General features: G+C 43.0%; 2 protein-coding genes and 1 long non-coding RNA gene across 3 annotated transcripts; 1 reads left to right on the top strand and 2 right to left on the bottom strand.

The window, feature by feature from the left end:
• Positions 1 to 5,543: 5,543 nt before the first annotated feature.
• Positions 5,544 to 41,691, bottom strand: LOC146971672 (uncharacterized). The gene is made up of 3 exons (XR_015037931.1): positions 40,795 to 41,691; positions 39,999 to 40,373; positions 5,544 to 5,670 (listed from the first exon to the last, which is right to left on the bottom strand). It is a non-coding gene; the product is annotated as an uncharacterized LOC146971672 (long non-coding RNA).
• On the top strand, positions 9,608 to 14,416 carry LOC146971673 (uncharacterized). Its single transcript, XM_085801952.1, has 8 exons — positions 9,608 to 9,634; positions 10,989 to 11,662; positions 11,815 to 11,860; positions 12,324 to 12,415; positions 12,597 to 12,707; positions 12,858 to 12,961; positions 13,252 to 13,424; positions 14,198 to 14,416. The coding sequence occupies exons 1-8, from the start codon at positions 9,608 to 9,610 to the stop codon at positions 14,414 to 14,416; spliced, it is 1,446 nt and encodes a 481-aa protein (XP_085658078.1).
• LOC146971674 (G2/M phase-specific E3 ubiquitin-protein ligase-like) lies at positions 14,925 to 18,551 on the bottom strand. Its single transcript, XM_085801956.1, has 11 exons — positions 18,517 to 18,551; positions 17,857 to 17,930; positions 17,266 to 17,322; positions 16,959 to 17,164; positions 16,756 to 16,849; positions 16,470 to 16,629; positions 16,260 to 16,363; positions 16,017 to 16,161; positions 15,631 to 15,757; positions 15,114 to 15,414; positions 14,925 to 14,973 (listed from the first exon to the last, which is right to left on the bottom strand). The coding sequence occupies exons 4-11, from the start codon at positions 17,146 to 17,148 to the stop codon at positions 14,925 to 14,927; spliced, it is 1,170 nt and encodes a 389-aa protein (XP_085658082.1). The 5' UTR covers positions 17,149 to 17,164; positions 17,266 to 17,322; positions 17,857 to 17,930; positions 18,517 to 18,551.
• Positions 41,692 to 72,089: the final 30,398 nt, after the last annotated feature.

Genomic DNA, 72,089 nt, shown 5'->3' on the forward strand with positions numbered 1-72,089 from the left:
GATGGAGGGGAGCAGAATTCAACATAACATAACAAGAGTGCTCAACCTGGATTTGAACCAGTGACCTTGGAGTTGGCAAGCAGCCATCCTAACCACTACACTAGAGTAGAGTTATGGAGAAGTGAGGTTGAGACTTTGATGAATGTGAGATTTTTCAATGATGCTTAAAATAAAAAGAAATGAGTATAAATTAGCCACACCAAGTAAGAAGAGGACCAGAATTTTAGCCAGAAGACAAGTGTGGCTACAAAACTGGAGAAAATAATTTGTCTAGAGTTTAATTTGTGGCCGTGCTGACAGTTTAGCCAGAAAAACTCTAGAATGTTTTTTTGCCTCTCTCCACTCTGGCACCACTCTAGCTCTGCTCGTTAGATGCAACACACACACATTATAAAGCTGAAAAAAATCTGAAAAAGTTAAATATTTGAAAAAGTATAAAAAGTATGAAAAATTTGAATACATCCGATAAAGTCCAGAAAAAGCTGCACGTTTTGATATATGAATTGTTGAAATAGCACAAAGTATGAAGGACTAGAAGAAGACTGTAAAAAGGCGGAAGAAAATGGCCGAACAGAAGAACAATAGTGTGAATGCTGTAAGAAAAAAAAGTATGAAGAAAACAGAATAACAATAGTGTGAATGCTGGAAAAGCATTCACACTAATAATATTATGGAAGAAAAAATCCACACAATAACAGTAGTGCCCTACTGTTATTGTGTGGATTTTTTTTATTATTTCATTATTATTTCATAGCTGTAGGGGTCAGTGCCCGGTGCGATGGCCAGTGGCCCTAATTATATATCAAAACGTGCGTCCTGATCGGGATCGGTGTGCTATTACTTTTCTCAACAGTGTACGTATTTGACACTGTTCACATACGTCGCGAAAAACTGCGCAAAATTTTGCATTGAAATCAATAGGACGGGCGGGAAAAAAAGAGCGAAAAAGACCAATCATTGGAGTTTAACAAACGTCTACTGCTCAGGCATACTTTCACCTAGAGACTCCATTTAAACTTTAAACAGTAGACACAAGTCTTGTGTATTTGGCGGCACGGTGGCACAGTGGTTAGCACTGTTGCCTCACAGCAAGAAGGTCCTGGGTTCAATCCTCCAGTCAGTGCCCCTGACCAAAGGCACTGGCTCATAATCTGGAGCTGGTCCCCGGGCGCTGCACCGCCGCTGCCCACTGATCCTCAGGGATGGGTTAAATGCAGAGAAAGAATTTCACTGTACTAGCTGTATATGTGACTAATAAAGTACCTTTACCTTACCTTACCTTCTACTGCAATTAAAGTACTTAGGGGCTATTTGTAGATCATACAACCCCACTTTAAAAAAAATGCTACTATCCCTTTAAGGGGCCAGTTTTAGGGCTGTATCGCCCTCAATATTGAGATTTTCCAACACCACCCTTGGGAGCAAGGGCTACCCAGAATGCATTGCATATTTTCACCAAACCAAAAGCTGCAAAGAAAGCGAGCTACAAATTTAAGTATTTTCTTTGTTAATAGAGATATATTAGAATATTAGAAAACCATTGTATTATCTTAGTTTAGGCCCATTTTATGGATTATTTACGTCATTGTTGCATAACTTTTTTTTTTTTACACGGGTAACAGTGCAAATATAAAAATAAAAAAATGTTTCATTTCAGGGACTACAGAGACAACGTGGGCCCTGATTCAGATGTATCTGCATTTAAGGGGTGTCCCTTTCTAAGTCACAAAATAGCCTTAACCTTAACACCTGGTTTTGAGGGCTACTAAAAGTGAGGGTTGATCTTGAGGGTTAAGATTTAGGGTTAAAATAGGAATTGACCCTATAGCTCAGATTACGTAATCAACTCCATCATAGAACTAACTGTCTACATCATAGTGAGCTGTGGGATCCTTTTTCTTATCAATATTCAGTCCAAGTGCCAAGTAGATATGTGTATGTAGAGTTCTGTAAAAGCGTATTGCAAGTACAGAGAAAAACCACAAACATCACCTGAAGAGCTGGATTAGACCAGTTCACACTATTCATTATCATTTGAAAAACAGCAATCAAATGTATTACTGTAACTTCATTAAAAAAAAAAAGTGTGATCCCCACTCCCACCACTAGAAGGCCCTAAAGGGCCAAGAGCCAAGATTCTCCTCACAGTTGCTCCTGAAGCTTAGATCACAGACCCAGTTCTGCCTCAGGACCAGTCGAACTAGAGAATGCATTTCCTGAAGGAAATACGTGTGAATGCTGAAAGCTGGAAACTGAATGAGCTGCATAAATTGTTAAAACAATGCTGAATTCAGTGAAGAAACTGCTGAAGCAATCTTGAAGAGATGAAACAATATATGATCATCTATCAAATATATTTACAACTGACAGCTTGAAAACATTTTTGAACCATTACTAATATAGATTAAGCAATATCTGAAGAGTACAAGTAGAATAATATAGAAGTAGTTACAAAGGGAAGAATGGGTTAGAATGTAACAGTAAAAGGGTTGAAATCTGAAAGAAAAGATTAAAAAGTAGAACTTATAAGAAATTGATTGGAATACACTGCAAATGTGTGGCCCAAAGAGACAGTCCACCATGGACACTGTGGCAGATATTGAACACAGAACAGTGAGCACGGCCTGATCATCATGACAGACTGTTACAAAAATCATTTTAATGTAGGCCTAATGCATAAAACTTCTGCTGACCCAATCAGCCATATTTTGCCTAATGCGATCACATGACGAGGATGAACGGCAGCAGCGTGTCTTTTACCTGCTCTGATCGGACAGTGAGTCCCATTTGGCAATACAGCCTCTTAAAATCTCAATATAGACAACATGACACACACACAAAACACAGGCATTCACACACCTGAGCTTAGACACGTGGTCTTTCTGTCGCAACAGAAAGATCCACTGCTAATGTTTTTTCTAATAAGCGTTGGACTGTACTACAGGTGAATGGGGTAAAAAATTTCAACTAACAGATATCACCATGAAACTTCACAAGTTTATCACTCACATTAAGACAAATATTTCTTGTATTACAAGTTTTGTAAAATGTTATGTTTAAATATGTAAATGAGGCAATATCTAATGAAATATGTGCTCTTTTGCATACATTTCCAGAACCGAAATCTGAACAATGGATAAAGCTACTTTCTAAATTCTTGTTTTATTTTGTTGACATATTAGAGTCAGAAGTTTTTACAGAGGGGATTTTGGATATCTCTTTTTATCTCTCTGTAAATGAGAAAATACTGTCACAAGCCCTAAAAAAAACTAATTTTGCCCTGTTTTTACGAACAAAACGTTGTATAAATCAGGCTGTGAATGATGTATCAACAATCCCCTCTGTAAAAACCTTCAGAATATAGACAGGAATAAAACTGGAAGGTTTGGTGTCTGCAAGTGCTGCTGAAGTGGAGATTTCGGGCCCAGAGTCTGAGTCTGAAAAACTCATTTTGAGAAAACGGCCTTTAAAGACTTGGACTGTAAAATTCCATAGATTGTTAATGTAAATCATACAGAGGAAATGACAATTTTTGGAGCCTATGTATCACCCTGTTAGATTGTAGCCAGTAGGGGGCAGTATGAGTGTGTCAATAGCAGAATACTGCCAGGTTAGGGCAAAGAGGAAGTGTGTTTGGTGTGCGGCATTCTGGGAAAGAGAAAGAGAAAAAAACAGAGCGCGCACGGTGACTTCCCGACATGTTGATATGTGTTTTTGCCAGCTCCGCTGTGAAAATAAAAGTAACGTTTTCCACACCATGTCGTTGTGTTGTAGCGGTGTAACAATTTGGAGGTCCCACCGAGATTTTTGAAAGAATATTGTTTTGCGGCGGACGACTTTTTCAACTTCGGAAAAAAACTGAAAACGTCGGACATGTGTGAGAGCAGCAAGTCAACTGAGGAAGCGGTAGCAGTAACAGTTGAAGTCTAGCTAGGTTGACACGTCCCATTTTGTTGTTTTTCCATTGTGTTGACAGTAAATAAAACGCTACGCAATATGTCGGAATGCAGAGAAGAGCTCCTGTTGGAGATAGAAGCTAAGCTGCTCGGACTGACTGTGAAAGAACTGCACCGAGTCTGTGAACTCTGTAAAATAGCGGAAGACATTAAAAAATAAGACTCGTCGTGCTTTGGTTAAGCACATCACAAAGTTTTGTGAACGTGAGGACTTTCTGGAGAGGGAGGACAAAGGCATGTCGGTGCTTTTGGAGCTGAACGACGCACTTGACGCTCTGCGAGAGGGCCCGGTGGAGACCGACAACGGGGGAGCACCGCCATTCGTCCTGGCACCTGCGGCTGCGGAGGAGAGAGAGGTCGAGGCGGCTCGGTCAGCTCAGCCCACGTCGGAAGGACCGCGGGGAGACTGCACACTGCCCGTGCCGACGCTGGAGACCCACATCGCTCCGCAGACAGCGCGGAAGGAGGTGACTCCAGGCAGAGGTAGAAACTCCATCAGTAAAACAGCTGCTGTGCTTCCAGCGGCTTCAGAAAGGACTTCCGGATAAATGGACATGTTGGTGAGTCCACATCAAGGGACACCTTAAGCTTTAGCAGTCTTGAACAGCAGATTGAAGGGGGTTTAAGGAAGGGCTACACGGAAATGGAGATAATGGAGGCTGTGATTCGTGCTGTAAATCCTGGCTTGAAATTGAGAAGTTACCTGGAAGGAAAAAGAGATCTCACGTTAGCCACACTCAGACAAATCTTAAGAACACATTATGCTGAAAAGGATGCAACTGTACTGTACCAACAACTGACAAAAGCTATACAGGGCCCTGGCGAAACTGCACTTGACTTTCTGGTCAGAGTACTTGATCTGCGGCAAAAAGTTCTATTTGCATCTGAGCGAGCCCAGTCTGGCCTGAAGTATAACAGAGAACTTGTACAAAACCAGTGTTTTCAGTCCATCATGACAGGCTTATCAAACGACAACATAAGAGCAGAAATGAGGATGTATCTGCAGGATGAGCTCAGTAGTGATGAGTTGCTTCTACAGAAAATGCAGATTGCCCAGCATAATGAAAGTGAGAGGGTCCAAAAGATTAAAATCACAAATAAAGCCACTCATAGAGCAAGTCTGAGTACAGTAGAGCAAAGTGGTGATGACAATGACTCTTTCACAACAACAGCAACAGCTAAACCAAACAAACCAATTCGAGAAAATCCTTTATTTGCAAAAATAGAAGAGAGCAACACAGCAATAAGAGAACTCACGGGCCAAGTAGCGTCCCTTGTGCAAACTGTCCAATGTGGGAGCTGGGAGGCAAAACAGCGATGTCAGTCAGACCAAAGCTCCAGCCAACGCTTTTAAGAGACCTAAGAGACAATGTGTAGCATGTCAGCAGGACAAAAAGGACTGCAACCATTGTTTTAGGTGTGGTAGTGACACACATTGGGCTAAAGGGTGCAGAGTCGGGGGCAGACAGAAGCCGTCGCAAAACTCGCAGAGGTTGTGGCAGCGGGACATGGCATGACCTCAGAGTTAAAGTCCCAACATGACCCAAAACTGAACCCTCAAGCAGAACCTGTGAATTTGGGCACCATGAAAGGGTTAAGAAAGACATTGCCCACTCACCACCCCACAGCACCTTCAAAGTCACATGTGGAGCTTAAAGGAGAGAAACCCTCCAGCCCATACAATCTCATTACAAAACGCAAATGAGTTGCACAGCTTATTAGTAGGAGCCCCAGGAGGGGTCCACGTGCACCCCCCTTATTTTTTTTTCTAGTCTGGATTTTTTGCATCCTTGGAACCTCTAAAATAGAGATTTGGGTGATCCCCGGAACAAAACCTGTCCAAAATGTGTTTTTTGCAATGTTTTAGTACCCCTATGATACCTGTGGAATTGTTGCCAGGAATGCCAGTCAGACTGGCCCTCATTTATCAAACTTGCGCAGGATCGGGTGTAGATTCTGGTGTAAATATCAGTGTACGCCAAGTGTCACGTGTGATTTACTAAAAGTGTGTACGCTGCTGATTTCGGCGTAGAACCGGCGTGGTGGTGATAAATCCGGCGGCTGAAAACGAGCGTAATTTAAATGTCACGCCCCGATATATTCCTGCTTTAGAGGCGTCGCCCTGCCCCTTTTACGACAGGAAGACACGGAAGACGGCCAAGAAGAGGGATTTTACCGACATTACCGCGTTGAACAGGGAGATGGCGGCAACATTAAATATCTGGACATTGATAGACTGACAGTTTTTGTGATTGATAAGCGTCATCCCGGTGGATGGAGGCTGCAGACGCACGTGTCACCGACCACGTCAGGAAAACCAGCGACCTCATGAAATGCTGCTGCAGTTTACTAAACACAAGTGATTGAGGAGAAATCAATTGGCATATTACTGCTGCAAACGCTACTTTATGACCATCAGCACCGCTGGCATGGTTCGGCTGATGGAGGCATGTGAAACACCGGCCCAATCTCCCGCTGACAGGTCCCGGTGACGGGGAAAAAAAGAAACACTCCGCCGCGGAGATCAGCTGCACCTGGACGGTAGCGGAGCCCCCCCCCCCCACCGGGGCTCCGGTGTCCGGCAGAGAGAGAGACTGAGGAGCCGTCCGGTCATGCTCTGGTGCTGCAGATGTTTGTGTGTGTGATCTACAGTAACAGGTCTGTCTGTCATTGACTGTTTCTGTTTACACAGCTGATTAACGAGCATCTGTCACGTCGTGGTTTTTAATTCATCTCAGTTGCTCAAAATAAAAGTCGAGTTAAATTTTCAACACGGACTTGGTGGTATTGTTTCTCTTTTTTTTGGCTACTTTTTATCTTTTTATCAATATAAACAACAACAACATGTGGTCCACATCGCTGCGTTATTAGACTATGGTTTAATAATCATTCTGACACAGCAGCACTCGTTCCTGCATGTTCTACGCTGGTTCCAAATGTGCGTACACCTGGTCAGAGCTGGCGTGAGATTTGTGCGTACCGTACGCTCACGCTCAGATTGATAAATGCCGATCCTTGCGGTGAATTTGGTGTACACCCATTTTTTTGGTGTACGCAAGTTTCATAAATGAGGGCCTCTGTCTTTCAAAGACTGTAGCACGCTCAAATTTCGAGCGAGCCCAAAGATAGAGATATCAATGTATTCGGGACAACCTCAGGTTTCCAGTGTGACCAAGTTTGTTAAGTTACCTTGTCAGAAAGGGAGCTAAAAACCTAATGATTTAAAGTCAGATGAAAATTTTGTGAGGGAAAAACAGCCATCTACATGTTTTCAAATGGTCCCTTGACCTGTCACCTAGATGTATGTGAATGGAAATGGGTTATATGGGTACCCACAGGCCTCCCCTATCCAGACATACCTAATTTGTGTGAATCTAATGCAGTTTTGGGGGAGAACCATGCAGTAATTTGCATGCAGTAGCCTACAAATATGTCATTTTTGCCTATATACAAAATGGTGTATTTGACTATTTCTGCACACTGGGGGTTCATAAACAGTCACAGAATTGCATGAATTGGGTATGACTGGATAGCTGAGATGCTTGTGCATCCAATCAGCCTATTCAATTGTGATTTTAGTCCATTAAGTAGTGTATTGGCACAAATGGTGCTTATTGCTTGTCTTGAGCAATAAAGCCGATAAGAACAAGTTGGGATTACATGTTAAACAACAACCCCAGGCAAGTGTGGGAAGGCCTAAAACACATATTATCAGGGCAACATGGCTGGGTCTGTAAGGTCATTTTAACAGAGGAGCTAAACCACTTCTTTACCCGCTTTGAGAAACCCAAAGCATTCCAGCCTCCCACACACCGCTGCCCATAGTTTCCTCTGAGCATATCCACGGACACACTCTCCCTCAAAGAACATCAGGTTCACAAGTGTGTTTAAGTCAGTGAATCAGAAGAAATCTGCTGATCCTGACGGAGTTCCTGGCAAAGTATTTTAAGTGTGTGCTGATCAGCTGTCTACTGTATTTACAAAAATATTCAACCTCTCACTGACATAAGCCACTGTCCCTCACTGCCTGAAATCAGCCACCATAATCCCTGTTCCCAAATCCACCACCATCAGCGGCCTCATTGACTTCAGACCCATCACCCTAACACCCGTGGTCACTAAGTGCTTTGAGAGGCTGGTCCTAAGGCACATCAAGGACCGCTTCCCATCAGTTTGCCGACAAGACAAGCAGGTCCACCGAGGACGCTACCTGGAACATCCTTGGACTTCTGTTACAAATACGAATACAAATTACTTTACAAATTAATTTGTCTGTGATCGACCATTCGCAGAAGAGTCTTCTGACAATTTGCAGAAGAGAAGACTCTTTGTAGCTACCTTCAGCCTGATGGCTTTCTTTGTCCTGCAGTGAAGACAGAGGAGCCGTCCACCACCACTGCTTTCCTGGTCCATCAAGGTGTCATGAAGAGGATGATCCAAGTTATTCAGAATGGCCTCCTCCATCTTCAGTGTGCATCTCTCCACCACATCCCCCAGTGAGTCCATCAGGGAAACGTCATTGAGGTCAGTGCCTCAGGATGTTTGGCCTGTATCCTAGCAACGACTGCATGGAAAACTTTGCATTGAACTTGAGCAGCAGCCGTTGGTGGGATGTACACAATTGTTATGATTTTGAAACAATCTACTTTCTGAGTCCAATATCTCTGGCTCATCACTCTTGATGGGCAGGGAGTTGACATTTCCCTTGATAATTGACGGCAGAAAGGACCCAGTTCATCTCCACTTCCAGGCCTTTAACCTTTACTCCACTAGCATGGCAACCACGAAAGCACATCTTCATCTCAGCTGGAATAGGGTGGCATCCTCCACACTTACTCAATTTTCAGGGAAAGTTAGGATGCTTTTCGACTACAGCTCGGCATTCAATACCATCATACCAGACAAGCTGGTCACACTAAACCTCCCTCCTACCACCTGTGCTTGGATTAAGAATTTTCTTTCTAACCATCCACAGTCTGTTAAAGTTGGTGACAAGAGCTCTTCCATCCTGACTTTTGGAGGCACAAGACTGACCCCCCCCCCCCCCCCTCCTGACCTTGCGGAAAGGGTTTCTATGGCGTCATATTTTAGTCATATGTTCAGCGAGCGATAAAACACACACACGAGCAAATTATCTTATATCACACGCGCAGAGTTAACTGCCGCGCGCACCTTTTTAGTCCTCGCCCGCACAAATTCAACAACCGAGAGCGTACAGGGAGATGCGAGCGAGTAAAAATACACAGCAAGAGCTTAAAAATGCATCGTGATGTGTATATTAAACTCTACAGCACGCGCACAAGGAGTTGCTTTGCGCGCGCTGGGTTGTTGCAGCTCTCTCCCTCTCTCCCTCTGTGCGCTCTGCTCGCTCGAGTCACAGACTTTTGACAATTTGGGGGCGGGACCAAGGGGCCAGCCTGGCCCTCTTATGATTGGTCACAACGGCAAACAGAAACACACCCCCACGTGGGTGCCTTTTCTGTTTTTTGCTGATGACAGCTTCCCACAGACAGGAAGTTGTGTGTCAGCGGCAAGTTGGAAGCCTGGTTGGAAGCAGAAGAATCAAAACAACGATAAATTAAAATTAAAACAATTAAAAAAGAAGAAGAAGAAGAAGAGGAAGAGGAGGAAGACACAAGACGGTAGCTACAATGGCGGTGACTCCTGAAGATTTGCATGTAAGTAGCCTAATAACGTTATTAATGGCATTGTTTAAAAACCGAGCAATTTACTTAACATTGATCTCCGATAACATAACAACAGCAAGGGATTAAGGGATGCTGTAATATCTGTAAAATAGACTGTTGCTATGAATAACAGACCTTTTTTTTTTAATTGTCACCTATTTAAAACGCCAGCATATTTATGTATAAACCATTTTATAAGTAGGCCTAATCATAAAAAGAGTTATCGTAGTTCAGATGATTTTTTTTTTTTAATCCAATGTTAGCGGGCTATGTTTTATATAGTATAAATACTGCATGAATGGTGTCAGTGATGATGGTCTAGTGGTTAAGCATCCTGTCACTCGTTCAGTTTTACATCATTGGACGCCGGTTCGTATCCCGGCCCAGACACCTTTGCTGCTCAAAGTCCTTAAGTAAGTTTATTGTTTAATGTTGCTACAATATAGTATGGTAATGATATAAGAGATGTGTTTTGAGTTGTAGCAACATTAAACAATAAACTTACTTGAGGACTTTGACCATTCATGGTGGCTGATCGTCTGTCTCCCGTTCAGTATCCTTGGGAAAGCGCCCCCTGGCTTTGACCCCCGGGTGTCATGCACCAATGTTATCATTATCATCATGGCGTATTTTTCATTATACCATTTTAATCACGTATGTTTACCCATCATCTCTTGTTAAACGTTTCAATAAGAGAATCCGCTGGGTACATAGATTAAAACATGTTTTTTAAAAAGTGTTGTTTTTTAAAGCTCTGAAGCTGTATTTAGGAATATGTTTTTCATGCAGGAACAAATACCCTCTAGATTTGATAGACAAACACTGTAGTCAAAATTTGTTTCTTAGAAATTTAAAACTAGTGGACATATGAATTTTAGATAATGACAGATTGTTTGAGTAAAAAAATACACTTTTATTGATTTGATTACTGATTACTAAACATTTAGCAACAAATATTTAAATGAATACATGTAACCAAGTTTCCTCTGGGTCTCCTGCATGTTCAGGGCACATTTCAGCCCAATCAAGTGAAAAATAAATTATTTGTGGAGTGGTCAGTATACATATACAGAATCCCTAATTCATTTTTCGAGAAAATCCCTGTTGTGAATTTTGTTTGTGTTTACATGGAATGGCCCTATAGGCAATGATTTCCTAACTTTTTCATGGCAAAGTCCCTTCTTTTTTTGTGATCATAAATATGTCTTATATTAATAGCATTTACTTGTTTTTTATATGATTTTTTTCTTTTCATCTGTCTTTGTCGTGTATGAAACGTTTTATGCAAACAAAGGTTCTAATTTTTCAATACAATCTTAATAAGTCCTGTTTTCCATGTCAACAGGGCACTCTCAGACGGGAGATGATCTCCAGGCTCATCACCAAATTGGAGTCAGCTCTTTCAAGAGCACCTCTGGACCTCGATTTCCTTCAATTCACATGTCGGCAAGAGCTGTATCTCTGGGAAGCACTGTCAAGACATGTAAATGTCCCCCCAGAAATTTCACAGGCCTTACAGGAAATCCTGAGGCTAGTAATGGACAGCATTGAAAATGCTGATCTTACCCGCAACACTGTTCAGACTGTAGCTGGGGAGATGGGTCGGCCCAGGTACATCATAGAAGAAGACAAACTGATGGAGCTGTTGGAGATAAATCTCTCTGTGAAGTGCATTGCTCAGTTACTTGGTGTTTCAGCCAGCACAGTCAATCGGCGGATGAGGGAATCTGGCCTCTCCGCTAGACAGAATTACAGCAACGTAACTGACGAGGAGCTAGATGATGCAGTCCAACAAATAAAAACCGAAATGCCAACAGCAGGGTATCGTATGGTTAAAGGGAGGCTGAAGTCAGTTGGAATGCATGTGCAGTGGAGGAGAGTGACTGCATCAATGCACCGAGTCGACTCACTTGGAATTCTTTCCAGACTGACGAGACTCGGCTGCATTGTGCGCAGAACCTACTCTGTGAGGGGGCCCCTTTCACTGTGGCATGTGGACACCAACCACAAACTGATCAGGTCAGTACTGTTGAAAATATTGTTTCAGAAAATGTTTAATATAATTATGCAGACACTGATAGCAGTCAAAGCACCAGTACATTGCCATAACATTTCCACAATAAAAATCCAGGTTAAAAGTAGTAATGTAGTGCTTTATTATGTTCCAACAGATACAACATTGTACTTTTTGGTGCAGTGGATGGCTACTCCAGAAAGGTAACATTTTATTTTTCATTTGACTGGGTCTTTTCATGAGTTGGCATTCACTGTGTAAGCAAAGTTGCCATAGGGTGTAAATCTAATAATTCCATATTGTATACAGATGGTTAACAAATGAAACAAAACACTGGAATTCTTAAGGAGGTTTAACAGCCAGGTTTTGTTGTAAAATGCATACTGTTTCCATCTGTTGACAAGGGAGAAAAATCTATTGCACAAGGGTATTATCTCAGTCCAAAGCTGTGTTCATCTTGTTTGATGATTAGGATAAACAAATGTATGATGCATTATTTGGTTTTTCTGTTTTTGATTTAACAATAAAAGTGAAAAACCAGTTGTTCTCTGGTTTTGGTTTACCTTATATTTCAACTACTGCTCACTACTACTCAACTATTTTATGTGTAAAATACATAAAAATATTATATATACATGTATGAAAACTGTTTTTATCATAACACAGGTGATGTGCTTGAATGCTGCAACAAATAACCGGGCATCCACAGCATTTTCTGCTTTCAAAGCAGCCTGTGACATGCATGGCATACCCTCAAGGTAAGTGTTTTTGTTTTAAGCTGCAATGTACAGACACATTTGTAGTATTGTCAGAAAGAACTTCAGCATAGACTCTGGGATTTTAATGTTAAAGGTTTAATAACGTACTTTCTTATACTCTGCCACTCCTTGTGTTATCAGATTGTAACAGTCTTTGGTCATCTGTGTGTGTGCACTACAGGGTAAGAGGTGATCAGGGAGTGGAGAATGTGGAAATTGCCAGGTACATGTTTACCGTTCGTGGTACGGATCGTGGGAGCTTCATGTCTGGAAAAAGCGTCCACAATCAAAGGTCTTTTTAAATTTTGCACGCCAATACAAAAGCTAATAAATAATCTATAGTCTAGTCTATTGTGTGTAAATTTACAACATTTTGACATGTTATCAAATCCTTGAATTTTCTATTATGAGGTTGAAAGAATATTAATTTCCATATCCGTAGGATTGAGCGCTTGTGGCGTGATGTCAGGACGTGTGTGACTTCAAACTATTACCAGCAACTCCACGGCCTAGAGACTGATCATCTTCTTGATGTGTCCTCCAGAGGTACCGGTCATATAACTTCGGGCGAAAACAAAGATGGCACTAGTCGTTTTAGGAGTGGTCAATTTCAACAGGATTAGATTGGTTAACAAATGTCAGGGCTACTGTAATGGAATAATGGCTCATCGCAGATAATTTCTCATTTGAATTTACAAAATGGTTTAAAATTTCAGGAAAAGACATCATGGATGTATTTACAAAAGGCAACTTTATATGTAATGTAATACTTGTATGGTGTGTTTATGGTGTGCACTTGTAAACATAGTGACTTACTACTACCCTGTCCTCTACAGAAGATCTTTTTGCAGTCCACATGACCTTCCTTCCGAAACTGAGGGCAGACCTGGAGGCTTTTGTGGAAGCCTGGAACAACCACCCACTCAGAAGCGAAGGGAATAAAACTCCTGAACAGATTTGGCACGCAGGAATGATGCTTCGACCAGTTGACCAGCCGGAGAATCTTGAGGTTATTTTTTCCTTTTCAAATGACCTATTGCAACAAATGGAATACAGTTAGGTTTGTCGCTGAAGGCTCCACTCCGGAACCTCCCTGGATTGACAAGCGCATGCTATGTCACTCCAGAGAGTGCAATAACCCCCGGAGTGGAATGAAAGCACTGAGAAGATAATGGAGCCATTGAAGACTCTGAGACACTGAGAGGGTGGAAGCTGGGGTGGAGGAGGCAGGCTTTGACAGTGGCAGCTGTGTGCAGCGGTGTAGAAGGGGAGATCAGTGTGACAGCCTAGATTTAAATAGGCCGCCTATGGCTGGAGAATGAATGTGATTGGATAAAGACTAATGGGCTGGCTGTCAGCTGAGTACAGCTGGGGCTTGAGACTTCCGTGTCCTGCATGAATTTGCGCAAAGATTAATTTAATGTAGCATTGAAATGCTCCACTAGACAGTGATGTAATGTAATGAAGTACAATTACTTAAGCACTGCACTATTTCTTGTGCTTTTAATACTTAATACATTTATTACCAGAAAATTACTTTTGAGAGTTAGGTACATTTAATATCAGATAATTTAAGACTTTTACTCAAGTACTATTTATTTACTATAGTACTATTCAAATCTGAACATCTGATCATATCAGTTCATTGCATAGTTTTAAAAACCCCATTAATTATCTTCAGATAATATTCAAAGCCATAACTTTTGGGAAAACTGATTACATGAGATCCTGTAAATATGGAATGATGAAGTGGTGTGTTACTCTGTCTTGTTCAACTTTCAGGACATTCAAGAGCCGGACATCGACTGGGATGTAGCGGCTGATTACGGAGAAGATGTGGATGGTGTGCTCGTGGTCCCTGAATTTGATTGTCTATTGAACGAGCATCAGCTAGCAGAGGTTCAGATGCTGATTGATGAAAATGAAGGCCACACTGACAGGAGAAATCTTTACCTCCTATGTCGGGAGTATGTATTTACTGCTTTGTCAAACACAGACTGAAATGGGACTGCTAGTATGCCAAGAAAAGCAGCTCAACTATACACAGATTTGATAGAAAACACTGGATTTTTATTTATTGTTTGGAACTGTTTAACATCAAAAGCCCCTTTAGAAATCTGAGTGTATTGGGGATATATAGTAATGGGCAAACTGTTTGAGGTTGTTACTGTTACATGTTAGTTAGTCCTGCTTTCTGACTTCATCATGGTTGTAGGCGCACAAGCAACTTTGCAGCCAGCAAACCAAATATTGGCAAAACAAAAAAATCAACAACAATTACCCCAACAAGTGTTCAGAATGTTGATAAGCTGCTACTGTACATAGTTTATAGTTAACAAATGACAACTCAATTTTCACAAGTCAACCATCAGAGAACATTTCTATTGTAATCTATTCTAAAACTACTGGTGCAAGTAGAAACAACTTCAGGCAGATAGGGGGCCTTGGAATGCTAGCTTAGTGCCTGCTGAACCCAAAACCAAAATGGATTGCCGTAGTTAAGTTTTTTTCAAAATCGTGGTAGGTTCCTAAGTGTCGTGTAGGGAATGTAAGGCCAGCTGCACACGCATTAACAATGGGGTAACAAAGGCTATGTTCCCCATAGTGGGAGTTGCAGTCATGGTCAAAGTTAACCACTATCTTGAATGCCTCCCTTTCGGATTCAATCAGTGGAATGTGTGCATGACCCGTGACCCACTGGAAGAAGCTCCGGACTGATAGATGCTTCTCCCTGCCAGTTGTTCCGGGCACATCTGGCAGGTGATTTCTTTGACCTGAAGGGCTTCCCTCTTCTTGGTTGTCTGCTTTGCTCTCCTTTTCTTGGCCGTCTGCTTTGCTCTCCTTTTCTTGGCCGTCTGCTTTGCTCTCCTTTTCTTGGCCGTCTGCTTTGCTCTCCTTTTCTTGGCCGTCTGCTTTGCTCTCCTTCTCTTGGTTGTTTGCTTTGCTCTCCTTTTCTTTGTTGTCTGGTTTGCTCTCCTCTTCTTGGTTGTCTGCTTCTTCTTATAGAGACAAATACAAATAAGTCATTTCCAACATTTCAGTTGGCACAATGCCTTTAATCATAAAAACGGCAGGGTTACCAAGCTATGAGATAGTCTTAAGTGTGCACATTGCGTATAGAGTTTGACAGAATACACTTGTATAAACCTAAAACCTTGCACCATTGAAATTTGTGTGCTAAATAAATAAACTCTAAACTCCATGCAGTTTATTACCTCTGTCCTCCAGCTTTTGCAGGAAATCCTGCAGGAAGTTGATAACTTTCACCTCCCGCTGCCTTCTCACAGACCCTTCCTCACTGAAATCAGGAGATAGAGCACGCACAAGGAAGCCTGAATCCACCTAAATTAATGAGACAAATTAAAAAGAGAAACAACATGGTAAATCCTTAGAGGGAAGAATTACACATGTTCGGGTCACAGGTGCAGTGAGGTTTGCACATTGCAGATTTACATGTATACTTGATTGTATGTTGCTGCCTGTGGTGTTCTTTTAACACCAATACCAGAAGGTGGCTGTAAGTAAAATGTGGAATAAGCAATAAGAGAAAATCAATGTGCTGACTATTTTAATTAAAGAAATATTCATTCATATTACTGACTTCCTGTATAAGGCCGGGAACAAAGAGCTGCTGGCACATCTGGTGGTGGTGTGCCAAAACCTCATCTAATCCATAGAGCCTTAACCCCTCACGTAGCTGGTTCAGTATCGGGATCAGCCTCACCAGTCCATGCAAAGCGATGGCACTAATAAATATTAAGAAAAAATGACTGTATTTACTCAGAGTAAAAATGTTAACACTGAAGCATTTTGTGACAAATATTTGAATATTGTGTTAACATACTGTATGATGGCCTTTTTGCGGTCAACCTTTATTGGCCCTGTGTAGCCACATGCCACAATTGCATCTGATAGTTCCATCAGTGCTTCGATCTCTGCATTTTCAACCTGGAAGTACAAACTCAACCATGTTACTGACAAAGTAGAAAAACATTTTCTGATAAATTTAACATGACATGGAAAAGTTATGCATCTATAAAACTGTTTCAAATACCTCTTTCTTCAGGTTTTTAATGTCCGGAGCAGTTACTTCATCAGGCACACCATTGTTGTCCATCTCCCCATGACACAAGAAATGATAGGACCATCTTGTGAGAAAGTTTGGTGCAGGACCTCCCTGCACCAAACTAGTAGCCAGAATCTCCCCACATGTCCTTATTGACAATGACACAAACAATTTAGATCAACATGACATTACTGTAATCTTGTGTATTATTTCTACTCGATTTCATAATAAAACTGTATTTTTGACACACACATACTATAGCACATACTTGAACTTGTTGTCCTGGAAGTCTAATATACTGTATTTAGGGTTTTTACCCATTTCACCATTTCCTTCAAAGAAATGTGTCTCGATTCCACGCACCATTTCTGTAAGGACAAATAAATCTGATTCTGTCAAATGCAAGATATTCTTCACATTGGTCATTTATTAAATTTGCATTGCATTACTTCTTTTAGCCTTGATGGGAAGACATACCAGTAAGAAACTCTTTACGAAGAGCGCCTTGGTCAATTCCATATTCTCCAATGAAAGAAACCACAAGCCGATTCTTTGGGGAGGCTTGTTTTTGCCTGGACCACTGTTTCATCCCCCTTTGATACAGGTCCTCCCTTGTAACATTGATGTTGAATGTCTTGGACTGGTCAACTTTCTTTTCAAGTGACATCAGGATGACTGATACACTACACAACCATATCAAGACAATATTATTGACAATTCAGGTCCACAAGCACAAGCCAAGACAAGCATCAGGTCACATAACAAACTCAATACTACTGCATACCTGTTGTAGTGGTCATGGGTGTCCTCACAGATATTTGCATACCTTTCATTTGTGTCCCTGTAAATATATAATAGCATTTTCAATTTCTTTAAAAGCATAACCTGAATCTATCAGTTGTCAAAATTTAAAACAGTCTTAGGTAAATTTAAGTAGTTTAAAATAGATAGGCCTATATGGTGATTATGGAGTGCAATAATGAGGCTCTTATTGGAGAAGTAGGAGGAGATGAGATTAGGAGGAGGAGTGAAAGTAATGAGGAGAGGGGGAAAGAAATGAGTAGAAGAAGATTGAGGAGAAAAGTGAAATGAAGAGAAAGAGGAGAGTATGAGAAGAGAACTGAGAAGAGGTGAGGAGATGAAGAGAAGAGGGGAAGAGAGAGAGAGGGAGAGAAAAGAATTGAGAAGAGGTAAGGAGAGAGGAAGAGAAGAGATACAATAGCCAAAAACATTTATATATTAAAAACATTTGCCAAGAACATTCTGTTAATACCAAGCCTGGAAACAAGTCATCTAATTGCACACTTTTATATGAATTTTATAACCATTGGAACCCTGTAACAAAAAACTAAAATTAATTTGAAATAGTTTTTACCTCTCCCCACAGACACTGGCATGTATAAGAATGTCATCCTTTGCAAATAGCTCACAACACACTGGACAAGCAACCTATGAAGATAAGAAATAACTTAAAGTATCTATTTAAAAAACAAAAAAGGACATGAAGGAAACATTGCAATGCTGTTTCAGAGGTATGATACAACATTGTGGTCTTTGATGAGTCTTGATCTTGTCACTGCTAGTTAATTATTTCTTAAATACCAAGGTTTTACATGCGCTTGATTACCTGACTTGTTGTGTACGCCAAGAAAATGTAAGAACTTTTGAACCCTAACTCTAGCCTATGGATGAGAAGGTAGGCATTTTGAGGAGGGTTTAGACACAGCTGAAGTGTAACATTTATTTATTATAAGTAAGTTAAGTAAAAAGTAAAGTAAAAATAGAAATATGTACATAGGGAGTGTTTTACTTTCTGTAAAATGAGTAGTATTTCATGTTTGGTGCTTGGTGGTTGCACATATTGTAATTGTACAATCCAGGCAGACCAAAGTGGTCAAAAATAGCTTTTCACGATTGCAGGGGTATACAACACAAAAAATAAAGGATAGAAAATTCACCTATAGAATAAATGCAATAACATATTTTATTTCAAATGAAACAGAGGACCTTTGTTTTTGCACTGCAGTCTGCTCACCTCGCTCTCCAAATATGCTGGCTGCACATCAGTGGACACCTGTAAAATGTCATTGGGTCATAAACATCATATCTCAGAAACTGTCCACCTATAGAATAAAACAGAAATCATTTGATTAAGCACTGCAGTCTGCTCACCTTCTGCTCCAAACATGATGACTGCACATCACTGGACACCTGTAGGACATGATTGGGTCATTAATATCATACATTTCTGGTAATTAAATCATAAATCTCTGTCTCAATAATATGAAATACTATATATGACCTCCATCCTGAGTAAGATTTGTCTTGATAGCTTACCGCAACCTCAGCATCCTCAGCATCCTCAGCATCCTCAGCATCCAAGTTGATGATGTCATCATCACATTTGGTCTATAAAAGTAAACATAAGGCAGAGGAATTACAAAGTGCATTAATAGCATGTTTGGTAAGCTTACATGGTCCCACCATCCACTTGTTGGTGTGGAATTTAAGAGATTACATGCTGACAACACCAACAAGTACAATGAAAAGAGAGAGAGAACATAAATATGTTATAGTCTCTTGTGAGCAAGCTATACCTCATCATTGCCTTTAGGCTGGGTGCATGTCTCAATGTGGAGGCTGAGGAGCTGCAGGGGCACACACTCCTGGCATGATACACAGCGGGCTTTTGGCATGGCCTGAAACTCTGGAGCCGTGAAGGGTAGGGGAGTAATATCCAGTGTGTGTTGGATGGGCATTATGTACAGGCAGCTCTTGCCTCCCCAGGTCTTCACAAGATTGGCCCCTGTGTATCCTGCCTCTTCAGGCGACACAAGGTTAAGCCTTCGTTGACCTGAGCCTCCTGTTTGGGTGTAAATATTAAACAACTATTTCTGTTCACTGTCAACGCCCTGCTTAAACAATCACACTTTTCAAAAATCAATATGTTTTCTTCACTTAGAAAAAAGGTCAAGTTTTATCTTTTGGATTTTACCCATGGCTTTGTGAAGCATCCAGGCCCCCTCCAGATCGCACATCTTTGGATACGTTTCACAAAGAATGTTTGTAATCTGTGGATGTAAGTAAGATGAGCAAGTATTTATCATAGCAGTGAGCACAAGATAAATCTGTTTATTATGCTTAATGGCAGCATTCCTAGATTAAATGAAATGGTTTTGTTACTGGATATTCTGTTTTAGTAAGGGCTGTTGATATGTTGTGCAAATTTCAATTTTTACCCCACATGCTACTTTATCAACAGTGTCATACCGGGTCCCATACCTCTTTGTGGCTGGCGTCCTCTGGGATATTTACAGTCCTCCTTCCCAACCCAGCCTGTAAAAGTGTAAGCTCCTCAGACGGTTTGGGAGTCCTGTCTGAGGAGCTTTGCAAAAGAAAAAACTGGACTGGTGTAATTTTTGTCCCTTGCCTTTTTTTGGATAATTTTGATACAGGCCTAACATTTTGCCTGTCTTTGTACAGTCCAGGGAAACACCTGAAAGAGAGGGTGTAGAAATCAAAATTAATCCAAGACCTCAACTGAAGAGGGCTCTTGATGGCATATGTGTTGTTTTTCCCACTGATTTTACAGACAATATTCAAAAGACAATTCAGAGACTCATTTAATTTATTTTACACAAAATTTAAAAGCACTTTGGCTAAAAATGGAGATCCAAATGCATCCTTTGAACAACAACCAAACCTGGCCATGTTTCTCTGAACGGCAGTCGCTGCTGGTGGTTCCTGGGGTGAGTCCTGCATGCTGCCCCTAGCCGACCTCTGCTGTGCAGCACTCTGACCCTGAACTTCATTAACAATACATTCAAATTAATCCATAAATGTTTTGTAATTACTATTACTGTTACAGGCTAAATTAATTTGTGGTTGTATGATGAAAGCAAAACTTCCATAATAAATGCAATAAAATAGATATGTATACAAGGAAAAACACAATGTAATGAAACTACACCCATGTTGTATAGTGCTGGCAAGCTAGTAAAGATTGCAATTAACTCTGAAGACACACTTCAGTACATCTTTCAAATGAAATAACAAGAGTATTCAAAATGCAAGTATTCAAAATATGTCTATCATTTGGCTGATGACAGGGCATGAAAACAACGAGATAGCCTATTAAGTCCACCTGAAAAAATATCTGGTCACATTTATAAAGTATTTAACATGTTTACATATTACCAAAACAAATTGCTGGTTTAACTACTCAGGATAATATACAGTGATACAGTAATGGCAATTAACAAGGTCAGGAACGTTCATTCATGCATTGCTGTTTCACAATTTAAGGCCTATAGGTCACCATTGTTTGTCATTTTTAAAAAAAGTGGGTCCCCGAAAACGTTTGGTAAACATTGAACTAACTCATGATACATAGCCTACTGTTTGACGCTGTGGTATTCGCAGTTCTCAGCATGGACAACAAATTAAGGGCCACATTGCGCAATTCGTCCTAGTGAAAATAGGGAGAAATTAACGTAACGTTACTTGAAACAAACAGCGCCAAAAATTAACAACTTTGTGCAAAACATTTTAACGTTAGACAATAGCTCACCTCTTTAGGGTCCGTCATTTTCTCATTTCCTGCAGGAGAATTCTTCCTGTTGTTTTGATTCTTCTGCTTCCAACCAGGCTTCCAACTTGCCGCTGACACACAACTTCCTGTCTGTGGCGGAAGCTGTCATCAGCAAAAAACAGAAAAGGCACCCACGTGGGGGTGTGTTTCTGTTTGCCGTTGTGACCAATCATAAGAGGGCCAGGCTGGCCCCTTGGTCCCGCCCCCAAATTGTCAAAAGTCTGTGACTCGAGCGAGCAGAGCGCACAGAGGGAGAGAGGGAGAGAGCTGCAACAACCCAGCGCGCGCAAAGCAACTCCTTGTGCGCGTGCTGTAGAGTTTAATATACACATCACGATGCATTTTTAAGCTCTTGCTGTGTATTTTTACTCGCTCGCATCTCCCTGTACGCTCTCGGTTGTTGAATTTGTGCGGGCGAGGACTAAAAAGGTGCGCGCGGCAGTTAACTCTGCGCGTGTGATATAAGATAATTTGCTCGTGTGTGTGTTTTATCGCTCGCTGAACATATGACTAAAATATGACGCCATAGGTTTCCACCTTTAAGTTTGTAGGGATCCATATCTCAGAGGATCTATCGTGGTCAGCTGACATAACTGTCCTCGTCCAGAAAGCCCAGCAACGTCTCCCCCTCCGAGGGTCTTGAGATGGAACAAACTGCAGGAAGACCTTCTCATCTCAATTGAGAGTTTGCTGGTGTATGCCATGCCATCTGTATGGTATGCTGGCTGCACTGTGACTGACAGGAAGAGACTGCAGAGAGTGATAAGGTCTGCAGAAGAAGTGATCAGCTGTCCACCTCCCTCCCTGGACTATATTGCTAGCTCTGTTGCCTCTCCAGAGCTACAGCAATTCTCAGTGATCACTTCCATCCAAACCATCACCTGTTCAGCATGCTGCCCTCTGGGAGCAGGTACAGGTCCATCAAGTCCAGGACAAATCATGAACAGTTCCTTCCCCTGAACAGTCATTACTCTAAACACACAGTAACTTAACACAATAATATCCTCAAGAGCTCATGTATGAAATGCAATAACTAATGGTATAGGAGGAAGAAAAATTGCAAACATAAACTACTGTAGGAACCAGGGACATGTCCCATACATAATTCATCTTGCAGAGGAAGCTTGATTTTAGTATTCCTCTTTATCATCAAAAGTCTCTGCTTGAAAAATACGGTTAGCCTTTGTAGCCCTCACCCGTCTGTACGGTTAGCTTATGTAGCTCTCACCCGTTACTTAGTGCTGATTATTGCCGAGCTCAGACACGCTGGCGGTTGTCCAGTGAAAGACAGAGACAATTGGAGTAGAGTTTCAGAATTTTTATGTAGGGCAGTTTCCACAGTGCATTGATTTGTGTGGTTCTGAAATACAATGAAACAGTGCAAGAAACAAATTAACAATGCAATGAAATTACATAGGAACCCTTAATCTTTAACATGAACTGGGCATGTGGATGCATTAGCATAAAGTAAGCTAAACATAGCAATTAAGCTAGCAAAAACGTGACTATTACTGATAACAGCAAAACTTCCATTTACATAACATAAAGCTACAGTCACATTACACACAAATATCCAAAACTTATTACTTACATTTTTCATGCACGCACAACACTTTAGGAAACTTTCAACCCTTCTGATGTCTGTAATGGCCACCGTGTGTCTCCGTGATCAAGATGGATGGCAGCAATGGTGGGCGGGGACAGACAACTAGGAGTGTAACGTGATTGGCTGATTGTACTACCTGACTGACAGCTGAGTTAGCGAATAAGGAACTGCTAACCAAAAAATAAGAAATTACATGAGTAGATTGGGTAGATTGGCCTTTTTTACAGCCGCCCCCAGATTTCTTATGGAAATCTGCACATCATCATAAAGGCCCTATAATTAGGGGAGATCCTAATCAGGCAGTGCAGGGAGGTGAATGATCCGGGCCACTGGGCGCATGTAGCTGCGGTCCCCAACCTGTACTTTCCCAGTCCGGACCCGATCATCTGATCCAGGGAGGACTTGTGAAACCCGTCCCACGGGCCAGAGCGCTCGGGGCAACTGTGGATCTACAATCATGACCGGGGTGCCAACCTGGAGATCTGGTGCTTCTGTTTGCCATTTCTGACGTGCTTGGAGACCGGGGAGGTAGTACTTCAGAAAGTGTCTCCAGAAATGGTCTGCCAGCAACTGACTGTGCCTCCATCTCCGCCGGCTCAACATTTCTGACTCCGGATACACGACCTGTGGGAGTGACGCGTCTGGCCGCCCCATCAGGAGAGAATTTGGGGTTACTGGGTCCGGGTCACTGATGTCCGAGGAGGTATAACCAAGTGGTTTTGAATTGAGGATCCCCTCAATCTCGATGAGGACCGTCCTCAGGACCTCTTCTGTCACTGACTGAGCACCCAGGGTGACCCGCAGAGCTTGCTTGAGGGAGCGGATCTCCCTTTCCCAGCAACCACCCAAGTGCGGCGCACTTGGGGGGTTGAAGGCGAACTGGATTTGTTGGCTGGCAAGTTGGGCTTGAACTTCAGGCTGGAGAGCGGCAAAAGCCTCCTTCAACTCTCGTTCTCCTCCCCTGAAATTCGTCCCCTGGTCGGACAGTAACTCAAATGGTTTCCCCCGCCGAGCCACAAAACGCCGGAGTGCCATCAGGTAAGAGTCAGCGTCTATGCTGGTGAGGAGATCAATGTAGACTGCACGTGTCGTCATACATTTAAAGATGATGCCCCATCTTTTTTCACTCCTGCGGCCGATCTTAACTTCATAGGGCCCAAAACAGTCTACTCCAGTGGAGTAAAATGCAGGCTTATGGAGTCGCAGTCTCGCAGGGGGCAGATCAGCCATTCTAGGAATTTGGGGGGTTCCACGCCATTTCCGACAGTCAGCACACCCTCGCTGATGACGTCGTATAGCTTCTCTACCATGGATGACCCAGTACTTCCGACGAACTTCGGCGAATACTCGCTCTGGGCCTGGGTGCATTAACTTCTCGTCAAAGTCTTTGATGATCAACTTGGTGATCCAGTGCTGGGGGTCAAGCACGATCGGGTGCATAGCATCCTGATCAAGCAGAGTGCTGTGTCGCAAGCGACCTCCCACTCGGATCAAATGAGTGGTATCGTCAAACTCGGGGGCAAGGGTGACCAGGCGACTGCTACTGGGTACTGGCTTTCCTGCTCTCAGTTGTGCCACTTCAGTGGCAAAGCAATCCTGTTGGGCTTGCTGGAGAAGAGATATCTCAGCCTCCTTGAAGTCACTGGCAGAGGGGCTTCCCTCAGCCGCCCCGTGACTAGAACGTGCCGTAGCCTTCAGAAGGTCGCCGAAGGTAGTGAACTGACTAGCCTCTGGGTTGTCCGGAGCCGATGCAGTAGTGGTGAGGCCACAGACAAGGGTTTTCCGGAGCTCATCTCCTTCTGCAGGTGGAGTGACCGGCTTCTTAGCCCACTGCTCAGGAGTCCCTTGTAGGAATGATGGACCCTGGTACCACCGACTCTGCTTTCCCAGCTCGGCAAGAGTTTTCCCACGAGTAATGTCATCGGCGGGATTGCTCAAGGTGTCCACGTAGCGCCAAGCATCGCGGTCCGTCAGATCTTGGATCTCTGCTACCCTCGTGCCGACGAATACCTTGAACTGGCACGAGTCTGACTGGAGCCACGTAAGGACCGTGGTGGAGTCGGACCAAAAGATGGTTTGGCGGATGGGTAGAGAGAGCTCCGTCCAAAGCACCTTAGCTAACTGTGCTCCAGTAAGTGCGGCACATAGCTCAAGGCGAGGTATTGATTGCTGCTTCCTCGGTGCTACCCTCGACCTAGCAGCCAGGAATGCCACCTCAACCTTGCCGCTGGGGTCCTCTGTTCGGAGATAGGCCACCAAGCCGTAGGCTCTTTCCGACGCATCACAAAACACGTGTATATCTCTGGCACTGGTGGGAGAGTCCATCTCCTGACTGCTGTAGCACCTAGGAAGGGCTATCTGCTGCAGGTCTGGCAGCTCACTCTGCCACCTTCTCCACGACTGAAGGAGATCCTCGGGTAACTGGGGGTCGTCCCAGTCTCTCTTCTTGGCCCAGAGCTGCTGGACTATCACCTTGGCCCTGGTGGTATATGGAACGATATAGCCCAGCGGGTCATACTGGCTAGCCAGGACCTTGTAGATGGTGCGCATGGTAACCTCAGGACAGTCGGGAGAACGGGACTTGTATGAAAGAGTGTCGGACTGGCAGTGCCAGTGAAGCCCAAGTGCCGATTCTTGAGTGTCTGCCTGCCCTTGCGCTATCCAGCGTTCAGCACTGTCTGACCTTGCCTCAGGAGGAAGATGGTGGATCACTGAGGGGACATTGGTCGCCCATTGACGCAAGTCAAAGCCTCCTTCAGCTAGGAGGTTCCGAAGCTGGTCCACAAGCGCTTTGGCCTCTTCCTCAGAAGTCAGACTCAACATGCAGTTGTCCACATAGAAGGACCTTTCGACCACCTCTGCCACTGCATCCCCCGGGTGGCTGCTGTCCCTGGCGTGTTGTTGAAGGGCGAATGTTGCGCAGCAGGGACTGGATGTGGTGCCAAATGGGAGGACACGCCACTCGTAAACGCTGGGTGGTTCTTCGCGGTTCATATCTCTCCAGAGAAATCTTAACAGTGGCCTGTCTTCAGGGAGGAGTCTCACCTGATGAAACATCCCACGGATGTCACTGCTGATCCCAACCGCATGTTCTCTGAATCTGAGGAGGACTGCGAGCAGTGACGGACTTAGGGTAGGCCCAGGGAGCAAGAGCTCATTGAGGTTATTTCCTCGGAACTGGAACGAGCAATTGAACACTATGCGGTTCTTGCCGTTATGTTGCACCATATGGTGTGGGACGTACCAGCTCTAGTAGCTGTATCCTCTTCAGCACCAGGTGCCAGTTTGACCACATAGCCAGCTTGCTCCAGCTTCTGGATCTCAGCCTTGTAAGCTTCGGCTTGATCAGGTGCCTTAGCAAGCCTCTTCTCAATGCTTCTTAACTGTGGGAGCACAGCTTCCTTGGGAGCTCGTAACCGAGGCATGTGCTTGGCATGCAAGAGGGGGGTTGCATACCGTCGAACTCCGTCCACCTCGACCCTCACAGTCTTGGCCTCGAGAAGGTCTATGGCCTCCTGGTCTTGACGTGATCTGACGCTAGCCTTCTCACTACGCCATGGTAACACATCCATCTGCCACAGTCTTTCGACCTGACTGTACAGGTCCGCAGATGAGGGGAGAGTGGATGTAAAAAGGCACTGCTGCTCAGTGAAACCATGCTTTAACTCCTGCGCGGGGCCCTGCAGCGTCCATCCAAGGCGCGTCTTAATGGCGGCTGGCCCTCCAGGTGGTCCAAGACAGACTGGTTCCACTGGCGTTATCAAGTGGGGGTAATCCGATCCAATGAGTAACAATGGCTGGGCCTCGACAAAGTGCTGCAATGGCAGTCCCTGCAGGTGGCGAAACTTGCGTTGCAAGGCGCTAACAGGGTGAGTGTGCTTGGCAAGACCCAACTGTTTCGCAGTGAATGCTCCCCGGATGTGGTACAGTCTCTTAGGTTCTGTAGCAGGAGAGATGGTGAATGAGACTGCCGCCCCATGAAGAACCTGTAGTTCCTGTCGCACTGTGCGGAGGGTTATGTCTTCTGACTGTCCCTTGAGCCCAAGTTGCTGTGCTGCTGCATGGAGGAGGATTGTGCGTTCTGATCCATCATCCAGGATCGCAAAAGCCTCCATGGTTCTGTCTCCATTCCTCAGCAGGACCTTACTGAGCTTCAAGAGAACCTTGCGACCTGCAGCCGGCCTGTCAACGTACAGCACTTCATTGGTCGTGTTGAGTAGGACAGAGTTGGCAGCCTCATTGGGATCCTGGGATTTCTCCGGCCTTTCAGGAACTCTATCAGAAACCTCATGGAGCACCATTAAGTGTCGGCGGTTGCAGGTTTTGCATCGCATCTTAAGGTTGCATTCCCGCGCGTGATGGTCTCGACCACAGCGCCAGCATCCGTTCTTCTCCTTAACCCAGCTCTCCTTCTGCTCACGGGTTAACCGCTGAAAGTTGGAGCAAGTATTTAGCGTGTGGTTCCCGTTATCACAGTAGGGACAGTACATTTTCACTTTGTCTTTAGTGACAGGGGCTTTTGATTGTGCACCTGGCGGCTTGGCCTCTGTGCCGAGGAGTACGGTGGTTGCCCGGACCGTATGCTTGAGCTCCTTTCGCTGGTCTCGACCTTTTGCCTGGGGCTCCTTCCTCGCGCTGTTAGTGAACCTTGTGTTGTCCTCTTGTACCTGAATCTCAAATTCCAGCCAGTCTGCCAGATCAAGCAGAGTGGGAATGGGCGTCCGGAGTGGATGGATGAAACGGCGGAAGCTGGATCTTAAATCATGGGGGAGTTTCCCCAGGAGTCTGGAGACGTGTGATCCACACTCAAGTTCCACCTTTCCTTTCCTGCCCAGCTGCTCCAACAGTCCCACTAGTGAGCGCACCCGCAGAGCGAACAGCCTGAAGGCCTTGATGTCACCACTGGCGATATTCGGACCATCCATTAGTTCAGCGATCCGCTGAAGGGCTAGCTGGTGCGGTTGCCCATACTGCTTGTCGAGGGCGGCCATCGTATCAGAATAAGGATACTTTGAGTTACAGTAGGAGTCAGCGACCAATAAGGCTTCTTCTACCTTGAGATGATCCATAAGGATCTGGAATTTGAATCTCTCATTGGCGTCGTCGGGGAGGAGGTTTTCCAGGGCAATTTTCATCCGTGAGAATTCTCTGGGATTTGGTTGAGTGAAGTCTGGTATGCTTGGAGTGGGTCCCTTATACAGCCTCAAATGGCTACTCTGGGAGGGGGGACTTAGCGATCGATACTGGGAACACCCACGGTGGGAGGGGGACACTGAACGTTCTGGGCGATAAGACCGATGAGAGTCTCGATGGTGAGCGGAGTCTCGCCGTCTGGGTGTTTCCTGCCTATAACGATCAGCACTGGATAGACGAGAATTGGAGGAGTCCCGATGATAGCGGGATGACCTATCCATTGCCGGCTCCGATCGTCCAGTTTCTGAGACAGGGCTGCCTGACCGTGCAGGGGTAGCGTTGGGTCTCTTAGTTCGTGGGGCTGGAATAGGTCGGCTTAGCTCTGTCCTTACCTCCTGCTTACCTTGCCGAGGAGCTGGGACTGGTTGTGTGGAAGAGGACCAAGAGTGGTATGACGGCTCCTCTCTGTCATATCTGGACCGGGTCCGATGATCAGCATGGTCCATTCCCATCCTCGCCATTTCTGACAGCAAGGCGTCTTGCCGGCGACGGAGGTATTTCATCTCCTGCCTCATTTCTTCTTTGGTGGTGTCCCAACTATCCTTTGTCACCCATCGTGGTGGTGAGTACGAGGACTGGCTTACAGGATATGATGATGCTTGGCCTGCTGTATATTGCCACTCGTCTTCATCCTCAGTGTAGTGACTTCGTGGTGTGGCGAACGATGTCTGCGGCGCGGCGCACGCAGTAAGTTCTTCTTCGTCTGAATACTCCATGTCAATCCGCAGTGAGTCTGAATCCGGCTCGAAGGACCATGAAAAATACGGTTAGCCTTTGTAGCCCTCACCCGTCTGTACGGTTAGCTTATGTAGCTCTCACCCGTTACTTAGTGCTGATTATTGCCGAGCTCAGACACGCTGGCGGTTGTCCAGTGAAAGACAGAGACAATTGGAGTAGAGTTTCAGAATTTTTATGTAGGGCAGTTTCCACAGTGCATTGATTTGTGTGGTTCTGAAATACAATGAAACAGTGCAAGAAACAAATTAACAATGCAATGAAATTACATAGGAACCCTTAATCTTTAACATGAACTGGGCATGTGGATGCATTAGCATAAAGTAAGCTAAACATAGCAATTAAGCTAGCAAAAACGTGACTATTACTGATAACAGCAAAACTTCCATTTACATAACATAAAGCTACAGTCACATTACACACAAATATCCAAAACTTATTACTTACATTTTTCATGCACGCACAACACTTTAGGAAACTTTCAACCCTTCTGATGTCTGTAATGGCCACCGTGTGTCTCCGTGATCAAGATGGATGGCAGCAATGGTGGGCGGGGACAGACAACTAGGAGTGTAACGTGATTGGCTGATTGTACTACCTGACTGACAGCTGAGTTAGCGAATAAGGAACTGCTAACCAAAAAATAAGAAATTACATGAGGTAGATTGGCCTTTTTTACACTGCTTCAATGGTCTCATCTTGTTGTTAGGGCCACGGGCAATCGCACCGGGCACTACTGTTATTGTGTGGATTTTTTCCTAGTTAGGGCCGCGGGCAATCGCACCGGGCACTGGTCCCAACAGCTATGAAATAGCTGCAGGGACCAGTGCCCGGGCACTACTGTTATTGTGTGGATTTTTTTGTTATTCTGTTTTCTTCATACTTTTTCTTATTATTCTGAGTTCTTCTTCCCTTTTTTGGACTTCTTCTAGTCCTTCATACTTTGTGCGATTTCAACAATTCATATATCAAAAAGTGCAGCTTTTTTTAAAACTTTATCGGCATTACTTTTCTCTTTTTAACTATTTATACTTTTTTAAATATTTAACTTTTTCTGCAATTTTTTTCCCATAGGAATGCATTGAAAACGTCTTCAAACTTTTAAAATCTTCTTACTTCTTTGAACCTCTAAAACTTCAGCATACTTTCTCCCACAGACTCCATTTGACTTTTAAACTGTAGACAAACTTTTAATCTATTCACATATTACTCAGCTTATTGATATCTTCAACAGTTTTTAGGTATTTGGCTGTTTTAAAATCATTAAAATTTTCGACAAAATCCAACTTTATAATGGTTGTGTGTTGCATTTAACGAGCAGGGCTTAGAGTGAGTGACATCATCGTTAGAGTGAGAGGGATTGAAAAAACATTCAGGATTTTTTCTGGATAAATTGCCAGCACGGCCACAAATTAAACTCTACACACATGATTTCCTCACTGGTTTGTAGCCACACTTGTCGTGTCTCATCTGATGTGCTCAAAAAAGCAGACAGACTTACAGAATTGTCTCTGTGAGCCTAATTGTGCAGCTAGACCCGCTCCAGTGGCTCATCCACTTCAATATAAAAGTAGGAGCTGATTTTTTTAGAAAAACAGAAATGACCCCCTTTTCTACCCTGCGATTCTGAGAAAAGTTTTTGCCCTACAAACATTTAATGCACATCAATGTGCTCAGGAAGGTCTCCTTGCCCCAGTAGTCATGGCCACATTCTGATAAGAGGTACGGTTCTCTTTTTCTGGGCTGTTTTCGGAAGCTGCTCTGAGCTCAAATCTCTCTGCTCTGCTCTGCTCTGTGTGCAGTTGGTCCAGCTGGAGTGGCCAGCTCGTTATCATGTCTATAAATAGAACAGGTCAGGTGCAGCCTGGCCGCTCGTTAAGATGTTTTTAAACACAGCCCCACACAGACACATGATAAACCAGACTGACAGAGGATGTCCACGCACAAACACAGGCATCACACTCACACAGACAGACACACACAGACACTCACACACACACAGTCACACATGCACGCATACACAAACAGACAAACACACAAACACAACACTGTTCCACACAGTAAAATGTAAGCATGGTAGTCACCATGGTAACTTCTGAGGGCAGGCTGCCACACAGGTGTAATCAATCAGATCATTAGGGAGAGAGGAGTTCTGTGGCGCTTAACAGTTTTACTTTCTGCACATGTACACGCAGACAGAGAGACTGTCAGACTCACACACCCAGACACACACACAGGTCTTCAGCTCACATTCATCAGCCTCTCAATGGGCCTCATTCACCAATATCTTCTTAAGAACCTTCTTAGATTCTTTCTTAAGTTGTTCTTAAGAGGTTCCTTAAGAAAACCCTACGTCAGATTCATCAACGCGTTCGTAAGACTCAGAATTGTTCGCAGCTGTGTTCCTACTTGATGAATGCCATCTCCTCGTAAGTTGAGGGCGTGTGCCAGGTGAGTCTAATTAACATAGGATCAGCATAGGTAACAGCCCCATCAATGCCCGTAAAAGGGCATGAGACTGCAGGGCCGTGTGCACACAGCACCCACAGGCACTGAGCAGAGAAGGTGAAGTGAGAAAGAAAGTTGAAATGCTCAAATGAAAATCTGGGAGGGAGCACCAGACTCCAAACATAAAAAGAACTAAAGTAGTGAAGTGGCGCTACTGTGGCAGGAATGAAACTAAGAAACAAACAAAAGGCTTATATTTAGTTTATATTTTTATATTTATATTTATATTTATATTTAGGCTATATTTAGTAGCCAGCAGTGGATGCAGCTCTTCAGGTTGTTATCAGAGAGACCACACTCTCACGTGTGCCATCATAAATATCATCATATTATCATATATTTAAAAAAAATAATAAAAACAGTTGTGTGTAGTGTGAACACTTTAAAAAAAAAAAAACTGATATGAATTAAGTGTCTATAATGTTTTTTTTAAGAAACTGCAATGATTTGTCAATTATTATTATTAATATATAATTATTAAAAACATCATAAAAGATAAGAAAATAATTCTTATTCAAATCATATAATATCATACAACTGCAGAACAAAAGAAAACACTATAATCGGTTATTTTTGCAGAAGTCTCAGCACTTAAAAGTGCGTAAGTATACTCCTGACTGTTCGTAGATTTTGTTCTTAGTTAAGAACAAATTCTGGATAAGAAAACATTCATGAATGCCACAATCTTCGTAAAAACTTCGTAAGTAGGACTTTAGAACAAATTTGTTCTTAAGAACGGTTTGTGAATGAGGCCCAATGATTTTATACTTTTGATGTAAACATCTCCAACAATTTATCTTTTTCTCATGAATTTAAGTTCAGACGTTTAGTCTTTCCAAATCTATTAATAGTAGTACAATTACAGGTGGAGCCTAGGACATAGGATGCAGCTTTTAACATGTGTCCTATCTATCTATCTATCTATCTATCTATCTATCTATCTATCTATCTATCTATCTATCTATCTATCTATCTATCTATCTATCTATCTATCTATCTATAACCCCTCTGTCTCCTTTTTTTCTTTCTTTCTTTCTTTCTTTCTTTCTTTCTTTCTTTCTTTCTTTCTTTCTTTCTTTCTTCATTTGTATTTTACATAACTTTTTCTATCCTTCCCTCTCTATCCATCCATCCATCCATCTACCTCTTTCTATCTATCATCCCCCTCTCTCTTTTTCTTCTTTCTTTCTTTCTTTCTTTCTTTCTTTCACTCCATTTCTGTCTTTTTTACTTCTTTGTTTGTTTGTTTCTTTCTTTCTTTCTTTCTTTCTTTCTTTCTTTCTTTCTTTCTTTCTTTCTTTCTTTCTTTCTTTCTTTCTTTCTTTCTTTCTATTCCCTTTCTTTCTTTCACTCCATTTCTGTCTTTTTACTTCTTTGTTTGTTTGATTCTTTCTTTCTTTCTTTCTTTCTTTCTTTCTGTCCTTTTCTTTTTTCTCTCTTGTTTCAATCTTTCTTTCTTTCTTTCTTTCTTTCAACAATTTCTTCAGCTCATTCAGCATTGCTTTCAGCATTCACACCATTTCCATTCTTGGAAATGTATTTTCTAGTTAGGGCCACGGGCAATCGCACCGGGCACTGGTCCCTACAGCTATGAAATACTACTGTTATTGTGTGGATTTTTTCTTCTTATTATTATTATTAGTGTGACTGCTGAAGCAGTCACACTATTGTTCTTCTGTTTGGCCATTTTCTTCCGCCTTTTTACGGTCTTCTTCTAGTCCTTCATACTTTGTGCTATTTCAACAATTCATATATCAAAACGTGCAGCTTTTTTTGAACTTTATCGGCATTACTTTTCTCTTTTTAACTATTTATACTTTTTCAAATATTTTACTTTTTCTGATTTTTTTCAGCTTTATAATGTGTGTGTGTTGCGTCTAACGAGCAGAGCCAGAGTGGTGTCAGAGTGGATAGAGGCAAAAAAACATTCTAGAGTTTTTCTGGCTAAACTGTCAGCACGGCCACAAATTAAACTCTAGACAAATTATTTTCTCCAGTTTTGTAGCCACACTTGTCTTCTGGCTAAAATTCTGGTCAAAAATGCAAAGAGACTTAGATAATAATTTTAAATATTTTTTAAATGCAGCCAGGGAGCTCTCTGCTCCCATTCAGCTCAATGCATTTTTTTCACATCAGCAGGAGAAGGAGCTCAACTTTGTAACTTGCTGTTAAGTGCTTTTTAATTCATTTTAATTCACCAAAAAATAGTCACAGGTCACAAAAAAGTCCTCTCCTTACTTGGTGTGGCTAATGTATACTCATTTATTTTTATTTTAAGCATCATTGAAAAATCTCACATTCATCAAAGTCTCAACCTCTCTTCTTCACAACTACACTGTAGTGTAGGGGGTATGGTGGCCGTTCGCCAACCCTAAGGTCACTGGTTCGAATCCAAGGGAAGAACTCTTGTTATGTTATGTTGAATTCTGCTCTCCTCCCCCGCCTTCAATTGGTTACAGGTGTTTGTTATCTCCTTGATTACTCATACCAGTTTGCAGCACATCATCACATTACAATAAATGACAACAGTCTTGAAAGCAGTGTGCTCTCTGTAGCCGAGTGGCAGAGTAAAGGTTTAGTGATCACATGGTCATGGGTTCGATTCCTGCCTCAGTCTTTTCACTTCATTGCTTGACTTTTGATTCCAATTATTCAGCTGTCATTGGACAGTCTTTGATTCCTCATAGTATAAAGCTCATTGTAACTCAGGTTCTCTGTGGCCATATGGTTAGTGTGTTAGGTGTTGTGCTATTTCAACAATTCATATATCAAAACGTGCAGCTTTTTTTGAACTTTATCGGCATTACTTTTCTCTTTTTAACTATTTATACTTTTTCAAATATTTAACTTTTTCTGCAAATTAACTCATTGAGTGCCGCGCTCCTTTCCAAAGTTTTAGTCAAGTGTACCGGCAAATTAGACCATATTTGACTTTTTATTTTAGAGCCATAGTGTATTCTATATTATTGCCACCAACACATACTGTAGCTCATTTGAAAGGTTTAATTTTATCCTTCAAATGGCCACAAACCGTTTGTTTCTACGTGCCTCCATTCCTGAGAAAAGTCAAGCTAAACATGGCTGGGTTTCACCAAAATCCCTCCTTTTTTTCTAGAAAAGGAGATAGAGCGTCTTTTATGAAAGCTGCGCTGTTTGTGTCTGTCGCTCTTCTGACACTCGCATTTCTGGATCAAAGGGCTCGTGTAAGATAAATATACACAACAATTGTTGTTCTATTCACAAAACCACCATCGGGGGCGGGGGGGGCGCCACTAAACAACAATAACACAGACGCACCGTGCCGTGTCACAGCCTCTCGCCGCGGAACGTGAGGGTCTGTCGGCCACAGCGGCTCGCGAACACCGGTCCCGCCGGTGGTCACGGTCCTTCTGTGGTACGGGTCGGTGGTGCCGGTCTGCTTTGACCCAGAGACCATCAGATTTTACCGCGGGAGGACTTTGGGGAGGACACGGTGTTGCTCCAGATGAAGACCGGGCGGGACAGTGGGCTGAGAGCTTCCTGTTTCAGCTCCGAGCTGCTGGAGCCTCGCAGGTGAGAGCGGAGCAGCAGCGGAGCAGCTGCGCTGCATCTGCATGCAGAACTCCGTTTGCAGAAGCTGAGTTATGATAAAAACTTCCAGATCATGAGCTGTCATGTGACTTTGATCGTCATCTATTTCAGTTCTCCTCGTCGTAGAGTCCCCATATTTACATATAATGTGTATTAAAGTGTCTATTTTCATAATTAAAAAAAAAAGCAAAAAACGAAAAATTTCGTTTTTGGCACTCAACGCATGGGAACGAAAAACGAGAAATTACGTGGTTGGCACTCAATGAGTTAAACTGTAGACAAATTATTTTCTCCAGTTTTGTAGCCACACTTGTCTTCTGGCTAAAATTCTGGTCAAAAATGCAAAGAGACTTAGATAATAATTTTAAATATTTTTTAAATGCAGCCAGGGAGCTCTCTGCTCTCATTCAGCCCAATGCTGAGAATTCTCCACAACTCTGTCTGAAACATGCTTATGTCTGTGCTCTCTGTGGCGAAGTGGCAGCGTAAAGGTTTATTGATCATGAGGTCTTGGGTTCGATTCCTTACTTTTTTTTTTTAAGCAGAAGCCAGTGATCCTCTTATCAAAGGTTTTCTTTACCCCTCACATACTGTCTCTGTCTGTAGCCTAGTGGTTAGCTTGCTGGTCTGGAGACCTGAAGGTTGCTGGTTCAAATCTTGCCTCAACAACAATTATAGTGAATTATTTTCCCAGTTGTCCTCTGTTGACTTCTGATAACTTGCTTCATGTTGAAACTGCTGCTCTCAGCCTGAAATTCACAGAAATTTTCATTCTAAGTCATTCAAGCTTGACTCTCAAGCTTTCTTGATGTTGACAGTGTGCAGATCATTAACAGACAACAGTCTCTGCAACTGTGTGTGCACTGTGGCCTAGAGGCAGAGTGGAAGTCTAATGACCATGAGGTTGTGGGTTCGATTCTGACCTTGGTCAAACATTTGTATGGTGATCACTGCTTGCACTATTTGCTAATTCTGCAACAGCGTTCAGTTGCTATCAGCAGTCACACCATTTCCATTCTTGGAAATGCTTTTTCTAGTTATTTTTCCACTTCCGGCCGACTTTCGGTTCGCATCTAGACATATTATATATCAAAACGTGCGGCTTGATCGGGATCGCTGTGCTATTACTTTTCTCAACAGTGTACGAATATTTCGCGACGTAAGTCGCGATTTACTGCGCAAAATTTTTGCATGTAAGTCAATGGGACGGGCGGAAAAAAAAGACCAATCATTGGAGTTTAACAAACGTCTACTGCTCAGGCATACTTTCACCTAGAGACTCCATTTAAACTTTAAACAGTAGACCGGTTTAGAGGCAGAAAATGGCTCTTTTTCTCCACGTTTCTGTCTGTCTCAGCCTGCGGGGGCCCCTATCGCCGTGGTAACCTCTTTGATCCTCAGGCCAGAGCTCGTTAACTTCATAAACAATCCACCTGGCGCTCGTTTAAATGTTTATAAACACAGACACAGCTAAATCAGACTGACACAGGATGCAGCTCATAGTCACACACACACACACACACACACACACACACACACACACACACACACACAGGTAACCTAATGTGATTACAGCTCCTCCATATCAGTGCTTATAGAAAGATGATCATGTGTCTGTCTGATCAGCTCTGTCTTGACCTTAAGATCGTGGGTTTGATTCCCATGTTGACAGAGATGGCACAACCCGCAGTAGCTCCCGTGGCCCATTCAAAATTTCCCGAGAGGAAATTTTCTAGTTATTTTTCCACTTCCGGCCAACTTTCGGTTCGCTACTAGTCCTGCAACTCGAAGAGTTGCAGGCCAAATTATATATCAAAACGTGTGTCCTGATCGGGATCGCTGTGCTATTACTTTTCACAACAGTGTATGAATAATAAAACTACGCAAAATTTTGCATGTAAGTCAATGGGACGGGCGAAAAAAAAAGAGCAAAAAAGACCAATCATTGGAGTTTAACAAACGTCTACTGCTCAGGCATACTTTCACCTAGAGACTCCATTTAAACTTTAAACAGTAGACACAAGTCTTGTGTATTGGCGTATTACTCCACGTTTTGATAGGTCATATAGTTTTTGATCAATCCCTGATCAATGACCATGATCATTTTGGGAGAAATTATGAGATTATAATGGTTGTGTATTGCATGGAATGTTCGTGTCAGAGCACGTGACATCATCGGTTAGAGTGGGAGAGAGTGAAGAAACATTCTGTATTTTTTCTGGATAAACTGTCAGCACGGCCACAATATACACTCTACACACATAATTTTTTCAGAATTTGTAAGACAAACTTGTTATCTATCAATTCATGTGCTCAAAATATCAGAGAGACTTACAGAACTTACAGAATCAGCCTCTGAGTGCGGCCATGTCTGTCTCTGCTCCTCATTGAGTCCAATACAAATATTTTCTGAGAGAAGCAGAACGGCCTGATGTTTTAAAACTGCCAGCGTCGTCAATATTTACTGTAGAAACACCAAATCGTACCAAAATTTTCAGTAAGTCCTTAGAGCAACGTGTTCTGTGTTTTGTTCTGATAGGAGTTACCGTTTTGTCACGCGAAGCCTAAATGTGAGACCGGTGCAGAGGCAGAAAATGGCTCTTTTTCTCCACGTTTCTGTCTGTCTCAGCCTGCGGGGGCCCCTATCGCCGTGGTAACCTCTTTGATCCTCAGGCCAGAGCTCGTTAACTTCATAAACAATCCACCTGGCACTCGTTTAAATGTTTATAAACAGAGACACAGCTAAATCAGACTGACACAGGATGCAGCTACTAACTAACTATGTGTCAAGTCAGTCACACACACACACACACAGACTCTAGAGCCAGCTTCATGTGATTACAGTTACACACACACACACACACACACACACACACACACACACACACACACACACACAGTTAACCTAATGTGGTTACAGCTCCTCCATATCAGTGCTTATAGAAAGATGATCATGTGTCTGTCTGATCAGCTCTGTCTTGACCTTAAGATCGTGGGTTTGATTCCCATGTTGACAGAGATGGCACAACCCGCAGTAGCTCCCGTGGCCCATTCAAAATTTCCCGAGAGGAAATTTTCTAGTTCTTCCTCTCCTTCGCTATCTGCCTCCTGTGTGAATATGTCAACCAGAGATGGAGGCATTATCGGTCCAGCAGTCCAAGGTAGCTGCCCGCTTGTAACCTGCAACTCTATGGTTGCAGCGATCAATGTGGGTGGAGAGACAGCACTGTGGTGGATGGCGACAGCATTGTGATGGTGGGAGGTGTCTAAGGTCCACTTCAGACTTAGCTGAGAGGGACTCATCCTCTCTGACCATCTTGTGTATCATCTTCACATGCACTGCATTAACTTTCTTTTGGAGTGGCAGGTTACAAACAGGCAGCTACGCCCATCTCTGAGCAGCCTAAATGACCTACATCTGGTAAATAATATTATATTGTTAACTGTGTTTGCTTTTTTATGTATAACAAGAACATATATTACAAAATGATTTTCACTAGGGATGAGAGAAGAATGAAGATGGAGTACTGTGGAGTACTATGGAGTACTGTGGAGTAGTGTGGACTGCTAGACCCATAATGCCTCCATCTCTGGTTGACATACTCACACAGGAGGCAGATAGTGAAGAAGAGGAAGAAGAGCAAGATGAGACCATTGAAGCAAAAATTTATGATGAGAACTACTGAAATCAAGCTTCATCTAGAGGAATTCTATAGGAGACATGTCCCTGGTTCCTACAGTAGTTAATGTTTGCAATATTTCTTGCTCCTATGACCATAAGTTATTGCATTTCATACATAGTTACTAAATGGCTACATTTGGTGAAATTACTGTTTAGCACACGTGAATAAATCCTCCAATGTTCATTTCAAAGAGTGATTGAATTATTGCTCATGATAAGCAATAAGCACCATTTGTGCCAATACACTACTTTATGGACTAAAATCACAATTGAATAGGCTGATTGGATGCACAAGCATCTCAGCTATCCAGTCATACCCAATTCATGCAATTTTGTGACTGTTTATGAACACCCAGTGTGCAGAAATAGTCAAATACACCATTTTGTATATACACTGATTCGGCGACGTCACCGGAAATCGAACGGCCGCCATTACTGCGGTGACAACTCACAGTCAGGCAGCTGTTGGCTCTGTGCGCGAAGCGGGCATTCCGTTACCTTCACATCGTGTGGACAGTCTGTGAATGTCTCACTGATCCCTTCAATATGATGTGATCATGGTCGTCTAAAAGCCGGTGTAAAATATGTCCGACCCATCCGGAGCTCAGGTAATTTTGACCATAAATCAGAGACCTGTAATTGACGTTTTTTCTGATCATCGGAGGCCAGCTGGTCAATAAAATATTCTTGAATATCTAAAACAAAGCAAAAGTTGTTGTTTTTATAATCTTATTCATGTAGCCTGTCCACATGATTAAATATCCCGCTGCTGGCTTGCTAACGTCAGCACGCATAACGTACCGGTATGTTATATCGTTTATGATACAGTCAATCTCCCTGTTACTCTAATCTTTCCTGCTAATCGCTCAAACAAATGATTAATTACTAAATGAATATTGGTATTCATGTAAGATACCTTAATCAGTTACTGGGGGGCACTAAACATCACAAATGCAGCCTATTTATGATGCTGTCATAGAGAATCAGTTTACTATGACTGACACATGTCACCGCAGCAATGGCGCCGCCGCAAGATGGCGGCATACACAAAACGTTCTCCGAATTCGTGTATAGGCGGAAATGACATATTTGTAGGCTACTGCATGCAAATTACTGCATGGTTCTCCCCCAAAACTGCATTAGATTCACACAAATTAGGTATGTCTGGATAGGGGAGGACTGTAGGTACCTATATAACCCATTTCCATTCACATACATCTAGGTGACAGGTCAAGGGACCATTTGAAAACATGTAGATGGCTGTTTTTCCCTCACAAAATTTTAATCTGACTTTAAATCATGAGGTTTTTAGCTCCCTTTCTGACAAGGTAGCTTAACAAACTTGGTCACACTGAAAACCTGAGGTTGTCCCGAATACATTGATATCTCTATCTTTGGGCTCGCTCGAAATTTGAGCATGCTACAGTCTTTGAAAGACAGTCTGACTGGCATTCCTGGCAACAATTCCACAGGTATCATAGGGGTACTAAAACATTGCAAAAAACACATTTTGGACAGGTTTTGTTCCGGGGATCACCCAAATCTCTATTTTAGAGGTTCCAAGGATGCAAAAAATCCAGACTAGAAAAAAAAATAAGGGGGGTGCACGTGAACCCCTCCTGGGGCTCCTACTATATAGGCAAAAAATGTCTTGTCTGGTGCAAAATGAACACTGTGAAGACTCAAGCCTTGTGGGACACAGGAGCACAAGTGTCCATCATGAGTGAGGCATGGAAGTCTCAAAACTTACCTGATGCAGAAATCCGTCCAATCAGTGAACTGTTAAGTGATGATGAACTACTGGATGTAAGAGCTGGAAATGGCTCAGAAATCCCTTTTCAGGGCTGGGTACCAGTTAGTTTCAGTCTGTGTGATCCAAAAGTTAAAGGAGCAGTGTCCGACAATATACTGGTTCCAGTGCTAGTGAGTAGGGACATAGTTCAGAGACCCATCATAGGATTTAATGCCATTGTTGAGATGTTATCAAGCAAAAATGATCAGGTTCAGCTTTGTGACAACAGTCAGTCCCTCGGACCCGTCTGAAAACCAAGGGGGACCGGTCCTTTGGGGCAGTGGCCCCGAAGTTGTGGAACGTGCTCCCACTGGAGATAAGATTTGCCCAGTCAGCAGACTGTTTCAAGGGTCAACTGAAGACTTTTTTGTTTAAAAGGGCTTTTGGGTGTTAGATGCTATGGGATGTGACTCACCTCTCATTTAACATTGTTTTTGCCTCGACCCCCTCGGGTCGATCAAGTGCCACCTGATGTTTTCCTATGTTGTTATATGTGCTGTTACTATGTAATATGCACAGTACTCTCTATATTTTACTGCGTATTGTTATGTACTGTATGATGGTTTTATCTTCGATGTGAAGCACTCTGTGTATTCGTACTGAGAAGGGTGCTATATAAATAAAGTACTTACTTACTTACTTACTAACATTGCAGTGCTAAGGAACTCACTGAGGTTAGGATAAGGCAAGGTAGAAGCACTACTAAATGTCATTCAGGGAGCTACAAATGAGAATGTTCCTTACCTTGTCAGTACAGGGCGCACAGCTACTGTAGTTCCAGCAGGACAAATGAGGTGTATCACCTGTCCTTGCAAAACAGATCTGAAAGTGAAAGCTGAAATGCTATTTGAACCTGAGGTAAATCTGTCAGTAGACGAGGGACTCACAATTAACTGTCAGCTGTTAAATGTTTCCTGTTCCACACGTAAAGTCAACATTTTTGTGAGAAATGCCACACAACATGACATCATAATGCCTGGCAAAACTGTGATAGGGAACATACAGAGAATAATAGACAGTTACCTTGTGCAGCCAGAGGAACAGCAGGTTAATTCAGTAGCTGTTGAAACTCCCCAGGCTCCATCATGCTCCACCACAGACCCACCTCAGGGCGATCCCCATGAAAAACTGTTTGATCCACCTGTCAGTCTGGACCATCTGACCAGTGAGCAGCAAGCAGTGGTCAAGCAAATGCTCAGGGAGGAATCAGGAACATTTGCTAGGAACAAGGATGATATTGGATACATTGAAAACCTGAAAATGGACATAAATTTAACTGATGAAGTCCCAGTAGCCAAAACATACAATGCCATACCTCGTCCATTGTATGACGAGGTCAAGAATCACATCCAGGACTTGCTGAATAAAGGTTTCATCCGCAAATCTACTTCCCCATATGCAGCTGCAGTAGTTTGCGTGAGAAAGAGAGATGGGAGTCTAAGACTTTGTATTGACTATAGGGGGCTTAATAAAAAGACAATCCCAGACAGACATCCCATACCACGGATCCAGGAGATACTTGATGGTCTTGGAGGGAATTCACAGCCTTCACCACCCCGTGGGGACTGTACGAATGGAACAGGATCCCATTTGGTCTCACAAATGCACCCTCGGCTTTTCAGCGCAGTATGGAAGAGAGCCTGGAAGGTATCAGAGACAAAATATGTATTCCATACTTAGATGATGTGCTGGTCTATAGCAAAACTTTCACGCAGCATGTAGAAGATGTGAGGTCTGTCCTCAAACAACAGCGAGCTTGTGGAATAAAATTGAGGCCAGACAAGTGTGACCTGTTCAAAAACGAAGTTATGTTGGTAAAGTGATCTCGGCTGAAGGCTACAAAATGGACAATAAAGAAATAGAAGCTGTAAAAGCACTAAAGACAAAACCCCCAACAAACATCAAAGAGCTGCGCAAACTTCTTGGTTTCCTTGGTTATTATAGGAGTTATGTGCAGGATTTCTCTCGTCATGCTAAATGCTTGTACGACCTTCTCTCAGGAGGTGGAGCCCAAACTACTGAGTCAAAACTCACCTTTCGGTCAGCAGGGGCAGGACAGCTCCCCCCACATCACAAAATAGTACACTGTAAACCCAGATTTTGTTTCTAATTAAACATCTGAGTGATCATTACTTATTCTTTTATGTTTTGTAAAAACCTGCTATCATTACTAAACAACATTAGTTGTTTGGACTATTTAGCTGAAAGATTCATTGCACTAATCATGTTTAGTAGAGATAACTTGGTATGTTAACTTTCATAAGAAAAGGGAGGGGCCTAATTCAAAAACCTGCCGGGTCATGTGACAAGGCCAGCGTAACTGTGCGTCCATGGTGCTCTACACTTGGCGGCGGGACGAGTGTGATGGACGCAGACGCGTCCACACCACAGTAAACACCGTCTGCCTGTCGGTAACCCCTCCCCTTGCACTCACTCACATTTTGATGCTTTAATCATTAGTATAATTTGCACACTTAGGTTTATTCCTGCACGTTGTTATTGTTATTAGGATCGACGTACATCGTTAAACATAGGTAAACAAATAAACACACGACGCATAGTCTTTTGATTTCATACCTCATATAGACTTTATTTACTTTAAGCATGTCATGGTCACACATTTGCAAGTGCACACATTTGTGTTGACTATGAGTTTGCTGTTATTTTGTATTAATTCTTTTTGTCCTGCTTTATTTACCATGCCCGCTGCGGGTGTCCTGAGTCTGGCCAACTCCGGTGTCGTGGTGGGGTGTGCGGCGACGATTGTGGTCCGGGCGGAAACCAGCCAAAAGACGGGCAGAAAGGTTCCGCCAGTTTAAGACCTGCTCAGCATGATCCAACTGCTGTCCAGTCGTGGGGGGGATTTAAGATTTTGTTGGGATTTTGTTATGTTTAATTTGAGTTAGATTATTTTGTGTATATATGTAAATATTAGTTTAAATAGGTTATTTTGGTAGAAATCTTTATTTTGTCTTTTTCACAATTTTTGGTTCTTTTGTAAGCTTAATTGATTTGATAATTATCCTGTCATTTATTTTGGTTTAGTCAAGTAGTATTTAAGCAGTCCCTTTGTTTCATTTGGGAGAAGATAGGTGGAGGGTGTGTTTGTCTTGTCTTGTCTCTTTGGTTTTGTTATGTTAACCGTTAAAGGGCCCTAAATCTTTTGTTAACTTTTTGAGCTTGACTTATGTTTGACCAAAGAAAAATAAATTTAAGCTATTTTTGCTACTTCTGAGTCTGCGTCCCTGTGTCAACTGCTGGGTCCTTCACATATGGTGGCAGTGGTGGGATTTTGCCAGTAGGGGGCGCAGACCTGTATTTTTTTTTCTTCTCTCCTCTCCATTTTTTCATCGATTTTTCTTCTCCCTTTGGAGGTGCAACGTCCTACCAGATGCGGGGTAACTGCAGAGGGCGTGGCGCCCAGCGAGGAGCAGCAGCAGCAGCAACTCCTGGGGCAGGGCTAACGAGAGGCTCTGAGGATGGCAGTGGCGGGGAAGAGGACAACGCCAGCAATTCGGGAGAGCCAACTCTCAGAGAACTGGCGGACCTGCTACGCACACACATCGTGACTCAGGAGGCCCGGGAAACCCAGCGCATCCAAGAGCTGGGGGAGCAAGACCGGCGGTTTGATGCCCTCCGACATCAATTTGGCTTGTTGCGGCAGGATGTGGCGGGGCAACCTCCTCCAGTACCACTCGGGGGAGCTCGAGGTGGTCCAGCATACGAGGTAGGAGGTGAAGCAGATCCAAATGAGCCGCCTCCACGCGGTCCCCGGCCAGGCCGCTACGCCGAGCCAAAGCTACAAAAGTTGTCCGACTCAGATGATGTAGAACATTTTCTAATAACTTTTGAGCGTGTGGCTGCCGCTTGCCAGTGGCCAAGAGGGGACTGGTCCCTGCATCTTGTCCCTTTATTGACTGGGAAGGCCAGAGGTGCGTATGTCCATATGGAGGGAGACGATGCCCTCAACTATGACAGAGTTAAAGCAGCTATTCTGAGAAAGTATGATATTAATCCCGAAACTTACCGTCAGAGGTTTCGATCCCTTGATGTGGGGCCGGAAGAGAGTCCGAAGGAGCTCTATGTGCGACTAAAGGAAAATTATGTAAAATGGATCCAACCAAGAGGTAAAACTGTGGCGGAAATTAATGAACTTCTTATTCTTGAACAATATCTGCGTATGCTGTCCCCTGAGTTGCAGGTCTGGGTCAAGGAGCACAACCCAGAGTCAGCAGTGGACGCTGCAGAGCTGGCTGATGTCTTCGTGGCAGCAAGGAGGAAGGGCCAGCAGTGGAGCTATAATGCTTGGAGGACCCCCAGAGAGCCACGTAAGCCCCAAAGCCAGCATATGCAGCGGTACCCCCAGGGGTTTGGTAAGCCTCCTTTCCAGGAAACTCCTACCTCTGCATCAAAGCCCACTGGCAGAGTCCCTGTCTGTTATCAGTGTGGAGAAGAGGGCCATATAAAGCCAAGATGTCCGAGGGGGGCAGCAAAGGTAAATCATGTATGCCATGTTCCTAGGCCACAGGCTGAGTCAGGCCAGACAGTCCAGCAGATGCCTCATATGATCAATGTGCAAGTGCATGGCAAAGAGTTTCAAGCACTTGTGGATTCTGGGAGTGACCAAACATTGGTGCATCAGGAATGTATTGCATATGATCTTGTTCAGAATAATAACTGTATTCCAGTGCGTTGTGTGCATGGAGATGAGAAGCTAATACCGACTGCTGATGTCTATCTTAAAGTACAGGATCAAACTTACCTCATGACCGTGGGTGTGGCAGACAACCTCCCCTTCCCGGTGGTGCTGGGCCGAGATCTGCCAGTACTGCCGGACCTGTTGCAGCGGAAGCAGACGTGCAATGTTGCAATGACGAGGTCCCAATCCAAGAAGGGTGAGGAGTCTCCCCCATGGGTGAGTGTTTTGCCTTTCTATGATGCAGACTTGGAGAATGCACCCGGGAGATCCCGGAAGTCACGCAGTCATAGAAGAGAGGATAAGTTCCAGTACACAGTCAGCCATCAGTCTTCTGAATCTCCCCTAACACCACCGTTGGAATTTAAACTGCCTGTGAATATCATTGAGATGCAGAATGATGACCCAACATTAGCAAGCTATATGCAGAAGGCTAAGGAACAAGAGGGGAAGCCTAGGCCTGATCAGGATGCTGGAGAGTGGTATTTCCTGAAAGACGGCGTGCTCTACCGCCAGTGTGGGCCATCTACACAGTTGATGGTTCCTCAGGGCGCTAGAGGGACAGTCCTCACCCTAGGTCATTCCATACCTTGGGCTGGACACTTGGGGAAGAACAAGACTGTAGCACGCATCAAGCGTCACTTTTTCTGGCCTGGGATAGGGGGTGCTGTTGCTCAGTTTTGCAGGAGCTGTCCTGAGTGTCAGCAAGCGCCAGTGAAGGGGCCTCCCAGGGCTCCTCTTCAACCTCTGCCCATCATCAGTGTCCCTTTCCAACGGCTCGGGATGGATGTTGTGGGGCCAGTTGAGAAAACCAAAGCAGGTAACCGCTTCATGCTTGTTATTACTGATTATGCAACAAAGTATCCGGAAGTGTTTCCCCTGAAGTCTGTGAAGGCAAGATACGTGGCAGCGTGCTTAGTCCAGCTGTTCTCCAGGGTGGGTTTTCCTGGTGAGATCCTTACAGATCAAGGCTCGAACTTTATGTCCACCCTGTTGAAGCAAGTGTACCATCTGTTGGGCATCAAGAGCCTTCGCACAACCCCATATCACCCCCAGACTGACGGGTTGACTGAAAGGTTCAACCAAACAATTAAGCATATGCTCAGGAAGTTTGTGAATGAGACGGGTTCCAATTGGGATCAATGGTTACCGTACCTTCTTTTTGCATATCGAGAGGTGCCTCAGTCCTCCACTGGCTTCTCTCCTTTTGAGTTGCTCTATGGCAGAGAGGTGAGGGGGCCTCTGACTCTGCTCAAAGAACTCTGGGAGGGGGGCCGGGGAGGTGAAGAGCCTGTGGATGTTGTGTCTTATGTCCTACAGATGAGGGAGAGGCTGGAGAAGATGAGCGCTCTGGCAGAGGCACACATGGCAGATGTTCAAAAGCAGCAGAAGACCTGGTACGACCAGACAGCTCGACACCGGATCTTCAGCCCTGGACAGAAGGTGCTGGTGTTGCTGCCTAGCCAGGAAAGCAAGTTGCTGGTAAAATGGCAGGGGCCATATGAGGTGCAGAAGAGACTCGGGCCCACCACCTACGAGATCGCTACTCCGGGTCGAGGTCGGTCTACCAAGGTGCTGCATGTTAATCTCCTCAAGGAGTGGATCTCTAGACCTGAAGGGAAAGAGGTGATGCTGATTAGGAGGATTGATGAAGAGGAGGATATGGATGACCAATACTTACCTGTGGCCGCTCCAGTAGTTCTGGACTTGGAACATCTGGCTGATGAACAACAGTCCCAGGTGAGAGCCTTGTGCAACCCTCTCCTTTTTTCTGAGAATCCTGGCAGAACTAACCTGGTGGAACATAATATCACGTTAAAGTCTGATGCGGTTGTGAGACGCATGAGTTATAGGATCCCAGAGCGACTCCAGGAGTCCCTGAAGAAAGAGGTGGATCTCATGCTGTCGTCTGGAGTGATCGAGCGCTCCCAGAGTGAGTGGTGCCATCCGGTGGTGTTGGTACCGAAGAAAGACGGTAGTGTGAGATTTTGTATTGATTTCCGCTACTTGAATTCTGTGTCAAAATTCGATTCATATCCAACCCCCAGAATCGATGACCTCATAGAGCGCCTCGGCAAATCCCAGTTTCTGACAACTATTGATTTATGTAAAGGATACTGGCAAATTCCACTCACCCAGAATTCCTGTGAACTGACTGCTTTCCGCACCCCTTGGGGCTTGTTCCATTTCACTGTACTCCCATTTGGCTTGCACGGCGCTCCAGCGTCATTCCAAAGAATGATGGATGAAGTACTTCATGGATTGTCTGATTTTGCATCTGCCTATCTTGATGATATAGTTATCCACAGCTCCACCTGGGGGGATCACCTGGAACATCTGAAGGAGGTCCTGAACCGCCTCCAGTCTGCAGGACTAACGATCAACGCCTCCAAATGTGTGTTCGCCCGGGCTGAAATCGAGTACCTGGGGTTCACCATTGGTAAAGGTACTGTGAAACCTCAGCTTCAAAAGGTGCATGCGATTGAAAATTGTCCTCTGCCCCAGACCAGGAAACAGCTGAGGTCCTTTATCGGCATGGCAGGATTTTACCAGCGGTTCATACCTCATTTCTCGGCAAGAGCAGCCCCCCTCACGGACCGAGTCGGATCGAGATGCCCCAACAGAGTCCAGTGGTCAGAGGAGGCCATAGCAGCTTTCCACGACCTCCGCCAAGCACTGAGTAAGAGCGCTGTATTGCGCAGCCCAGACTTTGATCAATCCTTTGTCTTGCAGACGGATGCGTCTGATAGGGGTCTTGGAGGTGTTCTCCTGCAGGGGCCGCCAGAGGACAGACGTCCAGTGGCTTACATCAGTAGAAAGATGGTACCCCGGGAGGTTCGATACTCTACGGTGGAGAAAGAAGCGCTGGCAATCAAGTGGGCTCTTGACTCCTTCAAATACTATCTCCTTGGAAGAGAATTCGTCTTGGAGACCGATCACCGAGCACTCCAGTGGCTGGCACGAATGAAGGACACGAATGGACGCATCACAAGATGGTACCTCGCACTGCAGCCCTACCGGTTTGCTGTTGCTCACATCCCAGGGAAGTCCAATGCCACAGCTGACTTCCTGTCTCGCTCCCATGGCGAGTTTCCAGAAGAGGGGGATTTAAGATTTTGTTGGGATTTTGTTATGTTTAATTTGAGTTAGATTATTTTGTGTATATATGTAAATATTAGTTTAAATAGGTTATTTTGGTAGAAATCTTTATTTTGTCTTTTTCACAATTTTTGGTTCTTTTGTAAGCTTAATTGATTTGATAATTATCCTGTCATTTATTTTGGTTTAGTCAAGTAGTATTTAAGCAGTCCCTTTGTTTCATTTGGGAGAAGATAGGTGGAGGGTGTGTTTGTCTTGTCTTGTCTCTTTGGTTTTGTTATGTTAACCGTTAAAGGGCCCTAAATCTTTTGTTAACTTTTTGAGCTTGACTTATGTTTGACCAAAGAAAAATAAATTTAAGCTATTTTTGCTACTTCTGAGTCTGCGTCCCTGTGTCAACTGCTGGGTCCTTCACATATGGTGGCAGTGGTGGGATTTTGCCAGTAGGGGGCGCAGACCTGTATTTTTTTTTCTTCTCTCCTCTCCATTTTTTCATCGATTTTTCTTCTCCCTTTGGAGGTGCAACGTCCTACCAGATGCGGGGTAACTGCAGAGGGCGTGGCGCCCAGCGAGGAGCAGCAGCAGCAGCAACTCCTGGGGCAGGGCTAACGAGAGGCTCTGAGGATGGCAGTGGCGGGGAAGAGGACAACGCCAGCAATTCGGGAGAGCCAACTCTCAGAGAACTGGCGGACCTGCTACGCACACACATCGTGACTCAGGAGGCCCGGGAAACCCAGCGCATCCAAGAGCTGGGGGAGCAAGACCGGCGGTTTGATGCCCTCCGACATCAATTTGGCTTGTTGCGGCAGGATGTGGCGGGGCAACCTCCTCCAGTACCACTCGGGGGAGCTCGAGGTGGTCCAGCATACGAGGTAGGAGGTGAAGCAGATCCAAATGAGCCGCCTCCACGCGGTCCCCGGCCAGGCCGCTACGCCGAGCCAAAGCTACAAAAGTTGTCCGACTCAGATGATGTAGAACATTTTCTAATAACTTTTGAGCGTGTGGCTGCCGCTTGCCAGTGGCCAAGAGGGGACTGGTCCCTGCATCTTGTCCCTTTATTGACTGGGAAGGCCAGAGGTGCGTATGTCCATATGGAGGGAGACGATGCCCTCAACTATGACAGAGTTAAAGCAGCTATTCTGAGAAAGTATGATATTAATCCCGAAACTTACCGTCAGAGGTTTCGATCCCTTGATGTGGGGCCGGAAGAGAGTCCGAAGGAGCTCTATGTGCGACTAAAGGAAAATTATGTAAAATGGATCCAACCAAGAGGTAAAACTGTGGCGGAAATTAATGAACTTCTTATTCTTGAACAATATCTGCGTATGCTGTCCCCTGAGTTGCAGGTCTGGGTCAAGGAGCACAACCCAGAGTCAGCAGTGGACGCTGCAGAGCTGGCTGATGTCTTCGTGGCAGCAAGGAGGAAGGGCCAGCAGTGGAGCTATAATGCTTGGAGGACCCCCAGAGAGCCACGTAAGCCCCAAAGCCAGCATATGCAGCGGTACCCCCAGGGGTTTGGTAAGCCTCCTTTCCAGGAAACTCCTACCTCTGCATCAAAGCCCACTGGCAGAGTCCCTGTCTGTTATCAGTGTGGAGAAGAGGGCCATATAAAGCCAAGATGTCCGAGGGGGGCAGCAAAGGTAAATCATGTATGCCATGTTCCTAGGCCACAGGCTGAGTCAGGCCAGACAGTCCAGCAGATGCCTCATATGATCAATGTGCAAGTGCATGGCAAAGAGTTTCAAGCACTTGTGGATTCTGGGAGTGACCAAACATTGGTGCATCAGGAATGTATTGCATATGATCTTGTTCAGAATAATAACTGTATTCCAGTGCGTTGTGTGCATGGAGATGAGAAGCTAATACCGACTGCTGATGTCTATCTTAAAGTACAGGATCAAACTTACCTCATGACCGTGGGTGTGGCAGACAACCTCCCCTTCCCGGTGGTGCTGGGCCGAGATCTGCCAGTACTGCCGGACCTGTTGCAGCGGAAGCAGACGTGCAATGTTGCAATGACGAGGTCCCAATCCAAGAAGGGTGAGGAGTCTCCCCCATGGGTGAGTGTTTTGCCTTTCTATGATGCAGACTTGGAGAATGCACCCGGGAGATCCCGGAAGTCACGCAGTCATAGAAGAGAGGATAAGTTCCAGTACACAGTCAGCCATCAGTCTTCTGAATCTCCCCTAACACCACCGTTGGAATTTAAACTGCCTGTGAATATCATTGAGATGCAGAATGATGACCCAACATTAGCAAGCTATATGCAGAAGGCTAAGGAACAAGAGGGGAAGCCTAGGCCTGATCAGGATGCTGGAGAGTGGTATTTCCTGAAAGACGGCGTGCTCTCCCGCCAGTGTGGGCCATCTACACAGTTGATGGTTCCTCAGGGCGCTAGAGGGACAGTCCTCACCCTAGGTCATTCCATACCTTGGGCTGGACACTTGGGGAAGAACAAGACTGTAGCACGCATCAAGCGTCACTTTTTCTGGCCTGGGATAGGGGGTGCTGTTGCTCAGTTTTGCAGGAGCTGTCCTGAGTGTCAGCAAGCGCCAGTGAAGGGGCCTCCCAGGGCTCCTCTTCAACCTCTGCCCATCATCAGTGTCCCTTTCCAACGGCTCGGGATGGATGTTGTGGGGCCAGTTGAGAAAACCAAAGCAGGTAACCGCTTCATGCTTGTTATTACTGATTATGCAACAAAGTATCCGGAAGTGTTTCCCCTGAAGTCTGTGAAGGCAAGATACGTGGCAGCGTGCTTAGTCCAGCTGTTCTCCAGGGTGGGTTTTCCTGGTGAGATCCTTACAGATCAAGGCTCGAACTTTATGTCCACCCTGTTGAAGCAAGTGTACCATCTGTTGGGCATCAAGAGCCTTCGCACAACCCCATATCACCCCCAGACTGACGGGTTGACTGAAAGGTTCAACCAAACAATTAAGCATATGCTCAGGAAGTTTGTGAATGAGACGGGTTCCAATTGGGATCAATGGTTACCGTACCTTCTTTTTGCATATCGAGAGGTGCCTCAGTCCTCCACTGGCTTCTCTCCTTTTGAGTTGCTCTATGGCAGAGAGGTGAGGGGGCCTCTGACTCTGCTCAAAGAACTCTGGGAGGGGGGCCGGGGAGGTGAAGAGCCTGTGGATGTTGTGTCTTATGTCCTACAGATGAGGGAGAGGCTGGAGAAGATGAGCGCTCTGGCAGAGGCACACATGGCAGATGTTCAAAAGCAGCAGAAGACCTGGTACGACCAGACAGCTCGACACCGGATCTTCAGCCCTGGACAGAAGGTGCTGGTGTTGCTGCCTAGCCAGGAAAGCAAGTTGCTGGTAAAATGGCAGGGGCCATATGAGGTGCAGAAGAGACTCGGGCCCACCACCTACGAGATCGCTACTCCGGGTCGAGGTCGGTCTACCAAGGTGCTGCATGTTAATCTCCTCAAGGAGTGGATCTCTAGACCTGAAGGGAAAGAGGTGATGCTGATTAGGAGGATTGATGAAGAGGAGGATATGGATGACCAATACTTACCTGTGGCCGCTCCAGTAGTTCTGGACTTGGAACATCTGGCTGATGAACAACAGTCCCAGGTGAGAGCCTTGTGCAACCCTCTCCTTTTTTCTGAGAATCCTGGCAGAACTAACCTGGTGGAACATAATATCACGTTAAAGTCTGATGCGGTTGTGAGACGCATGAGTTATAGGATCCCAGAGCGACTCCAGGAGTCCCTGAAGAAAGAGGTGGATCTCATGCTGTCGTCTGGAGTGATCGAGCGCTCCCAGAGTGAGTGGTGCCATCCGGTGGTGTTGGTACCGAAGAAAGACGGTAGTGTGAGATTTTGTATTGATTTCCGCTACTTGAATTCTGTGTCAAAATTCGATTCATATCCAACCCCCAGAATCGATGACCTCATAGAGCGCCTCGGCAAATCCCAGTTTCTGACAACTATTGATTTATGTAAAGGATACTGGCAAATTCCACTCACCCAGAATTCCTGTGAACTGACTGCTTTCCGCACCCCTTGGGGCTTGTTCCATTTCACTGTACTCCCATTTGGCTTGCACGGCGCTCCAGCGTCATTCCAAAGAATGATGGATGAAGTACTTCATGGATTGTCTGATTTTGCATCTGCCTATCTTGATGATATAGTTATCCACAGCTCCACCTGGGGGGATCACCTGGAACATCTGAAGGAGGTCCTGAACCGCCTCCAGTCTGCAGGACTAACGATCAACGCCTCCAAATGTGTGTTCGCCCGGGCTGAAATCGAGTACCTGGGGTTCACCATTGGTAAAGGTACTGTGAAACCTCAGCTTCAAAAGGTGCATGCGATTGAAAATTGTCCTCTGCCCCAGACCAGGAAACAGCTGAGGTCCTTTATCGGCATGGCAGGATTTTACCAGCGGTTCATACCTCATTTCTCGGCAAGAGCAGCCCCCCTCACGGACCGAGTCGGATCGAGATGCCCCAACAGAGTCCAGTGGTCAGAGGAGGCCATAGCAGCTTTCCACGACCTCCGCCAAGCACTGAGTAAGAGCGCTGTATTGCGCAGCCCAGACTTTGATCAATCCTTTGTCTTGCAGACGGATGCGTCTGATAGGGGTCTTGGAGGTGTTCTCCTGCAGGGGCCGCCAGAGGACAGACGTCCAGTGGCTTACATCAGTAGAAAGATGGTACCCCGGGAGGTTCGATACTCTACGGTGGAGAAAGAAGCGCTGGCAATCAAGTGGGCTCTTGACTCCTTCAAATACTATCTCCTTGGAAGAGAATTCGTCTTGGAGACCGATCACCGAGCACTCCAGTGGCTGGCACGAATGAAGGACACGAATGGACGCATCACAAGATGGTACCTCGCACTGCAGCCCTACCGGTTTGCTGTTGCTCACATCCCAGGGAAGTCCAATGCCACAGCTGACTTCCTGTCTCGCTCCCATGGCGAGTTTCCAGAAGAGGGGACTACTGTTATTGTGTGGATTTTTAGGGCCACGGGCAATCGCACCGGGCACTGATCCCTACAGCTATGAAATAGCTGCAGGGACCAGTGCCCGGGCGAAGCCCGGGCACTACTGTTATTGTGTGGATTTTTTCTTCTTATTAGGGCCACGGGCAATCGCACCGGGCACTGGTCCCAACAGCTACTGTTATTGTGTGGATTTTTTCTTATTAGTGTGAATGCTGCAAGCATTCACACTATTGTTATTCAAATCTTTATACTTATTATTATTATTATTATTATTATTATTCTTACTTCTTCTTCCCTTTTTCTGCGTTAAACTCCTTCTTCATACTTTGTGCTATTTCAACAATTCATATATCAAAACGTGCAGCTTTTTCAGGACATTTATGCTATGTCTTTTCTCTTTCATACTATTTATACTTTTTAAAATATTTAACTTTTTGTGCAATTTTTCTCTCATAGGAAATACATTGAAACAGTCTTCAAACTCTTCAAATCTTCTGCTTCATTCAGCCTCTAATAGCTTCAGCATACTTTCAGCTACAGACTTCATTCAACTTTTAAACTGTTCACAAACCTTTCAACTATTCAGCTGTATCTCAGCTTATTGATATCTTCAACAGTTTCAGATATATGTATAGTTTTAAAATCATTAAAATTTCTGACAAAATTCAGATTTAACATGAAAGTCAATGGGACGGAATGTTCGGACGTTGGCAGTTGGCAGAGTGACAGAGGGTCTAAAAATCCTCTCACATTTTTCTCTCTATCCTGTCAGCACGGCCACAGATTACACTCTACACACATAATTTCGGGCATGCTTGTAGACAAGCTCATCCTTGATCTCTTCATGTGCTCAAAAAACCAGAGAGACTTACACAATTTAAACTGGGAGCCTCTGAGTGCAGCCATTTCCCTCTCTCCTCTCATTGACTCCCATTCAAAAGTAGGCGCTGATTTTCTAAACGTCCCAAAGTTTCCAACCTGCGACCCAATCAACAATTTTTACTCTAGAAACACCAAAGTGACACGGACGCGTTCAGCAAGGTCTTATGGTTCGGAAAATGTAAACCTTTTGCTCGTACTAAGTACAGATTTGTCGTACATTAGATCTGTTTGAGGGTGTCACAGAGCAGTTAAAGCCTATGGTTAAAGTTGCCACCATACCTTAAAGCCACCAGCCAACAGTTACATGGTAACCTCAACATGGCAACCTCACCATGGTAACCTCACCATGGCAACGTCATCATGGCAACCTCACCATGGCAACGTCACCATGGCAACGCACACACATTCTCTCTGTTTGACTGTCTGTCGGTCATACACACACACACACACAAATGGACACACACTAACTACCACACACACACATCCAACACACACACAAATGGACACACACACACAAATGGACACACACTCACCATACATCCAACACACACACACACACACACACACAAATGGACACACACTCACCATGCATACACATCCAACACACACACACACACACAAATGGACACACACTAACTACTACACACACACACACACACACACACACACACACACACACACACACACACACACACACCATACACACACACACACACACACACACACAAATGGACACACACACACACACAAATGGACACACACTCACCATACACACACATCCAACACACACACACACACACACACACACACACACACACACACACACTAACTACCACACACAGACACACAAACACAAACACACACACACCCAACAAACATACAACCATTTACCAAACACATAGCCTACACAATTTACACAATTACACACAAACAGACACACATGCACACAAAACAAACACACACACAAATGGACACACTAACCGCACACACTTTTCCTACAGTTGTCTGACTGTTTTGTATGTACCTCTCTATCTTCCTGTTGTAGTTAATGGACTCGTTGCTGTTAATTTTGTTCTTTAGCTATTTAAACTGAAAATACACATTTCCCCATTTTGGTCATGTTGAACACATTGTTTTACACGTATCCTAAACTACTGAGGCTCTTCTCAACCATTTCACACCATTAAACCCGCTGTTTACATGTTCTACTCCTCAGCTAATGCTCCATCTATATTCTTCAACAATGTTCTTCTGCTGTCAGTTTACAATGTATTTCAGTAGGCATTAACTTTTTTCCTAATTCAGGAATTTTTCAAACTCTTCTTTGACAATTCAAGTAATTTCCAGCCATTTCATACAAAGTCTCACATCTTCTACTTTTAAATATATTCTCAGCCATTGCTTCAGCTATGTTAGTGCTGGTTCATCAGTTGTCCTTCCTGTCAGGTTAGCTACAGATTTCATCTATTTAACCATTACATTTAAACATGCAGAATTTCAATGTTTTCTTCTCCCTTTAGTATTTCTACTGCTTTTTACCTTTCTACAAGTTATATGTTTAAGCTTTTTCCCTCCTAGGGATGAATAAAGTATTCCTCTACTCTCTACTATACTCCACTCTACTCTACTCTACTCTACTCTAATCTACTCTACTCTACTCTACTCTAGCATTAGTCTTTTCAACATTGCTTTAGCAGTTTCGTCAACTAATTTAGCATTGATTCAACAATTTCTTCAGCTCATTCAGCATTGCTTCAGCAACAGCGTTCAGCTGCTTTCAGCATTCACACGCATTTTCTGCAGGAAATGCTATCTTTTTCTAGTTGTTATTATTTTTCCACTTCCGGACGATTTTCGATTCGCTACTAGTCCTGCAACTCGAAGAGTTGCAGGACAAATTATATATCAAAACTTGCGGTTTGATCGGGATCGGGGTGCTATTACTTTTCTCAACTGTTTACGAATTTTTCGCGACATAGTCGCGAAAAACTGCGCAAAAATTTTGCATGTAAGTCAATGGGACGGGCGAAAAAAAAAGAGCGAAAAAGACCAATCATTGGAGTTTAACAAAAGTCTACTGCTCAGGCATACTTTCACCTAGAGACTCCATTTAAACTTTAAACAGTAGACACAAGTCTTGTGTATTGTCGTATTACTCCACGTTTTGATAGGTCATATAGTTTTTGATCAATCCCTGATCAATGACCATGATCATTTTTGGAGAAATTATGAGTTTATAATGGGTGTGTATTGCATGGAATGTTCGTGTCAGAGTGCGTGACATCATCGGTTAGAGTGGGAGAGAGTGAAGAAACATTCTGTATTTTTTCTGGATAAATTGCCACCACGGCCACAATTTACACTCTACAGACATAATTTTTTCAGAATTTGTAAGACAAACTTGTTATCTCTCATGTCATGTGCTCAAAATATCAGAGAGACTTACAGAACTTACAGAATCAGCCTCTGAGTGCGGCCACGTCTGTCCCTGCTCCTCATTGAGTCCAATACAAATATTTTCTGAGAGGAGCAGAACGGCCTGATGTTTTAAAACTGCCAGCGTCGCCAAAATATTTACTGTAGAAACACCAAATCGTACCGAAATTTTCAGTAAGTCCTTAGAGCAACGTTGATCTGTGTTTTGTTCTGATAGGAGTTACCGTTTTGTCATGCTAAGCCTAATTGTGAGGCCGGTTTAGAGGCAGAAAATGGCTGTTTTTCTCCACGTTTCTGTCTGTCTCAGCCTGCGGGGGCCCCTATCGCCGTGGTAACCTCTTTGATCCTCAGGCCAGAGCTCGTTAACTTCATAAACAATCCACCTGGCGCTCGTTTAAATGCTTATAAACACAGACACAGCTAAATCAGACTGACACAGGATGCAGCTACTAACTAACTATGTGACAAGTCAGTCACACACACACACACACAGACTCTAGAGCCAGCTTCATGTGATTACAGTTACACACACACACACACACACACACACACACACACACACACACACACAGAGTTAACCTAATGTGGTTACAGCTCCTCCATATCAGTGCTTATAGAAAGATGATCATGTCTGTCTGATCAGCTCTGTCTTGACCTTAAGATCGTGGGTTTGATTCCCATGTTGACAGAGATGGCACAACCCGCAGTAGCTCCCGTGGCCCATTCAAAATTTCCCGAGAGGAAATTTTCTAGTTATTAGGGCCGCGGGCAATCGCCCCGGGCACTGGTCCCAACAGCTATGAAATAGCTGCAGGGACCAGTGCCCGGGCGAAGCCCGGGCACTACTGTTATTGTGTGGATTTTTTCCTAGTTATTAGTGTGAATGCTGGAAGCATTCACACTATTGTTATTCAGTTCGGCCATTTTCTTTATACTTATTAGTGTGAATGCTGGAAGCATTCACACTATTGTTATTCAGTTCGGCCATTTTCTTTATACTTATTATTATTCTTACTACTTTCACCCTTTTTCAGACATCTTCTACTCCTTCATACTTTGTGCTATTTCAACCATTCATATATCAAAACGTGTGGCTTTTTCAGGACAAGGGTGCTATGACTTTTCTCTTTTATACTATTTATACTTTTTAAAATATTTAACTTTTTCTGCAAATTTTTTCCCATAGGAATGCATTGAAAACGTCTTCAAACTTTTAAAATCTTCTTACTTCTTTGAACCTCTAAAACGTCAGCATACTTTCTCCCACAGACTCCATTTGTCTTTTAAATTGTAGACAAACTTTTAATCTATTCCCGTATGACTCATCTTATTGATATCTTCAACAGTTTTAGATTGTTGGCTGTTTTAAAATCATTAAAATTTTTCACAAAATCCAACTTTATAATGGTTGTGTATTGCGCTTAACGAGCAGGGCTTAGAGTGAGTGACATCATCGTTAGAGTGAGAGGGATCGAAAAAACATTCAGGATTTTTTCTGGATAAATTGCCAGCACGGCCACAAATTAAACTCTAGACACATGATTTCCTCACCGGTTTGTAGCCACACTTGTCGTGTCTCATCTGATGTGTTCAAAACAGCAGGCAGACTTACAGAATTGTCTCAGTGAGCCTAATTATGCAGCTAGACCTGCTCCAGTGGCTCATCCACTTCAATATAAAAGTAGGAGCAGATTTTTTTAGAAAAACAGAAATGCCCCCCTTTTCTACCTTGCGACGGCAAGAAAAGTTTTTGCCCTACAAACATTTAATGCACATTGGCTCGCTCAGGAAGGTCTCCTTGCCCCAGTAGTCAGACCACATTCTGATAAGAGTTACGGTTCTCTTTTACTGGGCTGTTTTTGGAAGCTGCACTGAGCTCAAATCTCTCTGCTCTGCTCTGCTCTGTGTGCAGTTGGTCCAGCTGTAGCGGCCAGCTCGTTATCAAAGTCTATAAACAGTGCAGCTGCAGCCTGGCTGCCACACAGGTGTAATCAATCAGATCATTAGGGAGAGAGGAGTTCTGTGGCGCTTATCAACAGTTTTACTTTCTGCACATGTACACACAGACAGAGAGACCGTCAGACTCACACACCCAGACACACACACACACACACACAGGTTTTCAGCTCAAATTCATCAGGCTCTCAATTATTTTATACTTTTGATGTAAACATCTCCAACAATTTATATTTTTCTCATGAATTTAAGTTCAGACGTTTAGTCTTTCCAACTCTATTAATAGTAGTACAATTACAGGTGGAGCCTAGGACATAGGATGCAGCTTTTAACATGTGTCCTATCTATCTATCTATCTATCTATCTATCTATCTATCTATCTATCTATCTATCTATCTATCTATCTATCTATCTATACCCCTCCCTATTTTTTAACCCCTCTGTCTCCTTTCTTTCTTTCTTTCTTTCTTTCTTTCTTTCTTTCTTTCTTTCTTTCTTTCACTCACTTTTTCTATCCTTCCCTCTCTATCCATCCATCCATCCATCCATCCATCCATCCATCCATCTACCTCTTTCTATCTATCATCCCCCTATCTCTTTTTCTTCTTTCTTTCTTTCTTTCTTTCTTTCTTTCTTTCTTTCTTTCTTTCTTTCTTTCTTTCTTTCTTTCTTTCACTCCATTTCTGTCTTTTTACTTCTTTGTTTGTTTGATTGTTTCTTTCTTTCTTTCTATTCCTTTTCTCTTCCTTTGTTTTTACTCCATTTCTTTCTTTCTTTCTTTCTTTCTTTCTTTCTTTCTTTCTTTCTTTCTTTCTTTCTTTCACTCCATTTCTGTCTTTTTACCTCTTTGTTTGTTTGATTGTTTCTTTCTTTCTTTCTACTCCTTTTCTCTTCCTTTGTTTTTACTCCATTTCTTTCTTTCTTTCTTTTTTCTTTCTTTCTTTCTTTCTTTCTTTCTTTCACTCCATTTCTGTCTTTTTACTTCTTTGTTTGTTTGATTCTTTCTTTCTTTCTTTCTGTCCTTTTCTTTTTTCTCTCTTGTTTCAATCTTTCTTTCTTTCTTTCAACAATTTCTTCAGCTCATTCAGCATTGCTTACAGCATTCACACCATTTCCATTCTTGGAAATGTTTTTTCTAGTTATTATTATTATTATTCTTACTACTTTCACCCTTTTTCAGACATCTTCTACTCCTTCATACTTTGTGCTATTTCAACCATTCATATATCAAAACGTGCGGCTTTTTCAGGACAAGGGTGCTATGACTTTTCTCTTTTTAACTATTTATACTTTTTAAAATATTTAACTTTTTCTGCAAATTTTTTCCCATAGGAATGCATTGAAAACGTCTTCAAACTTTTAAAATCTTCTTACTTCTTTGAACCTCTAAAACTTCAGCATACTTTCTCCCACAGACTCCATTTGTCTTTTAAATTGTAGACAAACTTTTAATCTATTCACATATTACTCAGCTTATTGATATCTTCAACAGTTTTTAGGTATTTGGCCGTTTTAAAATCATTAAAATTTTCGACAAAACCCAACTTTATAATGGTTGTGTATTGCGCTTAACGAGCAGGGCTTAGAGTGAGTGACATCATCGTTAGAGTGAGAGGGATTGAAAAAACATTCAGGATTTTTTCTGGATAAATTGCCAGCACGGCCACAAATTAAACTCTAGACACATGATTTCCTCACCGGTTTGTAGCCACACTTGTCCTGTCTCATTTAATGTGCTCAAAACAGCAGACAGACTTACAGAATTGTCTCAATGAGCCTAATTGACCAGCTAGACCCGCTCCAGTGGCTCATCCACTTCAATATAAAAGTAGGAGCTGATTTTTTTAGAAAAGCAGAAATGCCCCCCTTTTCTACCTTGCGACCCTGAGAAAAGTTTTTGCCCTACAAACATTTAATGCACATCAATGTGCTCAGGAAGGTCTCCTCTCCCAGTAGTCATGGCCACATTCTAATAAGAGGTACGGTTCTCTTTTTATGGGCTGTTTTGGGAAGCTGCACAGAGCTCAAATCTCTCTGCTCTGCTCTGCTCTGTGTGCAGTTGGTCCAGCTGTAGTGGCCAGCTCGTTATCATGTCTATTAATAGAACAAGTGCAGGTGCAGCCTGGCCGCTCGTTAAGATGTTTTTAAACACAGCCCCACACACACACATGATAAACCAGACTGACAGAGGATGTCCACGCACAAACACAGGCATCACACTCACACAGACAGACACACACAGACGCTCACACACAGTCACACATGCACACATACACAAACAGACAAACACACAAACACAACACTGTTCCACACAGTAAAATGTAAGCATGGTCGTCGCCATGGTAACTTCTGAGGGCAGGCTGCCACACAGGTGTAATCAATCAGATCATTAGGGAGAGAGGAGTTTTGTGGCACTTATCAACAGTTTTACTTTCTGCACATTTACACGCAGACAGAGAGACCGTCAGACACACACACCCAGACACACACACACCCACACACACACACACACACACACACACACACACACACACACACACACACAGACACACACACACACACACACACACACACACACACACACACACACACACACACACAGGTTTTCAGCTCAAATTCATCAGGCTCTCAATTATTTTATACTTTTGATGTAAACATCTCCAACAATTTATATTTTTCTCATGAATTTAAGTTCAGACGTTTAGTCTTTCCAACTCTATTAATAGTAGTACAATTACAGGTGGAGCCTAGGACATAGGATGCAGCTTTTAACATGTGTCCTATCTATCTATCTATCTATCTATCTATCTATCTATCTATCTATCTATCTATCTATCTATCTATCTATCTATCTATCTATCTATCTATCTATCTATCTATCTATCTATCTATCTATACCCCTCCCTATTTTTTAACCCCTCTGTCTCCTTTTTTTCTTTCTTTCTTTCTTTCTTTCTTTCTTTCTTTCTTTCTTTCTTTCTTTCTTTCTTTCTTTCTTTCTTTCTTTCTTTCTTCTACTCCTTCATTTGTATTTTACGTAACGTTTTATATCCTTCCCTCTCTATCCATCCATCCATCCATCCATCCATCCATCCATCCATCCATCTACCTCTTTCTATCTATCATCCCCCTCTCTCTTTTTCTTCTTTCTTTCTTTCTTTCTTTCTTTCTTTCTTTCTTTCTTTCTTTCTTTCTTTCTTTCTTTCTTTCTTTCTTTCTTTCTTTCTTTCTTTCTTTCACTCCATTTCTGTCTTTTTACTTCTTTGTTTGTTTGATTGTTTCTTTCTTTCTTTCTATTCCTTTTCTCTTCCTTTGTTTTTACTCCATTTCTTTCTTTCTTTCTTTCTTTCTTTCACTCCATTTCTGTCTTTTTACTTCTTTGTTTGTTTGATTCTTTCTTTCTTTCTTTCTTTCTTTCTACTCCTTTTCTCTTCCTTTGTTTTTACTCCATTTCTTTCTTTCTTTCTTTCTTTCTTTCTTTCTTTCTTTCTTTCTTTCTTTCTTTCACTCCATTTCTGTCTTTTTACTTCTTTGTTTGTTTGATTGTTTCTTTCTTTCTATTCCTTTTCTCTTCCTTTGTTTTTACTCCATTTCTTTCTTTCTTTCTTTCTTTCTTTCTTTCTTTCTTTCTTTCTTTCACTCCATTTCTGTCTTTTTACTTCTTTGTTTGATTCTGCACTTTCTGCACATTTACACGCAGACAGAGAGACCGTCAGACACACACACCCAGACACACACACACCCACACACACACACACACACACACACACACACACACACACACACACACACAGACACACACACACACACACACACACACACACACACACACACACACACACACACACAGGTTTTCAGCTCAAATTCATCAGGCTCTCAATTATGTTATACTTTTGATGTAAACATCTCCAACAATTTATATTTTTCTCATGAATTTAAGTTCAGACGTTTAGTCTTTCCAACTCTATTAATAGTAGTACAATTACAGGTGGAGCCTGGGACATAGGATGCAGCTTTTAACATGTGTCCTATCTATCTATCTATCTATCTATCTATCTATCTATCTATCTATCTATCTATCTATCTATCTATCTATCTATCTATCTATCTATCTATCTATCTATCTATCTATCTATCTATCTATCTATCTATCTATCTATACCCCTCCCTATTTTTTAACCCCTCTGATCTATCTATCTATCTATCTATAAACCCTTTGTCTCTCTTTTTCTTTCTTTCTTTTACTCCTTCATTTGTATTTTACATAACTTCTTTCTATCTTTCCCTCCCTATCCATCCATCCATCTACCTCTTTCTATCTATCATCCCCCTCTCTCTTTTTCTTCTTTCTTTCTTTCTTTCTTTCTTTTTACTTCTTTGTTTCTTTCTGTTTTTCTTTCTACTCCTTTTCTCTTTCTATGTTTCTACCCCATTTCTTTCTTTCTTTCTTTCTACTGCTCTCTGTATATCTCTCTCTTTCATTTATCCACCCCAATATCTTTCCTTCTTTCTTACTACTCCTCTGTCTCTTTCATTCATTCTCTATTCTCTTTATGTTCTATTATTCTGCTTTTCTTACCTTTTTCTTTCTCTATCTACCCTTCTCTCTGTGTCTTCTTTCTTTCTGTCCTTTTGTTCTTTCTTTCTTTCTCCATCTACCCTTCCCATTTTCTTTCTTTCCTTCTGTCCTTTTCTTCTTTCTTTCTTTCTTCAGCTCATTCAGCTTTGTTTCAACAATTTCTTCAGCTCATTCAGCATTGCTTCCAGCATTCACACCATTTCCATTCTTGGAAATGTTTTTTCTAGTTATTTTTCCACTTCCGGCCAGATTTCGATTCGCTACTAGTCCTGCAACTCTTCGAGTTGCAGGACATATTATATATCAAAACGTGCGTCCTGATCGGGATCGCTGTGCTATTACTTTTCTCAACAGTTTACGAATTTTTCGCGACGTAGTCGCGAAAAACTGCGCAAAAATTTTGCATGTAAGTCAATGGGACGGGCGGAAAAAAAAGAGCGAAAAAGACCAATCATTGGAGTTTAACAAACGTCTACTGCTCAGGCATACTTTCACCTAGAGACTCCATTTAAACTTTAAACAGTAGACACAAGTCTTGTGTATTGTCGTATTACTCCACGTTTTGATAGGTCATATAGTTTTTGATCAATCCCTGATCAATGACCATGATCATTTTTGGAGAAATTATGAGATTATAATGGGTGTGTATTGCATGGAATGTTCGTGTCAGAGTGCGTGACATCATCGGTTAGAGTGGGAGAGAGTGAAGAAACATTCTGTATTTTTTCTGGATAAATTGCCACCACGGCCACAATTTACACTCTACAGACATAATTTTTTCAGAATTTGTAAGACAAACTTGTTATCTCTCATGTCATGTGCTCAAAATATCAGAGAGACTTACAGAACTTACAGAATCAGCCTCTGAGTGCGGCCACGTCTGTCCCTGCTCCTCATTGAGTCCAATACAAATATTTTCTGAGAGGAGCAGAACGGCCTGATGTTTTAAAACTGCCAGCGTCGCCAAAATATTTACTGTAGAAACACCAAATCGTACCGAAATTTTCAGTAAGTCCTTAGAGCAACGTTGATCTGTGTTTTGTTCTGATAGGAGTTACCGTTTTGTCATGCTAAGCCTAATTGTGAGGCCGGTTTAGAGGCAGAAAATGGCTCTTTTTCTCCACGTTTCTGTCTGTCTCAGCCTGCGGGGGCCCCTATCGCCGTGGTAACCTCTTTGATCCTCAGGCCAGAGCTCGTTAACTTCATAAACAATCCACCTGGCGCTCGTTTAAATGTTTATAAACACAGACACAGCTAAATCAGACTGACACAGGATGCAGCTACTAACTCACTATGTGTCAAGTCAGTCACACACACACACACACACAGACTCTAGAGCCAGCTTCATGTGATTACAGTCACACACACACACACACACACACACACACACACACACACACACACACACACACACACACACACACACACTCTAGAGCCAGCTTCATGTGATTACAGTCACACACACACACACACACACACACACAAACACACAAACACACACACACCTTCATGTGATTAAAACACAGTTAACGTGCAACAGAATTTAAACTTAAACCATGATTTAATCTGGTTTTAAAGTTAAACCTTGTTGGTGACACACACACACACACACACACACACACACACACACACACACACACACACACACACACACACACACACACAGGTAACCTAATGTGGTTACAGCTCCTCCATATCAGTGCTTATAGAAAGATGATCATGTGTCTGTCTGATCAGCTCTGTCTTGCGCTTAAGATCGTGGGTTTGATTCCCATGTTGACAGAGATGGCACAACCCGCAGTAGCTCCCGTGGCCCATTCAAAATTTCCCGAGAGGAAATTTTCTAGTTAGTGTGAATGCTGGAAGCATTCACACTATTGTTATTCAAATCTTTATTCTCTTTTATTTTTATTCTTACTACTTTCCGCCTTTCTACGGTTTTAAACTAGTCCTTCATACTTTGTGCGATTTCAACAATTCATATATCAAAACGTGCAGCTTTTTTTGAACTTTATCGGCATTACTTTTCTCTTTTTAACTATTTATACTTTTTAAAATATTTAACTTTTTCTGCAATTTTTTTCCCATAGGAATGCATTGAAAACATCTTCAAACTTTTAAAATCTTCTTACTACTTTGAACCTCTAAAACTTCAGCATACTTTCTCCCACAGACTCCATTTCACTTTTAAACTGTAGACAATCTTTTAATCTATTCACATATTACTCAGCTTATTGATATCTTCAACAGTTTTTAGGTATTTGGCTGTTTTAAAATCATTAAAATTTTCGACAAAATCCAGCTTTATAATGGTTGTGTATTGTGCTTAACGAGCAGGGCTTAGAGTGAGTGACATCATCGTTAGAGTGAGAGGGATCGAAAAAACATTCAGGATTTTTTCTGGATAAATTGCCAGCACGGCCACAAATTAAACTCTAGACACATGATTTCCTCACCGGTTTGTAGCCACACTTGTCGTGTCTCATCTGATGTGCTCAAAACAGCAGACAGACTTACAGAATTGTCTCAGTGAGCCTAATTGTCCAGCTAGACCCGCTCCAGTGGCTCATCCACTTCAATATAAAAGTAGGAGCAGATTTTTTTAGAAAAACAGAAATGCCCCCCTTTTCTACCTTGCGACGGCAAGAAAAGTTTTTGCCCTACAAACATTTAATGCACATTGGCTCGCTCAGGAAGGTCTCCTTGCCCCAGTAGTCAGACCACATTCTGATAAGAGTTACGGTTCTCTTTTACTGGGCTGTTTTGGGAAGCTGCACAGAGCTCAAATCTCTCTGCTCTGCTCTGCTCTGTGTGCAGTTGGTCCAGCTGTAGCGGCCAGCTCGTTATCAAAGTCTATAAATAGAACAAGTGCAGCTGCAGCCTGGCCGCTCGTTAAGATGTTTTTAAACACAGCCCCACACAGACACATGATAAACCAGACTGACAGAGGATGTCCACGCACAAACACAGGCATCACACTCACACAGACAGACACACACAGACGCTCACACACAGTCACACATGCACACATACACAAACAGACAAACACACAAACACAACACTGTTCCACACAGTAAAACGTAAGCATGGTAGTCGCCATGGTAACTTCTGAGGGCAGGCTGCCACACAGGTGTAATCAATCAGATCATTAGGGAGAGAGGAGTTCTGTGGCGCTTACCAACAGTTTTACTTTCTGCACATGTACACACAGACAGAGAGACCGCCAGACTCACACACCCAGACACACACACACACACACACACACACACAGGTTTTCAGCTCAAATTCATCAGGCTCTCAATTATTTTATACTTTTGATGTAAACATCTCCAACAATTTATATTTTTCTCATGAATTTAAGTTCAGACGTTTAGTCTTTCCAACTCTATTAATAGTAGTACAATTACAGGTGGAGCCTAGGACATAGGATGCAGCTTTTAACATGTGTCCTATCTATCTATCTATCTATCTATCTATCTATCTATCTATCTATCTATCTATCTATCTATCTATCTATCTATCTATCTATCTATCTATCTATCTATCTATCTATCTATCTATACCCCTCCCTATTTTTTAACCCCTCTGTCTCCTTTTTTTCTTTCTTTCTTTCTTTCTTTCTTTCTTTCTTTCTTTCTTTCTTTCTTCCTTTCTTTCTTTCTTTCTTTCTTTCTTTCTTTCTTTCTTTCTTCTACTCCTTCATTTGTATTTTACGTAAATTTTTCTATCCTTCCCTCTCTATCCATCCATCCATCCATCCATCTACCTCTTTCTATCTATCATCCCCCTCTCTCTTTTTCTTCTTTCTTTCTTTCTTTCACTCCATTTCTGTCTTTTTACTTCTTTGTTTGTTTGATTGTTTCTTTCTTTCTTTCTATTCCTTTTCTCTTCCTTTGTTTTTACTCCATTTCTTTCTTTCTTTCTTTCTTTCTTTCTTTCACTCCATTTCTGTCTTTTTACTTATTTGTTTGTTTGATTCTTTCTTTCTTTCTTTCTGTCCTTTTCTTTTTTCTCTCTTGTTTCAATCTTTCTTTCTTTCTTTCTTTCTTTCAACAATTTCTTCAGCTCATTCAGCATTGCTGGAAGCATTCACACCATTTCCATTCTTGGAAATGTTTTTTCTAGTTAGGGCCACGGGCAATCGCACCGGGCACTGGTCCCAACAGCTATGAAATAGCTGCAGGGACCAGTGCCCGGGCGAAGCCCGGGCACTACTGTTATTGTGTGGATTTTTTCTTCTTATTATTATTATTCTCCTTCATCTTCCGGACGATTTTCGATTCGCTACTAGTCCTGCAACTCGAAGAGTTGCAGGACATATTATATATCAAAACGTGCGTCCTGATCGGGATTGCTGTGCTATTACTTTTCTCAACAGTTTACGAATTTTTCGCGACGTAGTCGCGAAAAACTGCGCAAAAAATTTTGCATGTAAGTCAATGGGACGGGCGAAAAAAAAAAGACCGAAAAAGACCAATCATTGGAGTTTAACAAAAGTCTACTGCTCAGGCATACTTTCACCTAGAGACTCCATTTAAACTTTAAACAGTAGACACAAGTCTTGTGTATTGTCGTATTACTCCACGTTTTGATAGGTCATATAGTTTTTGATCAATCCCTGATCAATGACCATGATCATTTTTGGAGAAATTATGAGTTTATAATGGGTGTGTATTGCATGGAATGTTCGTGTCAGAGTGCGTGACATCATCGGTTAGAGTGGGAGAGAGTGAAGAAACATTCTGTATTTTTTCTGGATAAATTGCCACCACGGCCACAATTTACACTCTACAGACATAATTTTTTCAGAATTTGTAAGACAAACTTGTTATCTCTCATGTCATGTGCTCAAAATATCAGAGAGACTTACAGAACTTACAGAATCAGCCTCTGAGTGCGGCCACGTCTGTCCCTGCTCCTCATTGAGTCCAATACAAATATTTTCTGAGAGGAGCAGAACGGCCTGATGTTTTAAAACTGCCAGCGTCGCCAAAATATTTACTGTAGAAACACCAAATCGTACCGAAATTTTCAGTAAGTCCTTAGAGCAACATTGATCTGTGTTTTGTTCTGATAGGAGTTACCGTTTTGTCATGCTAAGCCTAATTGTGAGGCCGGTTTAGAGGCAGAAAATGGCTGTTTTTCTCCACGTTTCTGTCTGTCTCAGCCTGCGGGGGCCCCTATCGCCGTGGTAACCTCTTTGATCCTCAGGCCAGGGCTCGTTAACTTCATAAACAATCCACCTGGCGCTCGTTTAAATGTTTATAAACACAGACACAGCTAAATCAGACTGACACAGGATGCAGCTACTAACTAACTATGTGACAAGTCAGTCACACACACACACACAGACTCTAGAGCCAGCTTCATGTGATTACAGTCACACACACACACACACACACACACACACACACACACACACACACACACACACACACACACACAGGTAACCTAATGTGGTTACAGCTCCTCCATATCAGTGCTTATAGAAAGATGATCATGTGTCTGTCTGATCAGCTCTGTCTTGACCTTAAGATCGTGGGTTTGATTCCCATGTTGACAGAGATGGCACAACCCGCAGTAGCTCCCGTGGCCCATTCAAAATTTCCCGAGAGGAAATTTTCTAGTTAGGGCCACGGGCAATCGCCCCGGGCACTGGTCCCAACAGCTATGAAATAGCTGCAGGGACCACGTGCGTCTTGATCGGGATCGCTGTGCTATTACTTTTCTCAACAGTTTACGAATTTTTCGCGACGTAGTCGCGAAAAACTGCGCAAAAATTTTGCATGTAAGTCAATGGGACGGGCGAAAAAAAAAGAGCGAAAAAGACCAATCATTGGAGTTTAACAAAAGTCTACTGCTCAGGCATACTTTCACCTAGAGACTCCATTTAAACTTTAAACAGTAGACACAAGTCTTGTGTATTGTCGTATTACTCCACGTTTTGATAGGTCATATAGTTTTTGATCAATCCCTGATCAATGACCATGATCATTTTTGGAGAAATTATGAGTTTATAATGGGTGTGTATTGCATGGAATGTTAGTGTCAGAGTGCGTGACATCATCGGTTAGAGTGGGAGAGAGTGAAGAAACATTCTGTATTTTTTCTGGATAAATTGCCACCACGGCCACAATTTACACTCTACAGACATAATTTTTTCAGAATTTGTAAGACAAACTTGTTATCTCTCATGTCATGTGCTCAAAATATCAGAGAGACTTACAGAACTTACAGAATCAGCCTCTGAGTGCGGCCACGTCTGTCCCTGCTCCTCATTGAGTCCAATACAAATATTTTCTGAGAGGAGCAGAACGGCCTGATGTTTTAAAACTGCCAGCGTCGCCAAAATATTTACTGTAGAAACACCAAATCGTACCGAAATTTTCAGTAAGTCCTTAGAGCAACGTTGATCTGTATTTTGTTCTGATAGGAGTTACCGTTTTGTCATGCTAAGCCTAATTGTGAGGCCGGTTTAGAGGCAGAAAATGGCTGTTTTTCTCCACGTTTCTGTCTGTCTCAGCCTGCGGGGGCCCCTATCGCCGTGGTAACCTCTTTGATCCTCAGGCCAGAGCTCGTTAACTTCATAAACAATCCACCTGGCGCTCGTTTAAATGTTTATAAACACAGACACAGCTAAATCAGACTGACACAGGATGCAGCTCATAGTCACACACACACACACAGACTCTAGAGCCAGCTTCATGTGATTACAGTCACACACACAAACACACACACAAACACACACACACACACCTACACACACACACACACACACACACACACACACACACACACACACACAGGTAACCTAATGTGGTTACAGCTCCTCCATATCAGTGCTTATAGAAAGATGATCATGTGTCTGTCTGATCAGCTCTGTCTTGACCTTAAGATCGTGGGTTTGATTCCCATGTTGACAGAGATGGCACAACCCGCAGTAGCTCCCGTGGCCCATTCAAAATTTCCCGAGAGGAAATTTTCTAGTTATTATTATTATTATTTTTCCACTTCCGGCCGATTTTCGATGCGCTACTAGTCCTGCAACTCGAAGAGTTGCAGGACAAATTATATATCAAAACGTGCGTCCTGATCGGGATCGGTGTGCTATTACTTTTCTCAACAGTTTACGAATTTTTCGCGACGTAGTCGCGAAAAACTGCGCAAAAATTTTGCATGTAAGTCAATGGGACGGACGGAAAAAAAAGACCGAAAAAGACCAATCATTGGAGTTTAACAAAAGTCTACTGCTCAGGCATACTTTCACCTAGAGACTCCATTTAAACTTTAAACAGTAGACACAAGTCTTGTGTATTGTCGCATTACTCCACGTTTTGATACGTCATATAGTTTTTGATCAATCCCTGATCAATGACCATGATCATTTTTGGAGAAATTATGAGATTATAATGGGTGTGTATTGCATAGAATGTTCGTGTCAGAGTGCGTGACATCATCGGTTAGAGTGGGAGAGAGTGAAGAAACATTCTGTATTTTTTCTGGATAAACTGTGAGCACGGCCACAATTTACACTCTACAGACATAATTTTTTCAGAATTTGTAAGACAAACTTGTTATCTCTCATGTCATGTGCTCAAAATATCAGAGAGACTTACAGAACTTACAGAATCAGCCTCTGAGTGCGGCCACGTCTGTCCCTGCTCCTCATTGAGTCCAATACAAATATTTTCTGAGAGGAGCAGAACGGCCTGATGTTTTAAAACTATCAGCGTCGCCAAAATATTTACTGTAGAAACACCAAATCGTACCGAAATTTTCAGTAAGTCCTTAGAGCAACGTTGATCTGTGTTTTGTTCTGATAGGAGTTACCGTTTTGTCATGCTAAGCCTAATTGTGAGACCGGTTTAGAGGCAGAAAATGGCTGTTTTTCTCCACGTTTCTGTCTGTCTCAGCCTGCGGGGGCCCCTATCGCCGTGGTAACCTCTTTGATCCTCAGGCCAGGGCTCGTTAACTTCATAAACAATCCACCTGGCGCTCGTTTAAATGTTTATAAACACAGACACAGCTAAATCAGACTGACACAGGATGCAGCTACTAACTAACTATGTGACAAGTCAGTCACACACACACACACAGACTCTAGAGCCAGCTTCATGTGATTACAGTCACACACACACACACACACACACACACACACACACACACACACACACACACACACACACACACACACACACACACACACACACACACACACACACACACACAGGTAACCTAATGTGGTTACAGCTCCTCCATATCAGTGCTTATAGAAAGATGATCATGTGTCTGTCTGATCAGCTCTGTCTTGACCTTAAGATCGTGGGTTTGATTCCCATGTTGACAGAGATGGCACAACCCGCAGTAGCTCCCGTGGCCCATTCAAAATTTCCCGAGAGGAAATTTTCTAGTTATTATTCTCCTTCATCTTCCGGACGATTTTCGATTCGCTACTAGTCCTGCAACTCTTCGAGTTGCAGGACATATTATATATCAAAATGTGCGTCCTGATCGGGATCGCTGTGCTATTACTTTTCTCAACAGTTTACGAATTTTTCGCGACGTAGTCGCGAAAAACTGCGCAAAAATTTTGCATGTAAGTCAATGGGACGGGCGAAAAAAAAAGACCGAAAAAGACCAATCATTGGAGTTTAACAAAAGTCTACTGCTCAGGCATACTTTCACCTAGAGACTCCATTTAAACTTTAAACAGTAGACACAAGTCTTGTGTATTGTCGCATTACTCCACGTTTTGATACGTCATATAGTTTTTGATCAATCCCTGATCAATGACCATGATCATTTTTGGAGAGATTATGAGTTTATAATGGGTGTGTATTGCATAGAATGTTCGTGTCAGAGTGCGTGACATCATCGGTTAGAGTGGGAGAGAGTGAAGAAACATTCTGTATTTTTTCTGGATAAACTGTGAGCACGGCCACAATTTACACTCTACAGACATAATTTTTTCAGAATTTGTAAGACAAACTTGTTATCTCTCATGTCATGTGCTCAAAATATCAGAGAGACTTACAGAACTTACAGAATCAGCCTCTGAGTGCGGCCACGTCTGTCTCTGCTCCTCATTGAGTCCAATACAAATATTTTCTGAGAGGAGCAGAACGGCCTGATGTTTTAAAACTGCCAGCGTCGCCAAAATATTTACTGTAGAAACACCAAATCGTACCGAAATTTTCATTAAGTCCTTAGAGCAACGTTGATCTGTGTTTTGTTCTGATAGGAGTTACCGTTTTGTCATGCTAAGCCTAATTGTGAGACCGGTTTAGAGGCAGAAAATGGCTCTATTTCTCCACGTTTCTGTCTGTCTC

The sequence above is a fragment of the Trachurus japonicus genome, chromosome 16 (genome assembly GCF_045865225.1).
Source record: "Trachurus japonicus isolate A0001 chromosome 16, Traja_1.0".
NCBI classification, from domain to species: Eukaryota; Metazoa; Chordata; class Actinopteri; order Carangiformes; family Carangidae; genus Trachurus; species Trachurus japonicus.

What these genes read in the sequence shown, in the direction of transcription:
- LOC146971673 (XM_085801952.1), top strand. Translation starts at nt 9,608, where the DNA reads ATGGCGGTGACTCCTGAAGATTTGCAT. An exon ending in TGACTCCTGAAGATTTGCAT is followed by an intron (nt 9,635 to 10,988) that starts GTAAGTAGCCTA and finishes CCATGTCAACAG; the next exon opens with GGCACTCTCAGACGGGAGAT. An exon ending in AAAAGCGTCCACAATCAAAG is followed by an intron (nt 12,708 to 12,857) that starts GTCTTTTTAAAT and finishes CCATATCCGTAG; the next exon opens with GATTGAGCGCTTGTGGCGTG.
- LOC146971674 (XM_085801956.1), bottom strand. Translation starts at nt 17,148, where the DNA reads ATGTCACTTGAAAAGAAAGTTGACCAGTCCAAGACATTCAACATCAAT. An exon ending in TTAGACTTCCAGGACAACAA is followed by an intron (nt 16,630 to 16,755) that starts GTTCAAGTATGT and finishes ATTGTCAATAAG; the next exon opens with GACATGTGGGGAGATTCTGG. An exon ending in TTAAAAACCTGAAGAAAGAG is followed by an intron (nt 16,364 to 16,469) that starts GTATTTGAAACA and finishes TTGTACTTCCAG; the next exon opens with GTTGAAAATGCAGAGATCGA.